At 37.3% G+C, this 72089-nt stretch overlaps 2 protein-coding genes across 4 annotated transcripts; one reads left to right on the top strand and one right to left on the bottom strand.

Moving 5' to 3' along the window:
* The first annotated feature begins 29370 nt into the window (after positions 1-29370).
* Positions 29371-55078, top strand: ACTR5_1 (Actin- protein 5). Of its 2 annotated transcripts, XM_051217437.1 has the most exons (16): positions 29371-29524; positions 29574-29662; positions 29694-29885; positions 29931-30032; positions 30865-31088; positions 31924-32040; positions 33580-33672; positions 35792-35872; positions 41885-42334; positions 44070-44120; positions 45984-46219; positions 47365-47575; positions 48397-48719; positions 51702-51776; positions 52639-52889; positions 54194-54626. In XM_051217437.1, the coding sequence occupies exons 3-16, from the start codon at positions 29873-29875 to the stop codon at positions 54349-54351; spliced, it is 2385 nt and encodes a 794-aa protein (XP_051073918.1). In that variant the 5' UTR covers positions 29371-29524; positions 29574-29662; positions 29694-29872; the 3' UTR covers positions 54352-54626. The 2 variants fall into 2 exon arrangements, with proteins under 2 accessions (XP_051073918.1, XP_051073917.1); XM_051217436.1 differs by lacking the exon at positions 31924-32040 and having other exon boundaries at positions 29574-30032; positions 54194-55078.
* A 664-nt stretch (positions 55079-55742) lies between these two features.
* On the bottom strand, positions 55743-67631 carry ZNHIT2_1 (Zinc finger HIT domain-containing protein 2). Of its 2 annotated transcripts, XM_051217424.1 has the most exons (5): positions 67246-67631; positions 66948-67205; positions 64693-66233; positions 57397-57706; positions 55743-56719 (listed from the first exon to the last, which is right to left on the bottom strand). In XM_051217424.1, exons 3-5 carry the CDS (start codon positions 64742-64744, stop codon positions 56023-56025), a joined length of 1059 nt encoding a protein of 352 aa, XP_051073916.1. In that variant the 5' UTR covers positions 64745-66233; positions 66948-67205; positions 67246-67631; the 3' UTR covers positions 55743-56022. The 2 variants fall into 2 exon arrangements, with proteins under 2 accessions (XP_051073916.1, XP_051073915.1); XM_051217423.1 differs by having other exon boundaries at positions 57397-57711; positions 64693-65073; positions 66948-67631.
* Between the last annotated feature and the right edge of the window lie 4458 nt (positions 67632-72089).

The following is a 72089-nucleotide window of genomic DNA, read 5'->3' as shown; positions in this document are numbered from 1 at the left end:
ATTATCCTGAAAAACTCCCTCAAAAACCCTACAGTCAGATAGCTGGGAACTAATTCTTCATTGTCTGTTTACGTCTAGCTGAAAGACCATTTACCCAAAGAAGTAGATTCATATATGATATGTTCAAAAATCTTAATTTAATGGATGGTTGGAAAAGGAATTTCGGTGCGACTATAATTTACGGACGACCTTTGAGCGACGCTAAAGAGACCCTGAGAATTTTTACCTACATACTACAACTAAATGAGGGTTATAAAACAGAGTGAGGAGTTAGGATTAATATTAACAGTTGATGGTTAGGTTTAGGAATCAGATATAGAGTTTCCATCACGAACTGACATCAGCTATAATGCCAAAACTCTATTTAGCCAAATGGGTGAGTGAATTTTGCGCCAAAATTAAAGATCTGTTATCGTTAATCTGATTGGCCCGTCCATAAATTATAGTCTCGCCGGAATTTCTCGTCATGATTCTTGACGACCTGAACAATATACAACAATATTTCCACAGAAGGATGAGATTGAATCAACCAGACATAAGCCCAGAACTAGCTCTTGCGTTATTGCTGGCGTCAGTTCGTGAGAACCCCGATAATTCATATACATAACTTCGTGTTGTAACTGTCGATTTATCATAATAGTAATATTTTCCGGAAATCGTTCCGTAACTAAATACTAGTAAATCGTCCCAATATCCCGATTTCAGTGTAAGTTTTATCGGATTAAGGGAAGTTTCTGGTAAGCTGAATTGGAAAATTTCGGAGAAATGCGACAAAAACATAATAATTTCATCCAGCCTAGAGGCTTTGCCCAAAATTTCTAGTTATTTCGGATAAATCCCCACACCTTCAGTGAAAATTTTGAGTTCGCAAGATTACAAAGCTTAAAAATACAGTAAATTGATAAACAAATATACAAACTCTACAAAGTAAATAATAACATAAATGGAAAATGCATTAAAAAAGACTGGAAAATGTAGTGGTAATAATAGATGTTGTGTAAATGCGATTTTATAAAGTGGAACACCGAACAATTTTAAGCATACATATCAAAAACGAAACTCATTAAAAACTGTTAGGTAGGATTATAGTACAACACATCTTTTTAACAATTTGTAATACACACAACTACTGATTATTCATTCGAAATCTTCTATTTGAAGTGGCTGTTTTATACTATGAGCCTCAGGAAGCGTAAACAATATTTATTATCCCGTAAGAACTTTACAGTCAACAAACGACCTATGAAGAAAGAAAGAATGACAACAACAAATGAGAACGTGCACATTAATTCATTGTTGCAGTGCCTAAATTTATATAAGCAGAATGAAATGTGGACATAAATATACACATACCTTTTTAGCTTAAATGGATGTATGAGGTTACGGAAACAAGAACCCCAAACAAATAAATTACAAAATATAACCAGTAATTAGGTAATTCAGAAGAATACACTGGATGCTTTTAGTAAACAAGCATAGTCTGATCTTAATAAGCAAGCTTTATAATATTACCCTTTTAATCAAAACGAAAGTAAAATCTCCAGTCCTGCTATTAAACCGAATAAAACAATGAAAGAAAATAAGAAAAGTGGATAACCAAGAATTAATATGACTAACAAAGAAAACATTGCATTTTGTTGACAATAATGACCTAACATTGATTTAGATCGCTGTGCACACAGTTAGGTTAATCAGTTACATAATACGCTTAGATTTTTATAGCCATAATCTAGTATTAACTGAGATGAATAATTATACTTAACAAATAAGTAGACATCATTGTTTCGTAAAACTGAAAAATTCTGATATCGATATAGAAGCACAATTTTAGGATCGTCGCCACCCATCACTATTCACGATCATTGCGTAGGCTTCTTGTCAGTTTGCGCTTAAGCTGACTCCGCTCTTCGTTATGTTCAGAGCCAGATGGAATGAGTTTCCGAGCATCTATCAGTGCGGTAGATGCTGTTAAGATTCAGTGTTTCTCCCTAACCTTGTGGTTTACCGTACTCGCAGATATCACTGCTGTTTCCACAGCTTTTCGGATGTCATTCCACACTGCTCGGGGTGGGCATCACATACATGGCTGCCTAACAGTTTTCCTAGTTGTTCCTGAAATATGGCCGACCTATTTATTAATATTGTTTATCTTTGTTTTTGTATATAACCTAATGGACACCTCATATGATACTCGGTTTTAACTAAATTATCACCAGCAACTTTACCATCTAACAATATTCTGTCAAGCTAAAGAATTCATTTTTACACAATAGAAATAAATTCATTCAGTGTCTTATTACTTTATTCAATAGTGTGTTTATTTTTCACATCTTATAGTATCCTTAGCACGTATACGAACAAACGTAAATCATTGCTATTTCACAACCACTCTGTCGCTACCTACCCTGAAGATATGTTAGACTGTCTAAGAGCGAGTTGAAACAAATCTAGGGGCGATAATATGTTTGTGCTCAAAGCTAGTATTTCGCAACTCCGATTTCGATACAGTCAATGAGCCTATCTTCTTTTCCCTTACAGTTTCGTAATAGAAACTTTATTGATAAGGTCATTAGTAGAATTATGTATATATATTAGAGTGATTAGCAATTACGAGCTAAGTAATTGTCACCAAATGCCCTGGTACAGCCGAGAGTGGGGAGAGTCAGCTTTCCCTCTCGAAATGCTTTCACATGACCACGTAGATACAACCACTGCCAGGAAAGTTTTGCTCATTGCCTTCTCGCGACGGGGGTGTTGTTTACGAAATTCAGAGGACGAAAATCCAATGTCCGGTGCTTTAACCGAATTAGTGGGTATGGAGAATCCACCTAGAGAAGTGGAAAACCCTGATTCCAAACCAATGGTGTACATGGGCTCCAGGATCCTGAGTGAACAAATGACGTATGGACCAATTATTGGTCACCGGCTACCATGGGACTACATCTCTTGACGTTGCTCCACTACCTTGTGGATCAGACCTTTAGGTCGAAGGCTCCGTGTGTATACATCTTCTATTTTCCTTTAAACTATAAGATTAAAATCGCTTCATATATTTCTACGTACTAATTCTTTCTTCCTGTACTATGTCCTTATACGCAATCTTTCTTTTATATATTACTGCCACGGAATAAACTAGTTCTTTGAATCCGGTGTTTATCTTGCTGTGCTAATGAGGTATGGCAACTCGGACCGATGCATATATGTCTGGTCCAACGTTGTAGCTAACTGACTGACTTTGTATCAACATTTATGTTCAAATAAATAAACAATAAATATATGAAATTTAGTACTATAGTAAAAAACTTGAGTTGCGGAAACTAATGCAAGACCATGCAGTGACAAAACGTGAATAGACATACAGATACTTCAAAAAAAAACTGAGCAATTCAAAAGAAACACACCAAAGATAATGCTTTCATAAGCTAAACAAGAAACCCGAAACGAGTTGATAAAATAACTATATCTCACATAACTTACCATCAAAATAATTAGCATGTATCGAGTGGAAAACGCGACCTGCAGTTTCCGGATCTGCACACTTTACATACACCAATCCCTGAGATGAAAAAATCGAGAAAGCCGAAAATTCACAACAGATATCTATTTATGACTAAAAATATCGTTTGAACAAATTAAAGATATATTCAGGTTGGTTTCATGCCTTCAGATAAAACTGATGCTACGTTTAGAAGTGTAACACAGCTAGCTAAGTATTTATAGGTTAAACATAGATTGAATTATTTCTCAACTGAAACACATGTTTAGACTATCAGATATCATATTATTATCGTCAGTAAGTTCACAGTTTGGCTCCTTTCTTAACATCAATCGGGTAACGCAAAATATTATTTCACTACGATTCATGTAATGATATTTTATAATGTATATTTACAGAGGTCCTTTAACATGAACCACATTTTGTAACAGGCTTCACCGTGAGACTACGGTTTGTTTGGATGAATGATTGACAAAAACGGTCGAACCAATTTAAATATCTACAAGTTAAATGCACGATGAATCATAAAAGGATATAAACTACAAATCATTCATTAATTCGAAATTTAGGTGGGATTAATCTCCCACATATCTGCACATTCAATCATTGAGATGAAATGCTCCACTTGAGACAACTGTGCAACAACAACTGGTTCCTTAGGTGGTTATTACAGCTATTTCACAAATAGCTTTTAGTTCGTCATATAATGGTAGTGGTCAATATTCTACATATTAACTGGATCTATTTGTATTCAGTAAATATTACTGTCCCACAGACGAGATCTGAAAATAACATCGGATAACTGGGACGGAACTTTGTATTTTCTTAACCAACCCCATTTAATTTCACATCCACAGATAGACTGTAGCGCTAACCTTCATATATCAATGAAACTAAAAATATGAGTTTTTACGGGTCTTCTAGAACTAATAAGTAAAACTAACACGCTATCTTTCGAAAAATTATCACAGAATACTCGTAGCAAATCTCAGAAAATTCGATTTTAGAACGCTGGTTCCTCACATACGTTAAATTACTCAAGTATCAATTGAAGTGTAACTTTGTCTCTAGACAAAAGAAAAAACTTCGCGTAGAAACTTCCGCGTCTATTTTACCGGTAGGAACGCCAATAACAATGCTACCTTGTTCACTAGTAGTAAACTATTCAACAACACTAGTCAATAACAAAATAGTTATAAGTGTACTAGAATACCGCCTTATCCCAGTTAAAAATAGCCAATGTTATGTTATCAAAATAAGTTTTGAAAACTTCAAAAACGATTATATCGTTCAATTCTAAATGATTATTTGTTCTTTCCGAAACTAGAATCTAGACCCAATAGAACTGTAATCTCAAGTCAGTAGATCCTACCAGAAAATTCCAGGCGTTATGTTCTGAGCTAAATGGTTTATTAGTGAAGCCTTTACTGTCATTAGACACATCACTACTAATCAAAGTTCATCTATGCGTAGGCAGAGAGGGAGTTCACTATGTTCAATAGTAACACTTTTCACAACTGGTGCAATTTATTTTGTAGATGATGTTGCATTTATCGCTTTTTGTCGCTATGTCTTTAGGTCTCAATAAAATAGAATTAAGTGATTATATCAATTTATGAGGGCTGAGGTTTTCTGGATTGTTTCCTGTGAAATAATTAAAACGCCAACTTCTATATAAAGTAGGTGCTAATTATGTGGTTTAGAACGACAGTGAAAGCTCATGAATTCAAATTTTAAATTACTGCAATCTCCATAAAACCCATTTCTGACAAACTTAACTAAACCATATGCCTTTGAGAGCAAAACATCCACTAAAGCTGAAAATTAGCATGATTATTTTAAAGAACGACTAGAGGATGAATGAAAACATTTCGTAAACACACATGGAAAATAAATTAGGGATTTTTAAGATGGATAATTGTTTGGAAATCAGATGCTGTTAGGTATTTAGCTTTTGGTTCAATTTCCAATTATTCCAACCAAAAAACATGTACAAATCTGTGCATCAGTGGCCAAACAACATTTATTTTAAAAACTAATACAACAACCAGGATATCCAAATTTATGTAATTGGAGTTAGCTGAAAACTAGGATTTAAAAATAAGTAATATGAAGAACCCTTGTTTGACGGCATTGCTCCAACAATTTTAGCAAATCACTTACATTTATTCCAACACTATCTAAACCTATGTGTAAAATGGACCCACAAGGCATTAATTTTTTAAGAGTTCGCGTTTGATTCTTTTACGTCCACGTTCATCGATACTTCTATAATATAGTGAAAGAAAACGAGACATATAATTAGTACAAAGTTATGGCCTCAAAACCACATAAACCTTAAACAATTTTTACTTTATAATAAGCACTAACACATATGTGACTGTATCTAAAGAAAACATTATTCACATGAGGGACACTTACTCAGTAGAAAACATATTCCTTATTTTCAAGCACTTTGGGGAACAATAAAACTTGGCTTCTGTGACGTGTCCATAAGTGCTGTAACATGAAAGAGAGGTATTAGATAAGCCATTGTAACTATATAATAGGGTGACTTTTGTAAAACTTGCACACTTCACAACTAAACACCAAACATACGTTTACAGAGAAGGAAGATAGTCAATTAATTTAAGTTTGGTCGATTCAAATGCTTTTACCTGATAGAGATTTCTGCACTTAGCTTTGAGGTACACTAATTATGATAGAAAGTAACACGACCCGGTTTGTCAAACCGAAGTATATGTAGCGACGTCCAAAATGCGCCCTCGTGGTTGACAGTCAAACTCTTAAACCACTGAGCTAGTGCCTATAGTCGTTAGTCAGTCATATTCAACGTAGAACCTGGAATATTCGTGCGCCGGTTCAAGCTATTAAATCATATTAAAATAGCAAGATGAAATTATCATGAAAAATGTTACAGTAGAAGCAGTAACAGTACTACTGGTAGTAAGTGACACGAGGCCTAAACAATACTATTCTAGAAAAAATTAAGTCCGCGAAATAAAAAAGTGTGTGATAATTTTAAAGCTCAAGATCTAAGGAAAGACAAAGATTAAAAGGAATGCATCTCCGGTACTGTGACTGATGATGAATCATATCATTCAACATCTTCAACTATCGATTGAGTTTTTATGCGAATCCTAACCGGATAGTCTGGACCTAACATAACTCAGACCAGCAGTCAATGATTTCATGGGCTGATGCCGTGTCTTGGTTCGGTCGCCTGGTGGAGATGTGGAACCCTCAAATACATCTTATGAGGAAGGAAATCAATATTCATTTAAGGTGAATGTAGATCAACTTTTAACAGTTTATATTAAATATACAAACTTCCAAAGCCTTTTAACGATGATTTATGTTTGGTGTTTATTTACTCATTTATTTGAAAATAAATGTTGGTATAAAGAGGAACCGAATAAATATGCGCCACACAAATCACTTGATTTGTGTGTGGGCTGTGATACTACCCCAGTGCCCAGACCGAAGCAGGTGATTTTCTTCGGAGACCACACACGGAGCCTTCGACCTAAAGGTCTGATCCACAAGGTAGTGGAGCAACGTCAAGAGATGTAGTCCCATGGTAGCCGGTGACCAATAATTGGTCCATACGTCATTTGTTCACTCAGGATCCTGGAGCCCATGTACACCATTGGTTTGGAATCAGGGTTTTCCAACTTCTCTAGGTGGATTCTCCATACCCACTAATTCGGTTAAAGCACCGGACATTGGATTTTCGTCCTCTGAATTTCGTAAACAACACCCCCGTCGCGAGAAGGCAATGAGCAAAACTTTCCTGGCAGTGGTTGTATCTACGTGGTCATGTGAAAGCATTTCGAGAGGGAAAGCTGACTCTCCCCACTCTCGGCTGTACCAGGGCATTTGGTGACAATTACTTAGCTCGTAATTGCTAATCACTCTAATATATATACATAATTCTACTAATGACCTTATCAATAAAGTTTCTATTACGAAACTGTAAGGGAAAAGAAGATAGGCTCATTGACTGTATCGAAATCGGAGTTGCGAAATACTAGCTTTGAGCACAAACATATTATCGCCCCTAGATTTGTTTCAACTCGCTCTTAGACAGTCTAACATATCTTCAGGGTAGGTAGCGACAGAGTGGTTGTGAAATAGCAATGATTTACGTTTGTTCGTATACGTGCTAAGGATACTATAAGATGTGAAAAATAAACACACTATTGAATAAAGTAATAAGACACTGAATGAATTTATTTCTATTGTGTAAAAATGAATTCTTTAGCTTGACAGAATATTGTTAGATGGTAAAGTTGCTGGTGATAATTTAGTTAAAACCGAGTATCATATGAGGTGTCCATTAGGTTATATACAAAAACAAAGATAAACAATATTAATAAATAGGTCGGCCATATTTCAGGAACAACTAGGAAAACTGTTAGGCAGCCATGTATGTGATGCCCACCCCGAGGCAGTGTGGAATGACATCCAGCTGTGGAAACAGCAGTGATATCTGCGAGTACGGTAAACCACAAGGTTAGGGAGAAACACTGAATCTTAACAGCATCTACCGCACTGATAGATGCTCGGAAACTCATTCCATCTGGCTCTGAACATAACGAAGAGCGGAGTCAGCTTAAGCGCAAACTGACAAGAAGCCTACGCAATGATCGTGAATAGTGATGGGTAGCGAAAGCAAGAGAGATGGAAAAGGCAGCGGCAATAGGTAATAGCAGACAATTGTTCAGACTCGTTAAGGAAACCAGTATTAGGAAACCGACTGTTAGCGAAACAATCTCAGAGAAAGATGGACATATTATTCATTCTCAATCCAGGAGATTGGATCGATGGGCAGAACACTTTAAGGATCAGTTCAACTGGCCTTCAGCCACACTTCGGTTTCCCACGATCTCCAGTCAACCTGAATGGCAAGTTAATTTAGGTCCTCCGACTCCTTATGAAGTTGAAAAAGCTATAAGAAATCTGAAACGAGGGAGAGCAGCAGGCCCTGACAGGTTCACTCCTGAGATTTTTAAGGATGGCGGTCCAGTATTAGCACTGAGATTAATTGAGGTCTTGGGTAGAATTCGGGAACTGGACGTAATCCCATCTGACTGGTCTCAATCACTGATTGTGCCAGTCTATAAGAAAGGACAAAAGTCCTCTTGTGACAATCACAGAGGAATCAGTTTGACTAATATAGTGTATAAAATATTAGCTTCAATAATACTTCGACGTCATTGAAAGGAGTACCAAAGAAGTACATTAACCTTGTAAAGGCTCTCTACTCGAACACAACTGGTAGAGTGAGAGCTTATGGCGAACTGTCATCAGAATTGATTACCTCAAGTGGAGTTCGTCATGGCTGTCCACTCTCCACATTGTTTAACTCTGTCATTGACGTGCTTTTAGAGATGACATTTTCCTCATCTAAATTTCCAGGGGTTGAACGTCTACCGGGAGGTTCACTTTTTGACCTAGAATATGCTGATGACATAGTTCCTATTTGGTGAAGACGCTGAAAAAATGCAGTCTTCTGACCACTCTAAGCAACAATGCAAGCATGTTCAGGATGCGATTCTCTCCCTCGAAATGCAAAATGTTGCTTCAGGATTGGGTTACATCGACACCCGAACTAGTGATAGGGAGTGAAGTAGTTGAGTGTGTCGACCGCTTCACTTACCTTGGAAGTCTCATCAGCCCTTGTGGTCTGGTGTGTGACGAAATCTCAGCACGGATACAGAAGGCTCGACTAGCTTTTGCTAACTTGCGTCATTTATGGCGTAGGCGAGATATCCGTCTATCAATCAAAGGACGTGTTCACTGCGCAGCAGTTCGTCCCGTCCTACTTTATGGCAGTGAAACATGGCCGGCAAGAGTGGAGGATATTCGTAGGTTACTAGTATTCGATCATAGGTGTCTTCGAAACATTGCTCGTATATCATGGGACCATCGAGTAAGTAACACAGTTGTTAGGAAACGGGTACTAGATAAGGATGGCAAATCAATTGATGAAGTAGTAAAACTTCATCAGTTGAGATGGCTGTGACACGTGTTACGTATGCCCAACTGCCGACTGCCTCGACGTGCGATGTTCAGTGGTATAGGAGTAGGTTGGGAGAAAGTTAGGGGCGGCCAGATCAAAACATGCCACAAATCCATGAAGTCGCTGACAAGTGGACCGAGCCATGTTGGTAGGTGTAGGCTACCTGGTTGGGGACCACGAGATGATAGCAACCGATGGTTAGAGACCCTGAATGACATGGCTCAAAATCGTTTGCAATGGCGCAGGTGCATCCACTCTTTGTGTTCTCCCAAATTCTAATCTTCTGAATTCTTTATGTCCGTTTTTTTCTCCTAACATCTTCAAACCCTAATCTTTCCGATTTCTGCTTATACTCTTGCTACCTTTACCACTACGGGATTTGAATCGACAACTGCATCTCTATGCTGATGTGGTATGACAACCCGAGCCAATGTACATACGTACGAAGTTCTACATTGTTACTGACTGACTGACGACTATAAGGAAATACGCCTTAACTTATTAAGACAGAAAGTTCATGAAAACTTTTCTGCCACCGTTTTCTTCAACAAAATAAACAGACCAAAAATACCGTTATTTGGAATAAAATTACATTAGGATGTGCTATATAAATTGTATACCATTAGAGATATATGTATACAAAGGAAGGAACGATTTGTTGTCCAGAAGACAGTATTATGTTATTACATCTACAATATTATACGACTTATTTACTTACAAACGATTAAATACTAGAAAGTTTATTTGAAAAGCTAAGCATTTACAACAGTCAATTTATTTCACACAAATGATACATTATAAATAGATGTTTAGTATGCATGTGTGTGAAACGTTAGTCACAAATGACAGGGACAAAATTGGAAATATTGTTTTGTCTTACATACCAACGAATATTACGATCAATAATATGATAGTCACTGTAAATAGACAAAAGTAAACCGAAATAACGCCAGTAGTGAAGACAATATGTGGATAGCATACCGAAATATGAAAAGTTGAAATTGAAAAATAATAATAATGACCTTAAAAACCTAACACCAAAAATTATACACGGTAAACAATGGTTTCAAGAGGATAACCTTTTTGATAATACTGTACACTTATTTTGTGGTTATATACAATCAATAATCACTTACCAGAACCTTGCCAACCTGTGCCGCTTTGCCACTGCCATGTTTCACCTACACCTCTCCATTCTTGTACACCGATACAAGTTTCTACTTCATAAACATAACGCGTAACTTCAGGCCACAACCGATCTAAGCTAAAAACAGAAAGAAATTTAAATTTCGCGGAAAGAAATTGTATGTTACCGTATGAATGTAATCAAGAACTTAACCTCGAGTCCGCTGTTATTGTACACCATGCTTAACATGTACATTGTTTTCTACAATCTCCCTTATTCTCTAATACTGTTGTTTCTAAAATTGCAAGTCTTATCAACAAATTGCTTATTCATTAGTGATTTTTCAATATTAAGACATATCTGTATATAAACGTATTCATCATCTGATTGTATGTTAAAGTGATTTCTACATCCAAGCTGAATTGAACAAAAGTAATTTTACTTTGATTCCAATTTCATTATTATTTAAATAACAAAAATAAACCATCCTGGATAGATAGTTGTATACAAGAAAGTGCAATAGAAAAGTTTAGTGTATTTAACGGCTTAGATTAAAAAGTAGGCAATCAAAACAAGTTGGAAATGTTTTTCATCATTTTCATTTTGAAAACCCCTGATTCTTGAAGTGTCAAAGTCGTCGTTTACAACATGAACAATGAAATGATAGGTTTACTTACTAAATGTAATAAAGGATTGAAGGACACAACGCGAATAGACTAAACAAACTTAATGAAATATCCCACACATACCGAAATAATTTCTCAAGAACAGTTATGACACGGTAAACTACTCCGCTTATGGATGTTAAATAAGCGATCAGTGACTTACAAGTTGATAAAAGGTATAAATTATTAGTTGGCGTTGAATGTTTACCTTGTTTAGTGATATAATTCACAACTATTTTACAAACATTTAATATATATATATATATATATATATATATATATATATATATATATATATATATATACTGTACTAAAAGCGTAGTAACACATTGTCAAAAATATCAAGTTTCACATCATCAGCAAAGTGTAATAAATCTGACGATACATGTTGTGAAAGATCGTTTATATAAGTCAATGAAAGGTGTATAGTATTGAATCCTGGGACACGCCACTAACATATTTGATGGCCCTGGAGAAAGTAAAGTTAACACTTCAAAATGTAGGTTTTCTAGATACGGAATGAGTCAATTAATTAAAGGTGATTTGATGCCTAATCGTGTGAGCTTCTTGAGAAGACACATATGGTTGGCCCTATCGAGAGTTCTTGAGAAGTCAAAGTCAAAGACATCAACCTTCTCCTTGCGATCGAGGATGGTTGTCCATCTGTCCAATGCACTCAACAGGTTGATTATACATGAGTGGCCTCTTCTGAAACCGTGCTGCTGGTATGTAAAGGAGTTTTTGGATCATAAATACTAGTGTATACCGTGGCATATCAGAGATTCTATAATTTTGAGGCTGTAGAAAGAACAGTCACCGGTCGGTAGCTTGAAGTTTCGCTACGTCGACCTCCGTTGAAAATTGGTGTGATGTGAGCCAGCTTCCAAATTTCCGAAAATGTGCCTCAGCTTAGCAGATGTAAGAACATCGCACTAATTGATGTTGCCAAGACTGAAGCTTCTTCCCTGAGTATAGGAGAATGAACCATATCCGGACCGGGAAAAGTCTTTTTTTAGGCAATCTACTTTCAGGTACACCAAATCAGAGCTCAGGCTCACTTCTGAAAGTCCTGTAGAGTTGCAGGTGAAGCTTTCAGCAATATGTTAAGTGTGGGTCGGTTAACATTTTTGAGAGAACTACTCAACAAGAAGGTTAGCGGCGTCACTGTCATTGTTGTTCGGACTATTAGGACCCATCATCTGGGAAATCTAAGTTTTGTTTTGTTGAGGAGAGACCGAATAACAGAATAAGCTTTTCTGATTGGTGACAAGTTTGTCGATAAGCTTTGTCTGGTGCTGAAGCCTTTTATTTATTTGCATTGCCTCTATGCGCCGTTGTTACCAGTTCGTTTGTATTCTGTGCGACAGTACCTTTTGCAACTTTGCAAACGTAGAGTGCGGTTCATGATGACTGTACGTTGCTTGTAGTTTTTGCGGATCATTTGGAAAACAGACTGAGAATATATCCATGTTTCATACATACCTATCAGCATTATTAGCATTACTGAGTCCACTCAGTTAATCCATTTTATTTGGTAAGCCCGTGACGTTCACATATAAGCGGTTCATGCTTTCAATTTGAAACCCGTGAGCTTCTCCGTCCTGTTTTTCTGTAAAAGCCTTGTGTAAATGGACAAATAACCTACCTACACAGAGTTTTCCTAGCTGGTAGCCTCTGTGCTTTCTACGTTTTTTTATTATCTTGACAGTTCACAAGTGAAACAGTCAGTTTCAACTTTCCTTAAGAATGTTCCTGGTGAGATTGCGCTCAGAATACTGTATATTAGGCAGTATTCTTATATTCTTACCTGATTTCAGTAAGCGACTAGCCAGTAGGACATTCGCTATATCGACTGTGTTAGTCAGCGCTACACGAAGTACTCCTGGGTGATGTTGATGCTTCGAGTCCTTTCCGCGAGTGAGCCGTGTGACCGTCAAAGGCTGTATTCTGTGAAGTTTGTGCTTCTTGTTTAGCTCTTCCTAGAGCATACTGCCATTTTTGTCCTGCAGGCTGAAGGGGAGGTTTGGGCTGTCTTCAGGTTTTATGGTTTTGGGAGAATCATCGCCAACCGTGATCGTTTTCCTAGGTTTTCGGGTACGTTCAGGTCGAAGACCTTGTTGTTTAGTGGTTGAATCGCATTTTAGGTTCTTGCAGTCTTCGCTGTCCGGTTGAGCATTTTGGGGGGTAGACTGTACGACCAAATCACCAGTTGAATTCATTACAATATCTGCGATGTTCGTCTTCTTAGAAGGTGACACGCGGTCGTTTTTAACTTTGTTAACGGGAGTCCAATCGCCCGAGGAACTTTCGATGACCACCGCTGCATTTAGGGACTCTGAGCTGAGAGACCCAAGTCTGCTGAGGGGGCCCAGTACCGTCGATGTCATGATAGTGCTAAGCCCCGGAACATCCTCACTAGTGTCATTACATACCATGTGGTAGCAGCGCTGTCGAGGTCCCCTCTTTTATCTACACTGGGCGTCTTTGTTTGTTTACCTGTTTTGGGACAGTCTTTTTTAAAGTTTGCTGACATTTTTCGTAGACCTGTCAAGAGACGATGATGTTGCTCAGAAAAAACTTAGCATCCATGTTGCATCGGCAACATACCCTCGTGCGATTCTACTTGCCGAGTCTGTTGTAACCGGTTACTGTAAGATCTGTGCATTCTTCGTAGAACCAGCCCTCGCCAGTGTAACATTGCATGCCAGAGGTAACAGCAGAAGGGCATCTGCGGTGTTGCACGAATTCTTCGTGACTATTTTGATGTAGATTGTTCGGTAGATTCTAGCAAAAATCTGCGACCGTAAAAAAAAAAGCAACACACTAAAACCGGATAAAATGAATAAACTGGGTGGTACAAAAGGTTAAAATAAACTAAAACCAGTCTTGAAGTGAAAAACGGAAAAGCATAATAGTGAGCTGAGGAAAAACCACAGTCAACTATTGAGTTGTATGGGCCTCAAAAAGCAAAGTAAATTACCAAAAGTAAATCTCAGGACAGATTCTTTGGATTAAAAGTGTCAGTTTTGTTGCCAAAGTACGCAGCAAAATTTTGAGAAGTGCATATTACGTTAGGACTAAACTTCCCATCCGTAAACGCGCGAAACTTACTCAGGTTGATGCTTCACATGACACAGTGGTCATAGAAATTGGGGGATAAATGTGTGTACATTAGGACATGAATCAAGTTTGTGAAACTTAATCTTTCAGTGTAGAAGTTGGAGAGCTTTGTGAAAGCTGCATTGATTCCTCCACGAATTAACTTGTCTTGCATCAGAGCTCTTACCTTGAGCTAATATTTGAAACCGCGAGAATGAAAATTTGCGATAATGTCATTTCCAAGTGTGTACTGATATGGAGTAGCTTTGCTTTGTGAATATGCATAGCAGATGGATTAGATACGCTTGTTTAATTTCTTGATGAAGCCATGGTATGTGCTGGATTAATAGTACATGCAAACACATCTACTTCGTACTCAGATATCTCAGGCTCCTTACAAGTCTCAACCAAACCAAATTCCGTGTCTTTAACGCTTGAATTTGTATTAGTTCCCTCTGAGAAGGTGCACAACTCACTTTAACTTGGAGTAGAAGGGATACTTGCCGGATCCATTGACGCTGCTTGATTATAGCCGGACACAAGAAACTGATATTGTCCTGAAATATAATAAGTGTTCCAATGACTCGTCGGGTGAACCTCATACTATGTTGCTCAAGTTCGTGTTTTTGTATTTGTTTTCCCGGAAAACCAACAGCCGGTCGGATTACCCGAAACATTATCAACACTAAGTTCATGTTAGTTACTTCTTGTTTACTTCACATCAGTTTGCTGTTTTTACACACATTTTATTAAATATACACTGATCTTATGCAGTTATTTACCACCTTATTTGTAAACATTACGTTCCCGCACTTTTCTAACTACTTTGATAAACATATGCTTGCCTTTAAACCATCTTTCTTGCTCAAACTTCGTCTGGAAACTCCTACTTTCAACCACTGCAATACAAAGCACTGCATCAGTGTAGAACGTGCAGTTTAAAAGTTTTCATCTTGTTACCTTATGGCTAGAGGCTTGGAATTTTAAGAAAATGACTGACAAACAAAAAGTGACGACGAAGACGGTCTTTTAGTGTTTCCGCACATTTTACGCTCTTTCTTTACACTCTCATGTCTTGTAAACAATCCTTCGGCTTTGTACTTGACTTCTGCCTCTATTACTTGCTGCTATTTCACTTTGTTACACATCACAGTAGAGTGTATAATATTACCATAGTGTGTCTGCGGATATTTTAAATGTAACTTTAATAGCTGCAACCAGTACAAGCTTTATTTGCTGAATGAACACACCGCGTTAGTTGCATTTCAGCATTCAGATATTATTTGGGAGTCATATTAAGTAACTCTTCTATCTGTCCTTTTTTAACCAATAACATGTTTATAACACTCAGTCATGCAACATTTACCCACGCTCAAGTCAAATACCTTAAATGCGCGTTTGTAAACTCGCAATTCATACCAAGCCATGACTGTCTGCTGTTTTGTAACAATAATGGGTGTAATCCTAAGATGAAGTCACAATACTTAGCAACTTCATGTGCTTACCCCCTGACTTTGTAGTCAGACCGCTCTACCTCTTTAGAATTTTCGAAAAACAGAAACTTAAGGGTAGAATGAACTATTCAATAAAAAGTGACTAACAAGGAATGATGTACGCCATCTAAAAGAGGGGAAGAAACCATCGTTTACAAAGTCTGCGCCTCATATGATGGGACCTAATAAAAAATTGATCGCATTAAACTATAAAAGTAACACTTTTAGCTTACACATATAATCCTAAATCAGACCCTATTTTCTGTCGTAGCACTCTCGACCGGGCAAAATTAGATTTCTAAACTTCTGACTACGATATTAGGCAAAGGAAGAACATATATAGACGAGCAGAATTTTTTTCGACTAAATGCTCACTGGGCTTCACTTTAACATATAGTAATATGTTCAGATATGAAATTGCCCAACCAATAAATCACTCGATGAATTTACTCGATTTGAGACTACGTTGATTGACATATGGGACAATGCGGAAATGGCAAATGTACCACGAAATCCACACTTACCACACAGCATCAAAGTCCTTTATACAAGCTTAGAAAATACAAATCTCTGACCAAAAGCAAGCGAGAAAAAGGGAGAAAGGTAGTTCTAGTGAACAAAACTAATTACATCAATAAAATGAACTCAATTCCGAGTGATCCTACTGAATTTCAAAAACTTAGCAACGCTAATGCTATGAATATGAGAGCAGAGAAAACACTGACTAATTTGCCTAACGAATTAAAAAGTAAAAAAATTGCTCCATCCAGCCACGATTCACCTAAACCTATTGGGTTGGACACGCCATGTTTCTATGCTCTGCCCAAAGTCTACGAGTCAGGACTTCCCCTTCGTCCAGACATGTATAAATCGCCACTAAAGAAGAGTTTAAGACATTTTGTATTGTATCTTCAAGGTGGAATATATGAGCCAAGATGTAAGACGGATGATACCTCTTGTTCACCAGTGTGCCACTAACTGGGGCAGTTGAATTTCTGTGTCAACAACTACTTGAAAAAAGGATGAATATCAAAATTTACGAGGCTGGTCTCAAAGAATCACCTTTCAACTGCACAGTAAACTTCCATTTTGTCCTTAATAACACATTATGAGCGAACAGATGGAGTAACAATAGGTTTACCTTTAAGTCTTATCTATGTTGATTTTTTCCTCGCATGACCCAAAAATAGACTTCTCAAATACTGAATTGATAGGCTTGTTTTTTGTTGTCGTAGAATTGACGATACTCCATTATCACTGACCAAAACATTGGAAAAGGAGAACTCTGGGAACTCTTCAACAATAAACACTTGACGTATCAGGAAGAACTCGATAACGAATTGCATTTCCTCGACATCTTGTTAATCAGAGAGGAAACTGGTTCTATATGTAGAAGTGTGAATAAAAAAGGTCTTCAGCAAACCATCACACACAGTTCCTGAGTTTTGTAACCACTCAATATTATGGAAACCTAATTAGATGGTTTGTAAATAGAGCTAGAAAGATAGGCTCAGACAATGTCATCAACAAGGAACTAGAGCTTACAATGATAGTTTGATTGAAATGAGTTATCCACAAAGTTATCTGCGGAAACATTTGCAGGTAATAAATCAAAGAACAGATGGTAAGAAACCTTTCTTCCTAAGGCTACAATTCAGTAGAGATATAGCTGGTGTTATACTGCGAGATAAGCTGTGTAGAGAAATAACTTGAATGTTTGGCGCGACCAACCTCTGTCTATCGTTCTTGACCCAACCCATAGTGACTCCTCAACTAAAGTATAAGTTACTTCACTCTTCCACATCTATGTATTTCTATGAATTCAGCTACTCCAGCGAAGAAAGCCATACCGGGCGCACAGTCAGACAACTTATCCAACGAACTACCGAACACCTTTCGTTAGAATATCGTCGGAACAATACGCATCTCTTTTTCATCACACTTGATCGATAGCGGTCGAACAGTAGATAGAAATAGGTCATTTACAGTGATATACCTTATTCCTACTAGTCTTCTTTTTGAGGTTCTATCTCAACTCTCACACATAGCAAAAGCTATAGGAATTCAAGCAAACGATCGAAGTCTTTGTACTCATAGGGAATGTGTTACACCCTAATCTCTCCCTTACTTGAAATAGCCTTAAAGAAATATTTACTTAGTTATTTTTTATACTCTCTGTTCTTTTTTCGCATTCATCCCACTTTTTTTCCTTTTTCCAAAAATATGCTTCATTGTCTAATCATCTAGACATATCATATTACGTAGTCTTATAGTATTTATGAATGTTATTTCAGCAACTATAGTTTTAAAATTATTGATATATTCCTCCTTACGAGACATGGAGATGAGCCTTTGTTACTCTTATCACAACCAGAACACCTGTCATCACGCTATCAATTTGTACCTTTCACTGATTATGTTTGTTTATGCAATCTATTCCACAGTTATAATTGACTCATCAACTGCCTTGATTAGTTAAATCATTTCGTATCTGAATATCAATATTATTATATCTTCGGATGCAGCTTGACAAGGATCTAAACGAAAACAATATTATTCGCTTATATACATGTCCCAAGTCACAATATAAACACTTTTAAAACATAGGGAGGTGACTTAAAATTTTGAAATGGAGGTCAGCACACAGATGAATTCGAAGCTTTCAATATTGTAGTTGGTACTAATCGCGTTGTAACGGAGGGGGTAATCAGAAACTTCCTCTGAAGTGTTTGCAAAAATATTACGTTTTATTCTGTCACCTAATTTTCTACTTCAGACTTTTTCAGAACTTTTGCAACGAAACTATATATTTCTCGGGCTCCATTGTTTACGTCACTTCTTGTCGTGAATACTCATATTAACTATCAGCTATTGAATATTTACTTATTAACCATCACTTTTTCTATGTAGTAGATTGTTTTGTGCTGGAAAAATCTGCGACTGCGTGGCAGTAGCTGTGATGTTCAGGACAGTGAGTAATTTTAGTTTAATTTGTTTTCTATACTACATTGGAGCAGAGCAAAAATATCTCAGAGTCTGCATTTTGATATGATTCAGTGTGAATGATTCAAGGTGTTGTACAACACGCGTAAGTATGTGTTGCGGTGTAGTCAAGTGTACCTTGATTCGTCTTTCCCCTGCATTTTGACAAAATATAGAAATTCCGGTCATTACAATCAATCGAATTTAATACTTGCTTATGCTTCTAGGGCGATAGAATGTCGTTTGTGACCTAATTATCCTAATGGTAAAGCTTAAACTGTAATATTGGGTGATGCATTTTGATTTCCGCGGACAACAACAGGTCCCTCAAGATTTTCTGTATTTTTTCCGCATAATGCCAACGAATACAAAACTGAAGTCAATAGTTTCCTATATTTATAATCCAGCCACTTAGCACCCATAACTAATTCCAAATGGGTTTAAAAAGAATCAAAAACTAAAATGTGTTAGTCGGATCGACTAGATCTTCACTACTGTTGAACAGAGTCATTGGAATTATAACACTATATGACCGTGGTATTTGTAATAACCAATTATTCTATTTTATTCGATGATCCATCGATCACGTATTCCAAATGCACACGTTCATTTGTGCTCATCTAATTCTACTCACTGTAAATCGCATCATTTCAGAACTTTCCACTCGAATACTTCTAATCATCGTATTGGCGTCGCGACGGACTCAAATCCTGAATAGTGAGATATTGATTCATGTGAAGACGACATCAGATGCCACATGGGGCTATTCATAACCGGGTGCATGACCAGAAAAATATTGAAAATGGTAAATTCGCAGCTTGTTTCCTGACGTTCATCGGAAACGTAGGTTTTAACTTGCCAAAGTATCTGGCTTAACAGGCGAAGCCAATTTCATTGTAAAATGAATCTCTGAATGACTTGTGACTTAGTCATATGAGACGTGATTGTTTGGAATACAAAAACCGAAGTTTCATAGGATGATGCGACAAAATGATAGGAAAATTAAAGACTTTGTACTTGAACTACAGAAACATTCCGCGATATGCAATTTGGGAGACCAATTGGAAACTCGACTTGGTGAATGGTTGGTTACTGGTATAAATATTACGAATTCAGGAGGAAAATTAATTCAGGAACAAAAAGGCTCATCCCAAAGTATAAAAACAGCATGTATTAACAATGGGACAGTGGATGAGCTTGATTTCTAGTCAGTGAAAATTTTTATTACTTTGCTCATTCATCGTGATGGGCGACACTCTCAGGGTTGCTCAAGCTCTCATTTGTTTTTTAATGAATCATATTCCCATAAAAATCAGAAAAGCGGTTCAACGAAGAATTGCAAAACAGGTTGCAGAGGTGATCACAGGTTTGTTAAGTGATTTACTTTTGGTAAATTTCACTAGCGTAATTCATGCGTCTTTTGGCATGTTAAATGCTTTAACCGACGTAAAATTGGGCACGTCCAATCAGTTCGTTAAGGTAATGTGCACTTTGCTACAAGTTTTACTAAACCTTGTTACTCACATACAATTAATTCCGTTGATTCTAATGATCATGTACTATCCTTTTTTGCAATTTCTCTCAATTCTCTTCATATTCAAAAACGATCAGATCTATCCAATGGAGCTTTTCATGATTTTGTGGTTGACAATAGTAATGTCGAGCCCATCATTTTTCAAAGTTTAGGTCATTAAACCTCGTGCCATAATCAAGCCTATCAGAGTCTTTATTTCGAGTATTATAGTCATGAACTTCATCTTCCTGAGTGTTGTAATGTGTTAATTAGAGACGATAAATCTTCTATCCTAAACTGTGAATTTCTCATTACTGATTGTTGGCCATCTATCTTTGGTTTAGGAAATTTAAGAATGCTTCAAGGAAAGCCTTCCTCACTGACCACTGAAGACGTTCCTAATGAAATGTATGTTAACTTGCCAACCACGGAATCAAAGTGTAGAGAATTACGTCCGACTCTAAAGCACCTCACTCTCATGTACAATCAATAAATTTTGAGATCTTTATTGAACGACAATTCGGATTCCAACTTAAAGTGTGGCGGATGTGATATTTCTACGGACTAACGATTCTTTTGTACTTGATGACCTGCCGAATACGAATTCCACATACATACGTCCATTTGTGCTCATCTAATTCTACTTACTGTAAATTGCACTATTTCGGAATTTCCTAGTTATCACACTGAGTTGTATATTCCCAATTATCAAAATGACCCCAGGTGTTCACAGTTGTGTTACAATAAATGGTCAAAATGCCTGTAACAGTTGATTACCAAATAATGAGGGAGCCGCTAGTATCACTTATTGTAACAGAATAATATATGCTATATTCAAACGTTGGAGTAGTAAGAGTCTTAAACGATCGATCACTAATCTATTTCTACACACTCGGGATTGATGTCGATAGTATTTTAGAATTATGGTCTGCTATGATATTAGTACTGCCCTAATAATAGGCCTAATCCTATAATTGTAGATTTGTCATGGTATAACTGCCTAATCTATAAGATCTTACGTGGATGTTACATCATCGTCCACACCAACTCATTGCATCGTAACAATTACCAATACATGGTGGAGAACAAGCTCAGGCCACAGATAGAACAATATATTTAATATGAATAAAAGATATAAGATAACATTCAACAAGGACCACGCCTGCATGGCCGAGCCATGCCATTCGACCAACTCCAGTTCATTCAATTCATTCTTCCCGCCTTCTCCATCGTTAGGTATTTCTCCGCGTTAAATATTGAATATCTATTTTCCGAGTAGTCTCGTGTTCAGCTTTGTAGATTGTGTAGTAACTGTCCAATGCCACTACAGTATCACTCGACACCGTTGCTGATACAGTCGTATTCAGACAATATGAGATGATAAAAGTCAAACAAGCATATCCTTATTCCACAAAAGTATGATAAATATAATCACATTGTCGACTCGTAGGTCGACAATATTACTAATGAAGTTAGCACCCACATAGAACATGTTGTTAGGTAGAATTTAAAGGGGACGAAGTTGCATTTAGAAAAGGGCAATTGCTAAATATGGAGATAAGTATTGTACATTTGTTGCCTATGGGGATGTTTCAAGAAGTTAAATTAGCCTTGGACATTTAGTAATGACTTTCGACCTATAGATAAAAGAGAGTTAGACTAAGTAGATAAACCGTAACTATTCCATCACAAGTAACTCAACTTCAATAGTCACGGACATTGTGTGCTCTGCCTCTAGTTCTTCCCTTTTCTTACCCCTTTTTTCAGCTTCCCTCGAAATACGCCGCAGAAAACATATATGGAGTGGGTAAGTTCGTCCTGAGCCATCATTGATTCCTCAGATGTTACGGAGGGATATAAGGTTGGGGTTTTTAGAAGCTCTCAACTTTAAGTGGACTTATTCCCAACCATTAGTTGCACGTTGCAAATCTACCTCTATAAAGCGCGTAAACGCTCATATTGACAATACGAGCCTTACTAACATCATTTACATCCATATGTGAGAAGTCTCATTCCCCATAATTCTATGACCAGTGTACCCTATAAAATATCAACATAACTTAGTAGCCCACTGCAGTGAGTACCTTATATTCTGTAACAGTATAGTCTCGCCTGTAGACTGGCATGCCTCATGTAACAGACGGTCGTTTGAGAACAAATTATTATTATACTGATCACTGTGTTAACACTTTTCAACCACTACCAACAGAATGATGGGGTCGAATATTCTGGATTTTATTCCACCTATTGCTGGTAACGAGCTGTTCTATCGATGTTAAGATAGCAAGCAGAAACTAGAACCGGCTTATACTATTTGGGTATAACGGAAAATCGCACTTTTCAGTTTGGTCAGCCGAAATCCAGACAAACAAATATTAATTGGAGGAACTGCAATGAATTGACGGTAAATGCATTATTATAAACACACAGCATAGTCGCTTCTAGGAGAGAGCTAATGCAACATCCAAAAGTAAGAGATAACCAATGACCTACTTACATGCCGACCTACGCCTGGTACCGCTCGTGAAGGAGCATACGCCATTCAGCAGAATTCCCCATCAAACTCTATCCTGCGCAATCCCTTTCAGTTCTTTTCAGTTGCTATTCACCTTATTTATGTCCGCTTCCAATCCTCGGTGTATTATGTTCTTTGGCCTTCCTCTTTTCCGTTTCCCTTCAGGATTCTAAGTTGGGGCTTGCCTAGTGATACAGTCTGATGATATACATAATGCATTGTAGGATCCAAACCACGTTTGGACTGCTGGACAGCTGCCTGGATAAGTTGGATACGCGCCCTCGCCCGTTTGAAACCACACAGCTATCCAACCAATAATTGTTTAATTGATCAAATCTAAACAATCACCACAAATAAATGTTATTCTATCCTGTCTGGATAGATCACGTACAGATTCGTTCAAAAGGTAATAATTGATCGCTCTATAACACAGAGTGTTTTCAATTCTGGAAGAGTGCTTCAATTCACAACCAAAATGCACAATTCCAGTCAACACAGGTCAAGCAATCAAAAGCAGGAACCAACCAAAATGGCTGCCGCTCAGACTTAGTATAAAGTAAAACAACATAAGTGCAGTTCGGGAAGAAACATGGGGAATTAGTGAAGGTGTGGTAAAAACAAAAACTATAATAAAATACAAAGATTAACAATTCAAATGTAGTCCAAAAGTTAACAATGTACAACTAAGAAGATCAATAGGAACAAAGTGCAAGTATATACATGGAGGGATTTTCACAAACACACAAGGCATTCAAAATGGATCTTACATGCATGTCCTATCCACTTTCAGAATTTTTTCTTTATTTCCTCTTCAGCTGAAAGTTGGTTTGTTTTCTCCAATATTGGGCTGTTGATTATGATATCTGATCAACGGATATTGAGTATCTTGTGTAGACAGTTGTCCATAAATACTTGTACGTTTTTAATTTTGTTTGTGGTAGTTCTATACATTTCATTTCTGTATAGTGGAGCTGTTTTGATGTTAGTATTAAAGATTCTGACTTTGACATTGGTTGGCATATGTTATCCAACTGTAGGCACTCCGTTGTTGCTTTGTCAATCATTGATTTTATGTCTGAATCAGATCCTCATTGTTCCCAACCAATAACCTGATGTTAGAACAAAAATATTCTAACAAGAACTTATGTACTTTCTTATTTCATATGAGTATTACGTTCCATATTTTCCTTTGATGAGTGGTAGAATGTTTGAGTATTTAAATAAAATGAGCCAAAACTCCACTTAGCAGCCGTGTTATGTAAAAAAAACCCCTAAAAGCATACTCTTAAACCGTTCTGATTTTAGTATTCAAAGAGGGATAAGGATTAGTCTAAAAATCTCTTTATCCGCCAGACTGACGAAATATTCTCATTAAGAAATTGAAAAGTCTATTCGATAGTGTGTACATATTTGTTTTTGAGGCCGTGTGAAGGAACAATAGGGCTGATTGAGATTAGCGAAATATAGTGAGACTTTGCAGATCATCCAGCAGGGGAAAACAAGAAGCACAATATCTGCATGAATTAACGAAGTAAATGACCCTAAACTGTTATTTGAAAGATGTGACACTAAAGGTGTTTTGTATTGGATAACTTTTTCATTTTGTGACACACAAGTGCTTGTTATAAAACTAAAATTGCGATCGTTATTTCTTTTAACTTGTTAATGAAACGAATTCGATGATAGGACATCATAAGCATCTCTAATCATTTTTTGTAACTCTTGGAGAAACTCATTTGGACTCAGATCTAAAGGAAAAATACCTGTGTGTTGGGAGTTTAGTGTAGTCATCTTTGCTGCTGCTTAGGAATGATCAAGTCTTAGAAGACACTAACATCTGAGGTAAAAATCCATGTTTTCTACATAGTGCTTCACATTAACTCTCTGTATGTTGTTTTTTGATTGTCTGCGTATACCTGTAAGAGATGAGGGGGTTATTGACCATTACTTAGGGTATGATGATTGATAAATTGCGTTATTCTATCCTGTGATATATAAGAGAATATGAAGGACTGAATATTTTGTAGTGAGAAGTTGTAAACTATGGTCTACTTCTGGTTTATTGTAGACTTGTTGATAATAAGGAGACAGCTTTTGTTTTGATACTTGACAGAATGTAAATCTCAAAGCATTGGAGAGTAAAAAAGATTCATCAAAGAAAACACGTCAAAAGTATTCTCTCTCAATACCATCGGAACTGAAGTAAATACCTTCTGGATGAGCCATCAAACGCCATCGCTATCTCCCGTAGGAGTGAACTTGCAGCCCACAAAACATAAACAAGGCGGGTTTTGAACGTGTTTTTTTAGTGTTTTTACGTTTTTTGTTTTTAAACCTTTTAGATCGAATTACAATGGTTGGTGAGACTCACAAATGTGGGCAACCAAATTGTTTGTTCTCCGTTGAGGAGGGAATGCAGTGTGACGACTGTAAAAAGTGGTATCACAAAATGTGTACACGACTAAGTCCGACGGCTTACAAAAGATGCTCGAAGCCTAACTCGCATTGGCTTTGTATGTTCTGCTGTACGGATAAAAAGGTACTAATACAGGAGGCTATGGGCCTAATGGCTTTGGCCTGCCAGAAAAACGATGGCGGAAGCACTGATAACAGGAGCACTGACGATGAACAATGTGTCAGTGTAGTAAGTGCTGCTACTGGACCCATTAAACACCTGACTGCGGTTGACGGGAGCGTGAAATCTCCGTTGACATTAACGAGAAATGAAGTGTCGCTTGATATTGACATCGGCAGTCATACACCTCTAGTCGAAATAGAAGATCCGGATAAAACTGTCACCGTTCCACATAGTCCAGGTGTGGCTGTTCTGAGTGGTGACAAATGGACTTCGGTAAGAAGAAAAAAAATAAGAAGAAAAAGGCTGTAGGCAAAACGCAGCTGGTCAGCAAGACATTGGAAGGGATGTTATCAGAACAAAAATCCTCACCGCGTGAAAAGACAGATCTCTCTGAGAGATCAGTCATTTTTCATAAGATAAGCGAATCTTCAGATACTGAACCAAAGGCAAGATTTGAACATGATCTCAATCATATTAAGACATCATTAAGTAAACTACTCCCAGATACAGTTTCAGGAGTTAGTATTTGTAAGCTTTATAGAATAGGAAAAAAAGTGGATTCCAAAAGTCCTCCGAAAAACCGCCTCCTAAAGGTTACATTCAACACGGTGGAAGAAAGGAACCTGGTTCTAAGTAATTCACGTAAACTGATTGGATCCGGAATATATGTCCGTGAGGACCTCAGCCTAGCTGATCGTATTAAGAGAAGAGCTGCAGAAGCGGAAATAAACGAGCGTCGCCGAAACGGTGAAAGAAACCTCGTTCTTAAGGGTTTTCAGATTGTAAAAGTTCGGAGCAAAACGATCCCCAAGCCACTCTGGGTGGCAAGGGAAAGCTCTCCACAGACTTAAAAGTGTGCTACACAAATGCTCGCAGCCTACTAAATAAAATGGCGGAGCTGAAGTCAGTGGTGGATAAAGAAAAACCGGACGTTATCGCTGTCTCGGAAACTTGGTTAACGTCAGAAGTATTAGATAGTGAAATCCAATTGACCGGTTTCATAACCAGTAGGGCTGATAGATTAAACCGAAGGGGAGGCGGGGTTATCCTGTACACGAAAAGTACCCTAACCATAAGATTAGCTGAGACAGTAGCACATGTTTCAGGGACATGTGAACTGGTGAGATGTAAGTTGAAATACCGAAGGCAAGATATTGAAGTAGTTGTAGTTTATCGCAGTCCAGAATGTGTAGCAGATGATTTTCTCCTTAGTAAACTTAAGTCCTGGTGTAACAACGGTAAAAGCCTTGTAGTAGGCGACTTTAATGCACCATATATAAACTGGGTTAACTTAGAAGTAGGGTCATCTATATCGTCGTTCGACTCCAAACTGTTAGAAACCTCGATTGGACTAGCATTATTCCAACACATTAGAGATCCCACAAGATACGACTTAAGAAACTCTTCTCTTTTAGATTTAGTCTTCACACACGGTGATGATGTTGGTCATACGGATTTTTCTCCCACCACTTGGGAGAAGTGACCATGCAGTCATCTTATTCAAATTCATGGCTGAAATTGCTTCTCAAACAATTGCGCCGGCCCGTCCTAACATATGGAAGGCAGATATGCAGGCAATTAACTCCGCAGCATCGGCTGAGAACTGGGAAATTGACTCAAAGGCATCAGTACAAGAGGCATGGACTCTATTCAGGCAGTTATACAATCGGGTAACTCAACCATATATACCCTGGACTGTCCCAAAGAAAAAGAAGCACGGACATCCCTGGTTAGGGCGGGATATTCGACGCTTACTAAGACAAAAGAAGAAATGCTGGGATGTTGCCATCCGCCTTGGCACAGCAGGTACGATGGAACGCTACAGATCGATAAGAAACGAGTGTATAACTAAAATTCGGGAAGCGCAAAGAAAATATGAAATGCAGCTGGCAGAATCTGCACTCAAGAAGCCCAAGAGAATATTCTCGTACATAAACTACAGAACAAGGATTCATCATTGGATTCCCAACCTAATTAAAGTAGGAAGTGAATCTGAAATGATAGAGGAAGATCAGGAAAAAGCTGAGGTTATGGCTGACTACTTTGGGGCAGTTTTCACTCAGGAACCTCCTCTAGAGAAAGAACCAGACCCAATTACAGAGTCAACAAACCAGCTGCTCACCGTGGACTTCGACCAAAACGATGTGCTTAAGGCTCTTAGCACCCTAAACAAGGAGAAGTCAACAGGACCAGATGAACTACACCCTAAAATCTTGAGACATATTGCCGAATATATCGCAGCCCCACTGACTGTGATATTCAAAATGTCACTTGACCAAGGTGTGTTACCTATGGACTGGAAGGACGCAATCGTCACTCCCATACATAAAACTGGTCTACGACAAGTTCCATCAAATTACAGACCCGTAAGCCTCACCAGTGTTGTAATTAAAATACTGGAAAGGATAATCAAACGGACCATAACAGCATTTATGGAAACCAATAACTTGCTGAACATGGCACAACATGGTTTTAGAAAGGGTCTATTCTGTACAACGAACCTCCTTATAGCTAGAGAGCTCTGGATTAATGCGCTAGACAACGGAAACTCAGTGGATGTTGTCTACATAGACTTCAGTAAGGCTTTTGACAAGGTGCCAACTAATAGACTGCTATTGAAGTTGGCAAACCTTGGTATTGCCGGACCTCATTTAAAATGGATTAAGGATTTCCTAGTAGGTCGTAGGCAAAAAGTAAGAATAAATTCCAAGTGCTCCATCTGGAGACCAGTACTTAGTGGAGTACCCCAAGGTTCCGTCCTAGGTCCTTTACTTTTTATAATGTACGTTAATGATCTTACAAGTGTAGTACAGTCTCCAATGTTATTATACGCTGACGATGTAAAAATTTGGCGACTAATAACTGGAGACAAAGACGCATTTACTCTTCAGGCGGACTTAAATAATATGATAAACTGGTCTAAAGAGTGGCTAATGCCTATCAACTCGGAAAAGTGTGTCTACATGCACATGGGGGATTCAAAGGTTAATACGTACAACATAGGGGATGTGTCATTACCCGGTCTCATAAGGACCTAGGGGTGACAGTGAGCAATGATCTTAAGACGACGGCCCATTGCCGGGAGGTCGCAGTCAAGGGGTTTCGAACCCTCTAGGCTTTAAAAAGGACATTCACTAAGCTTGATACTACCATGTTCACCACATTATACACATCCTTAGTGAGAACTAAGTTAGAGAACTGTGATCAGGCTGCAAGCCCCTGTTTAAAAGGTGACTCAGACATACTAGAAAAGGTACAGAGGGCAGCTACGCGTGCAAGTCCGGACCTCCGGGGTTTATCATATAAAGAGCGGCTTGAAAAACTGAACCTCTTTACTCTGTCCTATCGCAGACTAAGGGGAGATCTAATATTGATGTACAGAATACTGAGAAATGATTTCGGACCTAACTTATTCTTTCTCCTTCTTCCCACTAGATCGGGACACCTCAGAGGACATAGCAGGCGAGTAGAAAAGCCAAGAACGAACAAAATACCCGTGGCATACAGGTTTTCACACCGAGCCATCAATACTTGGAACCTGCTGCCTGAAGCAGTGGTGTCCGCACCTTCAATTGACTCTTTCAAGAGAAGACTGGACACTCACAGAAGCATACTAGAAAACATAGGCCGTAGGCATTCTGTCCTTACTACACAAATCTGAATCTGAATCTTAAATGATACCCTCTTAGTTGTACCTTAACACTGAATTAAAGCTCTGTTCGAATAATCTGAATTATGAGAGTTGATATGAAGACAGAACATTATCTAATGAAACAAACGTCTACTCAATTATTATTGGACTACGAATCCTCTAATTGTTGTTAACGAACTTAGGAATTTTGCGAATTGAATCTAGTTCATTGTCTTTGTACCGCGACCAATCTTTAAAATATGACCTTCAGCTTGGGTAGCCTAACTCACGCCGAAATACTTTGATGGCGTTCCTTTTCTATGAACATTTGAATCGTGTTCCAGCCAAGAAAATCAAATTTTCGGGGACTTTCACAACTACTCCTATCATTATTGACAATGGTTAGTATCATAGCCATATTCTATTATAAAACGTATGTTTCCTACGTAGGAAATTATGAATGTCGTGCCGGTTATTCACACCTTGAAGAACCTCATATAACTTTCCCAAACGTAGTATACCGTCCACGAATGTCAAAAGTAACTTTCTATTTTGTTAGCAAACACTTAGGGTGTTCTTGTTGGGAATGACATTCAAGACCTGGAGTCTGTACGTCATAGCCTGAAGTCTCCGTTCATGGACAATCTTGTCGTTAATTTAGATGTACAAGAACAGGTAATGGGTCATGTCTTCGACAAGCTCAATGTCCAAGAGCCGCTTACTAATCCTGTTGTTATTAATGAAGTATTATGCAATCCCGGAGTATGTAGATCTCGCAAGTTATTGTTTATTTCTTAATTTATGCAGAGCTAACTGAGCTACTGTTTGAAACCTACAACGTCCCAAAGCTGATGTTCTACGTTGACTGTCTTGCCTCCTACTATAACTTTCAACGTTTTGAAAATACCGGTAAACTGAATGCAACTTTATCTGTTCCTCCTGTTTTACATTTAATATTTAGTGGTTTAAAAGATCTGAGAGTTTATACCTTCATTTTGAAGTCGTATTAATCATTTGGTGGTCCTTAGTTGGGCGAATTCAATATCTTTTTTGTTCGTGACATTACTATTTTCCATCGTTTCTTTTCTACAATTCGTTATAAGAATCTTTCCGAGATTTAGATATTGGATCAAGACCGAAAATTCTGTACTTCCGTACATAGTTCGAACAAGTTTCCTTTGACCTAATCCCACGATCGACTCTATCAATTGTAAAGTTTTCGCATTTTCTCTAGCAGTTAATACTCACTGGAGCAGTTTGTAACCCGAAATTTTTACCAAGTGGATTTGCCAATAATGTTCGTGCTGTTCCACAAATTTAGTTCTGTTTTATTAGCTGGATGAGTCCGTTACTCAAACGATTCTTTGCAAATATCTTTAATAAATTGCCTGTAATCTTTTTGTGCTTCCAATTGGTGTCCATTTCAGAACCTCAAAATCGAACTATATACTTGTCCTTTGGTAGAAACTTGATCATTTCACCTGGGCTTTCATTCGTAGCGGTCTAGTGTTGAACAAGGTCTTTGCACTCACACTGAGTTTTCCGGGTCATCAGCCGATTAGTTTTGATGCAATTCGTATATGCTAGGTGACAGACATTTGTAAGTCTTACCTATATTGAGCAAGATGACTTGTTTGGTGGACTGGGGAGTTATTTCCTAGTGTTCACTAGTCAGATGTATGTTTCTCATCACTAGTTAATTACTTGAGATTCATAAATAATCTTTTCTTCATTTATTTAGATCCAAATGCTAACTGTCTCCTTATATCTTTTGGGTATCAGAGAACTCATATCGTCCCTATTATCTCATTCCGTAATACAGATACACCATTAGTTTTTAAACCTTTGATACGAGCCGCTCGTCGTCTCCACACAGGAGGTGCTCATGCAAGCTGGATGATCCAGCGTTTGCTCCAGTTAAAATATCCTTCTCATTCAGAACGTATTACTACGGGACTAGCTGAGGTATGTGGTATTTTAAGCTGTCTGAAGTAAGTATTGGTCATTTTTTATTGTGCTGGCTTTTGTAACTCGTTTCTTAGTACATAAAGTCGTATAAAGAGGGACCCAATTTACACAGCTAGATCTCAATTTATCCCAATTTGGTCCCCTTATGATCTAGGTTGGCGCTTTATCGTGTTGGTTTAGCTGTATTACAGTACGCTTACCCAAGCTGTAATGACGAATGTTCGTTAAGACCATTCGATAGTAAAACTACGAAAGAATTATTCTATACTAAGAAAATTCACCCCTATGATCTCTGGGTTGAAGGCTATGTGATAGTTGTCAAACATGTCAATGTGTAACAGTAGTTTTTTCACAAATTACCAAGTTCCTTATGGTATTACTTGTTTATTATCGAAATGAAATGTCGAAAGTAAACCTAAATACAGACAAATATTTCCCAGTCCAGAATCGCAGGTAAACGGTCTCCATTTTCCCTTTGTATGACTGGGAGTCCGAAGATGGGTTCAACAAGCAATTTTGATTAGGAAAACCTCTTTAGGCGTGTTTTTTTAACCACCAGATCTTTGTGTTTTTGGGATTTTGCTGTTACTGCGATAGGTTTCAGGTAAACTTATTCCTATTCGGACGTCGGTCAGAGAATAAAACAATAATTAGATTAAAAATGGCTTAGGGGTATACTTTATTATCTACTTTTTAATATGACTTCAGCACATTAGGCTTCAGGTAGATTTTCACTGGTCTTCGCATAACTGGTATGCTTTTTTAACATAGCTATTCAATTATTTAATATTTCTTAACCATTATCCTTGTCATGTATTTGTCTCATCTATAGCGATTGGCTCATTCGTACTGTTGGCTAGCTTCCAATTATAGACAAGAAATGGTTGAATGGAAGTCTGATGAATTTCGTCGAAGTCATACTGTCAAAGTGCAACTTCCATTTACTAAGGTGTAGATCTTATATGTTTACCATTAATTATTGTCAAACTTTGATGACCCACATAATTTGGTTTAGGTATATTTATATTCAGAAAAAGCTTCGTGTTTATAACTTGATCATCAGGTGTACTAGTTGAAATGAAGTGATCCAAACCATATAGAGAGTTGAAACTAGTATTTTGTAGTTTTTCCCTCAGTAAACGTGCATTTTTCCCTTTAATTCCAATTTCCGGAAGTGTTTTTGTAGCTGCCTCCGAAAACTACGTAATTTGACAAACTTGTGTTTTACTTTGAACTGTATTGCTGTAATTGATGTGGTGCAATCACTTTGTATCATTTTCGAAATTTCACGAATTAGGTTGAAACATACAAATAAAGCTAGAATGGGGTGAATTTCCGTTCATCTTTAGTTTTGATAGGACTCGAATCTCCACTAATGGTTTCAGATAGGTCGGCAACATAGTTCGACCAACACAAGCAGACTCCAATTCCATTAGGGTGTTCGGATCCTATATGCGGTGGTTTGTATTTTCAAAATAATAAATTATTATTATTATCATCATCATCAGCTTTATTCAATATTATATTTTTGGTACAATATAGAATTCTCAGCGTAAAGTATTTCAACAAGTTTCCGTTTCTTTCTTCTTGGTCGGTCCTTGCGATAAATATTGAGTGATCGCCAGTTAGATGTTAGCAGTTCAGTAAATGAACATCTGAATAATGTGCATTCTTTTCGCTATATATTTCCAGCAACCACATTGTCTCTTATTGAGTTTTTTGTAACTTTGACAACGAAAGGGTGTACACTTTTCAGAAACGCAGCAGAATAGGTCATGCAATTAATAAGCATAATGATATATTAAAACAAACAAAAATAGATAACTTGTTGAAATATCTAGATGGCAGGAACAGGTAGCCCAGAAGCTCAAGTAGGCCGCCCTTGACGTAATGGAAAGCACTTAATGCTTAAACTTGGTGTTTATCCGTTTGACATACTCCGGAAAACTAAGTATATTTCTCATCAAGGAAATCAAAAACGTTTATTTCGTTAATAGTTGGTACTGTATGTGGTAAACAAGGGGACTTATTCTTCGTCAAGGTGTTGTTTATGCATACTTCATGACGGCATTGTATGAACCCAAATTTTAAACACCTTTTCACCACTTGACCTTGATACGATCTTCTGTTATGTGCGTTAGGTTTCACGTTTCTTATGTTATAAAACGTTTGCTTTTCAATATAGAAAATACAGTTGATATTGGTAAAAAGCCTGGATCACATCATGATTTCGGAACCTCATGAATACTAGTTTACAATCCTGATGAAACTATAAGACATATCTGGTAATAAAGTCTCAATTTTGTGTCTATCATTAGGTGTTGTTGCCGTTTGGAGTGTAAATAACAGACATACAACTCTTGTTACTTAAATTACCTGACCAAGCACGTCACCACATTTTTGTCTTGCAAATTATTGATGTGTAAGACAGATGAATATAATTCGTTATCATAATTTTATTTTAAATTGTCATAATGTCTTACATTAGCCATCAACCGAAGACTTGAAAGCACTGGCTGATCGCAAACGTGCTCAAACTGAACGCTTATTGAATGTACATCGAAAACGTCAACAAAAACAAGTGAGCTAGACAACTTCATTTCCTTAGTAACATATTAAGATTTTAGAATACTTGTTTGATTAATTTTCTTCTCTCGAAACTTTTCATGTGGTTTCTAAAAAAAACTTACAGTTATATATTAAAAAGCAATTACCATTAAAGACTACAAGTAGTTAAATTTTTAAACCATGATGATTACATATTTCGTAACTTCGCTTAAGAAAAAGACATTTTGTGTAGGACGTTTACCACTGAATGAGTTTCGTTATTTATTTTTATTTATTCTTTGTGGTAATTTTTGTTTAGGATACAAGGTAAAATGAAAGTTCCCTGTACAATAAGGGTGAAAGACATGGGTATTTTATTTAGTAAAACTGACATTTCAACTACCGTAATGCCTTTTTAGCACATGGTTTTCAAACATACAGTTCACACGACTTCGTAACTCGTAAATATACCGTAAACTGTTAACTACAAATTCCTCTTCTTTCACCATTGTATTTCTACCAGTTGTATATACCGTGGAAATTCTCACTTTAATTATCTAGTTGGTTCAACAAAAAAATTATTAGTTATTTAAAGTATTTCTTTATTACTCTAATTCACAACTCATGTAATTGTCCAAGTAAAACACAAGACTTCAAAGTATCACAGTTTATAAATTTCAGTATTTATGGAAGTAATATATTGTCATTATGAAACTTTCTAATTGATTTTCAGTTTATGAATATGAAAATATATGACATAAATGATGTGTCAAAAGAAAACTAAATAAAAAAGCTATACGACAACTTTAATTATTACTCTCTAAACGTGTGCAGACCAGATACATAAGAAGTTCCTATACTTGGTCTCAGATATTTTTGTTTTCCTCATCATCCCAGCATACGTAAAGGTTTGTATTTCTTTGTTGTCGATGTTAAGTATTGCGAATGGTCAATTTATATTGGGATATGACCATTTTGAGCGAATCGCTTTGATATAACCATTTAGTCACAAGTACTTTCAGTAAAGTTGGTTAGTAGCTTCAGTGGAAACTATGACGCGCGTTTCTTCCGATTAAGGACTCGGCAGTTGGTTGTGCCTGCATCCCAATGTTGGTGCTCATACAAGGACTCGAACCCAGTACTTTTGATTTCAAACGTCCAACACGTACACTGAGCTACTGAGTCCATATGGCTACCAGCTTGTGCGAAAGACATTTAGTTAAACACAAACATTGATACAAGGAGACCCCGAATAGATATGTGTCACATAAATCATTCGATATGTGCGAGGGATGGAATACTGCCCGGGTGCCCAAACCGAAGTAGGTGGCTTTCTTAGGGGGCCACACCCCGAGCCTTTGACCTAAAGGTCTAATTCACCAGGCGGTGGAGCAACGTAAGGAGATGCAGTCCCATGGTAGCCGGTGAACAACAATAGGTTCAAACGCCATTTGTTTCCTTATGATCCCGGAGCCCATGTACACCAGTGGTTTGGAATCAAGGTTTTATAACTTCTCTAGATGGATCCTTTGTATCCACCAACCCGGTTAAAGCGCCGGACATTAGCTTTTCGTTTTCTTGATTTTGTAAACAACACCCCCGTCTCGAGACGGCGATGAGTAGGACTTCTCTGACATTTGCTGTATGCACGTGGCTTTGTGAGTACATTTCGAGAGGGAGAGATGACTCTCTTCACTCTCAGCCGTGCCACGGCATTAGGGGGTGTGCAAAAGGTACGGGTTTAGTTTTTAAGGATTTGCATTTTCCCGTTGTTTATGTTTAAATCTGAAACCCTTACAAACAAAATCCGTACCTTTTGCACAAGCTAGTAGTTGTTTGAGCTATTAGATCGGTGGGTAACGTGTTGGGTGTTTTAAGCGAAAGGTACTGAGTTCAAGTCTCAGTGTGCATTTCAACACTGAATGCAGATATACTCAGCTGACGAGTCCCAAATAGGAAGGTATAAACGTTCTTGCTTCTACTCTTCACCACTATTCAAATGTTAAAATCCTCACCTCTGCGATTATCATTTCAACCTAAATCAAATTCTCAGGACAGATAATTTACATCTTTACGTTTTTTCATAAATTCAGTATTGCTTCACTCAACAACATTCTAACTTTGTAATATATAATTCTTTTTACATTTAAAAGTTTGAATCAACTCGACAGCGCTTAGATAATCTTACTCAGGTGGAAAATTTAATGAAACAAGGCGATTCTCCTATTGTAAAGGTATCTGTTAGTTTGTTATTTTTTATTTCCTGCAATTCCATTCATTTTTAATTTACTCACAAAACAGATTATTACCACGCATTGACCTTTCCATATATCATTCATTGTTTCTCAATTTTTGTGTCAATTATTCATGTGTTCAATACATTGGTCTTTTTGAACTGACGTCTCAACAATTTCTGTACAAACTCATCAGAAGAAATAATTGCATTCATATCATAGACATAAGCAATTGACTAATATTTACCATCACACAAATCTCACAGTGTCCATAAAGTATAATTTTCTGCTTCTTCTTTGAGTTGATGGGTCTCGTTTGGTTTGTTCAATTATTAGCAAACGGGTAAAAAAAATTTTGCTTGATTAGTTTTTAAACTTGGATCATCGTTGGCATTAGATTTATTATCGATCCAGGAGTTGCCTTTGTTGTAACGGGTGGACTGCAGGTTAGATGCGCAGCGTATTTATCGATCGGATCAGTGACACGTAAAACACGTAAGGACGACCTAGAGTTTCGATTGGACCTGCTCCGCTGTCTATCCCAGCCGGTTGAGTCCAGAACGCAAGTCACGGCCTCTGAGATATGAATCATTATATTTCAGACATACTCTATTTATATACCAACCAACCAGACCACATCTTACCATAAAATAGAAAACAACATTTGTACGATATTTGACAGGTAAAATGAATATCGACCAACGGAAATGTTCATTTAACGTCCAAAGACACCATTAGACTTAACACGATAATTATTGGTATATTTCTCTGCATCCCTAACAGCTTCTCCATTATTTTAATTGCAAAATCAAGGATTTTCAGCTTATATCAATCAATATCATACCAATCGTATTAAGACTATTTAATTTTGAAAAGTACTTACTTAAAGCATGTTTGATCTAATATTTATAAATGGTAGAACTAAGAACTGATTATATATATTTTCTGTCTATAATGAATGGAGTATGAGAGTCTTTCTTACAACATTACTTATAAATCAATCTACAGTAGATATTTATAGCACTTGCAATATTGTTGAGGATGTGCAATCCCCAAATACAACTAAGAGAAATGAAATCAATATCGATTAAGATGAGCTCCCGTCAAATTAAGTTGTTCATTGTGAACTATAGTTATGAACTTTCAGTTCATCTTTACCTTGATTTGTATTTAGTGACAAATACCCAGTTCAAAAATCCTAAACAACCTAACTGATGTATAATCGATTAACATGCATAGATTTTCAATGATTGGTATACCAATGTCATTAAAAAGTGTTCATTACTACACTGGCCTTATTCTTCTAGTTAGAGGGGTGGGGAGAAGAGTACAGAGGTGGTTCTATTCACTGTAATGTAGTCGGAGTTGCGATACCTCCTCATGGCACACAAACGTATTAAATATTAAGACCATAAAAGCATACCTGCTATTCTTAGTGATAAGTCCGTTTCGATTAAAGTTTGTAAACCTATGTTGTCTACCGGTCCCAAATTTCTGACGTTTACGGTGCTGGTGACCAGTTAAGAAAGTGATATAGAGAAGTTCCTAGGTACTATATGAGACTGAAGGCGATTTTGTGGCGACGTGGGCAGATTGCTTTAAGTAACTTATCGAGACGGCGTAAATATCTGTATGAATTAGTAACAATGGCTGAGTTGTCTTTTTTATAAGAAAAAATATGCAGTCGTCCTATTAAAGTTTATCTTCTAGAGATTTTCATAAGCTATTCATTTTCCTCTTAAGAAAACAGTACAATTTGTGGTTAGGGAGGAGTGTAATTGTGTATCGATTCTTAGCAGATTAAGAATCTTTACTTTTAAAAATCATTCATGAAAGTGGTATGATATATATGGCCGTTTGAGTAGTGTAAAATGTAAGAAATTTCCAAATTAGGTGTAAGAAATGCAAGTCATTAGATCCTTACTTAGTGGCTTAGCGGCATCGTGCTTGGTCGACATTTCTTCATTAAGTATGAGGCTTTGGAGTAATATGAAACAACCCTTCAGTAGTTCTTAGTTTTCCATTGTTCTGCAAGCGAGTCAATTTGCCATAGAAGTTATCTTCACATCTAATACAATCCTGTAAACCACTCAGCTTTTTCGTTTAGTCGTTACCTACAATTAATAAGTCTCTCAAACTATAAGCATAAATTTACTCTTCCTGACAAATGAGTAAACGGATTTCAGTTAAATGAGTCCTGAGTAGTTTGTCTCATCATAATTTTGCAGAACATACAGTTGGCAGTTTTGTGTAATTCAGATTTACAGTACTTTATTTTACCTTATTTTTTCTACTGTCTGTTAATTGTGTAGTGGAATATTCTTTTATTTGCTTATACTTCCACAAAAGTTCAGACATAGTACTCGTAGCAGGTGACTTTAATGCCCAGATAGGTAGTTTAAACCAAACAGAAAGGCATCTGGGTGGGTATTTTAGTATACCGGCACAGCGAACAGATAATGGTGATCGTCTGCTGCAACTGTGCTCAGACAATCATTTATTTTTAGCAAACACAAATTTTAAGCATAAGAAGAAACATCGTCTAACATGGAGACCCCCTACACCAAACCAACGATGGACTCAAATAGACTATATTGCCATCAGTCATCGTTGGAGAGGGTCGGTAAAAGATTGTCGCTCATTCTGGAGTATCTGCTTGAACTCCGACCACTCCCTAATACGGGCACGCATCTGCTTGCGCCTCACTGGACGCAAAAAAGCCACAGTAAAAAGACCCATTAGAACTGATTTGAGTAACGAGAAAACCAAAAGTAGGTTCCAGGAATAACTGAGGTCACACTTAGGTAGTTCTGAAGACGAGGCTGACCCAGATGTTGCTTGGAAAGATATACAGACAGCAATGAAATCTATTAGTGACTTAAACTGCAGAGTTACAAAGAACCAGTGGATTTCTTCAAAGTCTATCACACTGATGGATTCTCACAAACTCGTCCCATCAGGTTCCGAACATGATGAAGAGTGACAACAAATCAGATCTAGGTTAAGAAAAAGTCTAAGAAACGACTGTGAGCAGTGGTGGGCAACGGAAGCAAAAGAGATGGAAAAGGCGGCGGCCATAGGGAACACAAGACAGCTTTACAGACTAATAAAAGAAACTGGGATTAATAAGTCAAGTGTAAGTCAGACTATTTCGGAAAAAGACGACACCCTCATCTGCTCTCAGTCCAGACGTTTAGAACGATTGTCGGAACATTTCAGAGAACAGTTCAGCTGGCCTTCAGCTACTCTACAACTACCCTCCATTCCCAGACAGTGTGAATGGAACATTGAAGTAGGTCCCCCAACTCTAGCAGAAGTTCAAAAGGCTATAGTTAATCTGAAACGAGGAAGGGCAGCTGGTCCAGATGGATTGGCTCCAGAAGTCTTTAAGGATGGTGGTCCAATTTTAGCGATTAGGTTGACTAATATTTTAGCTAAGATCTGGGAGTTAGACGTTATTCCATCTAACTGGTCACAATCACTTATCGTCCCAATATATAAGAAAGGGTCAAAATCATCCTGTGAAAACTACAGAGGGATTAGTTTAACTAATATAGTATCTAAAATACTAGCCTCGATAAATATCAGACGCCTAACTAAGACTCGTGAACTGCAAACACGAGAGAACCAAGCTGGCTTCAGACCTGGTCGTGGCTGCATCGACCACATATTCACCATTCGTCAGGTTCTAGAACACAGGCATACTTATCGGCGTCCGACAATGGTGGTCTTTCTCGACTTAAAAGCAGCATTTGACTCGGTAGACCGCGAGATTCTGTGGCAGTGTCTGTCATTGAAAGGCGTACCCCAGAAGTACATAAACCTTGTGAAGGCTCTTTACTCGAACACTACTAGTCGAGTCAGAGCTTATGGCGAACTGTCATCTGCTTTTGCAACCTCAAGTGATGTCTGTCAAGGCTGTCCACTTTCTCCATTTCTGTTTAACTTCATCATAGACCTACTGATGGGAATAACATTCTCGTCTACTGAATTCTCGGGTATTGATCTCCTTCCAGGAGGTCCACTTATCGACTCAGAATACGCAGATGATATAGTCCTGTTTAGTGAAGACGCTGACAAAATGCAGAGTCTTTTGTTAGCACTAAGCAACAATGCCAGAATGTTTGGAATGCGCTTCTCACCCTCTAAATGCAAGTTGTTTCTTCAGGACTGGCCTGCGTTAACACCTGAACTAAGGATAGGGAGTGAAGTAATTGAGCGTGTCGACCGCTTCACTTATCTTGGAAGTCTGATCAGCCCTAATGGGTTGATATCGGACGAAATGTCATCACGGATTCGAAAAGCTCGATTGGCTTTTGCCAACTTGCGTCACCTATGGCGAAGGCGAGATATCCGTCTATCAATAAAAGGACGAGTATACTGCGCGGTAGTCCGTTCTGTTTTATTTTACGGCAGCGAAACATGGCCTTTAAGAGTAGAAGACACCCGTAAGCTACTAGTATTTGACTACAGACGCCTTAGAAATATTGCTGGTGTCTGTTGGGATCACCGGGTAACTAATAGTGAGGTTAGACGCAGAGTGTTTGGTAATGATGGTAAATCAGTTGATGAGGTTGTTGACCTTTATCGACTGAGATGGTTGGGCCACGTGTTACGTATGCCTGAACACCGATTACCACGACGTGCAATGCTAACGGGTGTTGGAGATGGTTGGAAGAGAATTAGGGGCGGCCAAACCAAAACGTGGCATCAGTGCTTGAAGACACTAACCTCTAGTCTGAGCCATGTTGGTAGATACAGACTACTTGGTTGGGGTCCGCGTGACTTTCGTAACCGATGGTTGGGGACTCTTGGTGACATGGCTCAGAATCGATCACAATGGCGTCGGTGTATACATTCCCTGTCTTCCCTTAAACTATGAGATTAAAATCACTTCATATCTTTCTTTCCACGAACTAATTCTTTCTTCCTGTACTATATCCTTATATGCAATCTTTCTCCTATATATTACCATTATTGACTTAACTACTATGAATCCGGTGTTCATCTTGTTGTGTTAATGAGGTATGGCAACTTGGACCGATGCATATATGTGCCTGGTCCTACGTTGTAGCTGACTGACTGACTTCCACAAAAAAAACATGAGATATGTTCATTAGTTTATGTTTATTAATCGTTTTTGTTCGTGATGATTTCAGCGAATTAACGTACAATTTTTAGTCTGCACAAATGTTAAATCTACTTATTATTTATAGCTTAATTCATATTTTTCTTCCTTTTTGTATCGTACACCACAGTATCTGTTAATAACAGATAATGTGAATATATTTAATCGTTTTCTGAAGATTGATGTAACAAATGTCCTTTTATGTCAATCAGTATTCCTATCCGTTTGTACTCCGATCTCGATGTCTTTGTTTTATTCTGTCGTTCGTATTAATTTGAATGCTTCCTCTGAATCCTTAAATTTGTGCGAATTTTTTAGAAAATTGTTTGAATATTTTCGACACTTAGTGCCTCATTTATCATCATTTATTGTTAAATCTCGCGATTGACATATATATTTTCTGCATTCTCATCCAAAATAGTTGCTGTGATTAAACACGATTCACTTATTTAAAGTGTAAATTTTCTCTGCGAGTGTCTATTTAGTGGCTTAATTGAAATTGAGACTACTTCACGTTACATGATTTGTAGGTTTTCAGCGAATACTTTATTTTCCATGAGAGTACCATATTATCAGAAAAATTCCGTATTTCGATTTCGAGATTTTTATATATATGGTGCACTTAGACAGAATCCTCGTGCGAACCCAATGAAATTTTTATTCGAAATTCATTTCTTACTGACACACTATTATTCAGATAACATAATATTATCCTTTCGTGATAATGTTTACTCCATATTTTAGTCAGTAGTATAATTTCCAAAACGTTTATATTTATCAGTTGTTATTATACATAAATAAGTATTTCTTTTAAAAAATGTAATGTTAAGTTTATTTTCATTGATTTCCAATTTTTCCATGTCAATACTTTTACTTCCCTACAGCAAATTCTTTCCAACTTAGGTTTGTCAAATGCGACGGATTTAAGTCATGAAATTAACGCATGTCATAAAATTATGGAAAAGCTAAAAGCCCAACTGAATCCTAGTAAAATCGAGTCTACGTCATCTATCAAAAAGATTGAAACGAATAGCTATGTTAATGATAATCAAAATGATAATGACGGTAATGATGAAAAAGAATCGATGGATTTCGATTCTGTTGATGCAAGTCAACAAGATGGGGAATTTAAATCGTCTTATTCATATTTACTGGAAACGATAAATACTGTTTACACAAATTCATTTAACACGGTAACTAACGAATTAACTGGTCGATACAAACGTGCTGCTGAATTATTAATCTCGCAATCATTACCATCTGCTGTACAATCACAAATGTCTCTGAATACAAGTTCAAGTGATTGGAAGTTCACTGAGGCTAAACTTCGTCATGTAAGTTGTTTATTTGTTGAACTTGTTATATTCCGATAAGAATAATGAGTGGTAATTTTTGGGATCCATTTGTGGACCAATACTATGCGTATATTTTTATCGTATAATTGTTAATTAACTAAACTATTCGTATTCATGTCTCTCTTATCATAAGATTTATTTTAACCTATGAACTGTTATTATACGATTTTCCATTCTTGAATTATTCCCTGTCTATTGATTACTACCTCCCACATTCACAACCACATTTGGCCAAATCTTGTATAAATGTTGTTTCCTATTTTATTGGTACGATGTGGTCTGTCTGTCTGTTATATAAACCCAGTATGCTTGAAATAAACGATTCATATCGCAGAGGCTCGGATTGGTGTTCTGGACTTAACTGGCTGGGCTTGGCAGGAAGCAGAACCAATCAGGACTCTAGGATGCTCATACGAGTTTACGCGTCATTGATCCGATCGATACGTCACTGCTCCCTAATTGGCGGTATCATTACGTTATACATTAACAGGGCACTCAGGTCACAAGTTATAACAAACTAACTAATTTTAAGTAATGCATTTCATGATTCCTACTGTTATTTTCCTTCAAATGAATAATCCAAGTCCGTTATCACTTCATTCATCTTGTACGGGAAGTGTGCCCATGAATAATGATTTCTGACTCCCTTGTTTAATATAAATTTAAAGTACTTAAAATCACTGAAGAACAACTGTCACTCGATTTGTTGCATATGTCTGAATTTAATATCTAATCCGTACTTAGTCATCAGTTGATTTCAGTATATGATTGGAGAAATATAACTAAGTGAAAACCAAAGCTAATCATACTTTTATCTCTGTATTTCGCCTTACCAAATTGAAGGATTAACGAATTATGCGTATATATATGCGCAATAGGTGCCGATCTCAACTCAGTTATATTTGGATTATGACTAATGGATAGTTTTATCGACTTCTGATGTTTATAAATCAGTCAGTCAGCTACAACGTAGGACCAGGCACATATATGCATCGGTCCAAGTTGCCATACCTCATTAACACAACAAGATGAACACCGGATTCATAGTAGTTAAGTCAATGGTGGTAATATATAGGAGAAAGATTGCATATAAGGATATAGTACAGGAAGAAAGAATTAGTTCGTGGAAAGAAAGATATGAAGTGATTTTAATCTCATAGTTTAAGGGAAGACAGGGAATGTATACACTGACGCCATTGTGATCGATTCTGAGCCATGTCACCAAGAGTCCCCAACCATCGGTTACGAAAGTCACGCGGACCCCAACCAAGTAGTCTGTATCTACCAACATGGCTCAGACTAGAGGTTAGTGTCTTCAAGCACTGATGCCACGTTTTGGTTTGGCCGCCCCTAATTCTCTTCCAACCATCTCCAACACCCGTTAGCATTGCACGTCGTGGTAATCGGTGTTCAGGCATACGTAACACGTGGCCCAACCATCTCAGTCGATAAAGGTCAACAACCTCATCAACTGATTTACCATCATTACCAAACACTCTGCGTCTAACCTCACTATTAGTTACCCGGTGATCCCAACAGACACCAGCAATATTTCTAAGGCGTCTGTAGTCAAATACTAGTAGCTTACGGGTGTCTTCTACTCTTAAAGGCCATGTTTCGCTGCCGTAAAATAAAACAGAACGGACTACCGCGCAGTATACGTCTATAAATGCACACTAATCATTAGTTTGTAATTTGTTGTAACTTTTTTTAGCGCATTGAAATGGCACGAGAAATCGAATTTATAAATGGTGAAGATTTTTGTGTAAGTATTCTTTGAAACGTCAACTTTTGCTTACTGTCTTGACATTTTATGTCCCATTTTATATAGCTCTGTTCAGTAGAACTAAAATATTAAGCACTGTCTTTTATTCTTATCGTCTTTATAAGGTTAATTTTTGGTCGAAACTTTCAGTTTCCTCTATGCAGATAATATTTTATTTATTGTTTCTTACGTAGAAAACCTGACATCTAAATACAGTGTCATCCAATCTTTTATCTGTTACTGATCAGTTAACCAGTCTAATGATTTCATTTCAAAAAGAGTTTTATATATATTTGTAGATTTGGTACGACAGTGATGAGTTACATGAACTAAAAGGTTGTTTTAAAAAATCAGATATAATATATCTGTGTTACAGTCTGATCATATATCATGAGATCATAATCTACATTTGTCTAGTCCGTTGTGAAGTCCAATTTATTTAATCTTAAGTTTACGACAAAAAGAAACTGATTTAGGCCATACAATGCACAAGATTAGTCATTCAGTACATCCTATTTGTGTCCATTTAATAGTATGTACAGTTGCACTAGGTTAACGACTAACTGATGAGGTAAAATATTCATCTTATCAGTTCATGACGATCAGCTCGGTCTAATATGCACTAATTCATAGTCGTAATAGTTAAATTTAGTTGCAGTGTATTAAATTTGTGTTGATTGTTTTGACATGGCAACACGTAGACTTTTCTTGTATTATTGAATGTCAGACTATGTTCAGAATGTTAATATTTCAGAAAAGTCAAAACGCAGTCTTTAGTAGGTATCTCTTCTTTTGAGGTCAATTATAAATGATAGATCCACTACACGTTGACGACTAGAAATGATGAGATTACACTATTGTGAAACCACTACCCCTTTTTCACAATAGAAAATAGTCTTCTTAAATAAAACATACATTACACAATCATTATGCTGAAGTTAACATTCAAAGCACTTATTAAGAGAAAAGATGAAGACTCCTGGAAGTAATAACTAAATATATTGGTAAGGCATCCTAATTTTACTTTCCTTCGATAGTTTTACTTCATATTTTTCAAACTGATTAATTCAATCATCTGTTAGATTATCATTTTCTTTAGATTTGAAGATATTCATTCTTACTCAATTTGCACTTTTGTTTAGGAGGATATAGTTTTGAGGATTTGTAACAGTGAGCATGCTTCGTGCGGCTAAATGAATGAATAAATTACGTGCAGAGATTAAAAGTGACCAACTGTGATTTGTTGACAAAACTGAATCATTGAAGCAAACCCCGTGAATCAATTGATTTCAAAAGATAACCCAAATAGTCAGCGAAATTTGTTTTTCTGTTACTAAAATAGCACATCTGTGTGCAAGCTAATAAACAGAATGATAAGTGTAATTCGATACTTTTTGAAACAAGAGATCGAAAGTTACGAGTTACTTAGGTTACTCGATTGCCAATAAGATTAAGACGCAGTTTAATTCCTACTTATAGTGTCAACATAGCTTCGGTTTAGCGTAACGTAGACATCTTTTTATATTGTTAGAATCCTTTTTAATACTTGCGAATAAGTGAATTTATATTAGTAATCTTGTATAGAGTTACGTAATTTAGCTTATGCCATACATTTTTGTTTGATGCCATTCGGTTACCAAACCTTAAGTTGGCAGAGTGGGTGGTCGGTAGTCACGTGCTTTAAGTCCTCTAGGTAGAAAACACATTTCATTACTTAAATATTTTCGTTCTACATATGTATAGTCATTTACAAAAACAAATCCGGATTCTCATTTTCCTATATGATCTATGTAGAGTATTAAGCAACATTAACACCCCATTGATCAAAACTTTTTTAATTTATTACACCTTTCTGATTAATAGCTGTGGTTAAATTCACTAAGAGATCGTCGATTGTATGTATCGAAGAAACGAGCTCAACGTCAAAGTCGCGTAGACTTAGCAACACAAATAGGCCTTCATACAAATGATCAGTTTGATATTGGATCTGACCAAGATAATTTTACTAATCAGTCTAGATCTACACTTGGTACACAGCCAAGTATTTCCGCTAATAATTCTGGACGTAATGGATTGAGTAGTGATTCTACAAATTCTGGGTAATTAAGTTACCGTTTTTTTGCTTTTATCCACGTCCTTATGATTGAAGTGCCTCGATTCTGTTTTTTTTTTCGAGAGAACATGAACCAGCAAGATTGTTTTTTGTATTGTTGTGTTATTTAAGCTGTAATTATTGTCGTTCTAGACATCATAATTAACACAAGTTTGTCTAGTTGGACTTGATTATGCTCAGTTAGTTGACTTTCTTTTCAGTATATTTCCTTATTGGATTTATTTTTTAGCTTGTTGTTTGTATTAAATCACGGTTATCAAAAACCTCATTAATCTAGTTTTTAGCTTTTAAGATATATATCATATTTGATAAGATAATACGTTCATATTGCCTCTATATTTAAGTTGAACAGTAGTGACTAGGTACAACGTAGTCGAATACACTTCAATGGTTAAATATCAATGACAGATTCGTGTACTTAATTTTAAACCTCACTCGTAGTGTGCGGGATGGTGAAGATGTTCAGTTGCTTAAACTGTGACATTTTGTGAAACATTGATTTGCTACTGTTAGAGATTCGAATCACTATCACGTACCATATTACCAATCGGACCAGTAACCTATTTAATTAATTTACATATTGACCAAAGAACAACAATTAAGGGTTTGACGCTTATTGATCCCCGAGCTCCTAACCTAGTAGCTTACTAAAAGATGCAGAAAGAAAGCAGACTAATTTTCTCTTTTACTAAATTCAGTTATGACTCAAAACACATGCAATAGTGTATTTGAAATATCTGACCACACAGCACACCAAATAAGAATTCATACTAAGAATAAATCATAAACCGCTGAGGAAACTACATAGTTAATTAGCAATAATTATGGAATAACAATACATAACGATAGTCAATAGGTCCACTGAAAGCTTACAATAAGATAGACATGGAAATGCAACAACGAAGTTACCTACAAACTATACAATAAATATACAAATAATAGTAATCGAAAAATAGCGTGGAAATTTTAAACATTTCTTAGTTTTTGAGGTATCCTTGTGCATTGTTCAAATTTGTTTCTTAGGTATTGTAGCCCGTTTATTTATTAACTTTAATTAACATTCGTATATTTTGTATGTCCTGTTACACTCCATTTACTTTGTGAGTGATTTTTTACCCTTATTGTTCTTAGAATATATAGGCCTGATGAAGATAAATATGATGATTCCAAAAAAGTTTTAACAGAACGTCGTCGTATGCAGTTGGAAAAAATACGTGCTATGGCAGCTGAATTAAAACCATCAAGAGGCCGTTCTCGAGGAAATGGACGTGGTATTCGGTCGGGTGCCGTATCTCGTGGATCTTTAAAACCACGTGGCCGTTGTCGAATTTTACGTACTGAGGTTTGTTACTTCTACCACTTGTGTAGTGTGACGTTTTTTTGTCTATTTGACACCAATAATAGTAACTCTAGCCCAACACACTACATATTTTTACATAGCCAATGTCCCATGGAGATTCTTATGTAACCAAATCTTCAGAAGACCATATAATTTGTGTTGGATATTTTGATCATTTTAATTCCTAGTTCATGTGATAATTTCAGTAAAATACAAGGTTACTACAATGTACTAAACTTTGTAGATCGCAGTGGGTGTATACTAAATTGAGCAACACATTTATGGGGAACTAATATTCATTTTTGTTTGGTAAAAGACTTAATAATTATTGGCGAGTCCAAAGCGAGTTTACAACTATATGAAGAAAAATTATCACAAAAACAACGGACCAATGCACAATCCATAAAAAGTAACCAACTAATTTCATTTGAAGATTAAGTACTCAAGTGCCATTTTTTTCTTTCTAATAAATAAGTGTTATTCATAACTTATCGTACATTTGAAGTTTTGAGGAAAAAATCCTCCCAATGCTTAGTGGTTAAGCCGTTTGATTTTGAAACAAAAAATCTCTAGTTCAAACGCCGCCCCACCTAATTCGGTTTGGGCAACCGGGTAGTATCACTAGTCGTCAAACTTAAAGTATGGCTTCTACCCGAGTACCTGGTGAATGAGCTAATTTGTCTATTATTTATTTACAATTACAATCACTTAGTATTTATCCATTATAAAACTAATTTTATAATTTTTATCATTGAACTGTCAATACATACATTAATGTGATTTCTTCAACACCTTTTCAAACGAAAAATTTCAACTTTCATTAGAATGACAGTCGTGTTCCTCCTCTGGAAATAAATCCTGTTACTGATGAAAACGACACATTAGGCGAGGAAAATTCTGATTTACTGGGTTTCGACGATTCAATTGAAATGGAACAGATTAACTCTTCGAATAGTTTGAATCGTCTATGGGACCCTGATGCTGATGAAAATACAAACGAAGATTCCAGTCTCTCCATTGTCACAAAAAAGACTAACACCATATCTGATTATCGTACTGATAATACAGGTGATGAAAGTGAAAATGAACGAGATCAGTTGGCAGTTATTGACAGTCTCTTGTCACTTTACGATCCAGAAGCTTCAAAGTAAGTTCCACTAATTTTATGTGTATGTTCTCGTACTACTTTTTGAGACTTTACACACATGTGTCCTTGAAGATGCTGAATACTATGCAATTCCGTTTATACTAACGGAATTTGGGGAGCTTCCTAATTTAAGAACTACTGAAGACCAGGGGACACAGGTCAACTTTTGTGTCGTAGTATGGTTCTCATCTACAACTTGAGGTGATATGAAAAAAATTAAAGATAAATTCATTACATGTGTGGTGTGTGTTGCTTATGTTGATAGATATAAGTAGTATGTAACACTAATCAGAAGTGGAATGCCTACCATAGATGATTGAAAAAATTGAACTGAAGAGAACAGGAATGCAAACAGAGAGCAATTGTAATAAGAACAGAATTAAAAGAGTCATAAAGCATGTAAAGGATAACAGAATGAAGATGTGCAAATAATGTATTCAATGTAAGGTTACCGTATTTTATGAAAGCACTCAGTAATTTTGCATTAAACAATAAGTTGGTTTCCCCCACCTGAGTTTTCGTTCACACCGCATGTACGAAATACACATTTCTGTGTACTTGTGGCATGTAGTATGTCATACGCAAATGGGTTATTTATTTGGACAGGTAAACATTTGAACAAGGAGGTACCAAATACATATGCACCACACAATAAAAATGAGGTTGTGAAGAGATAGAGAAAGGAAAGTGAGCATAATAAAAAACAATGAATAGAAATCAGAGAGTGAAATAATGATCATAATGGTAGGAGCAGTGTAGTTAGGGTAAATACAACTAGAAAGAATTCTTTATTTCGAGGATTTAATATCTGTTTTATGAAAAAATTAATATAAATTTACAGCAGGGTCTCCACTGGTTTCTATTCTAAGCCATTCATGGAAACGTCTGAAGCCACTGTGCTGCACCTTAACCACGGAGGAATTCGTACGGGATCAACAGAAACCAGTCTTGTGCAGCTTTCTTTCATACCACGACACCATGTCATGCACTGACCACCTCCGCTTTTTCCAACCAGTCCCAGCGTCGGCAAATAATGCACGACGTGGAATTCTCTGGGACGACATTCGTAGAACATGTCCAAGTCATCGAAGTCAGTGTTTCAAAATGGTGACCAATTGAATTTCCACCGCTATGCCCCGAACATGCGTTGTCGAACCCCTGCGTTATCAACGTGGTGTTGCCACTAGATGTCAACAATCCTTCGGAGACAACGATGATGAATCAGAGAGAGTCGTCTAACATCCTCAACTCGAAGAGACCAGGTTTCACAAGCACAGAGCAAAACTGCTCTCACCGACACATTATGGATCTGACCTTCAACAGGCAACCTGACATCGGGAAGGAGCCAGAGATTGCCCAGGTTGGCATAAATCTATCTGCTTACTAGCAGTGGTAAGTGCATGTACAGGGTCTTGCTAGTCGTGTAAAAGTACTCTGCACTTAGAAGGTAGAAAGAACATGCCATACTTACGGACTCTGATTGCCAACTAAATAAGTACGTATTTCATGACTTGGATATCGTCGTACCGTAAGACGATGTCATCTGCATATTCAAGGTCGACAGGTTTTTCTCTAGACGACAGATCCGCACCACCGTTATTTACATCCATCGTAGGTGTATTCATCACGTCATCGATGACCAAGTTGAAGAGGAATGGTGAGATTGGGCAAACATGCCTAACCTCACTGCTTGAATTAAACAATCGAGAGAGATGGTTTTATCCGCTGTGTCTGAAGTGTTTTTATGCAGTGCTTTCAAGATATTAATAAACTTCTCACACACTCCTTCAATACACAATCCCAGGGTACAGTGCTGTACAACGAACCGAATCGGAGTCACATTTTGACCTTTCTAGCACAAGTGGGGACAATCGAATGTAATGGAACACAAAATTACAGAACGTCTTAGTAAAATCTGAGAACGATGCAGGAAATAATTCATTTGCAAAATGTCTATTATTTGTCTCAGACTTCATTGTTCCTGCATTTTCATACCAATCGCTTTTTGTTCTCATTCTTTCCTTCTCGACCTTCTGCTGCCAGCCTTTCTATTCCTGACTAGCGTTATATACTACTTATGTTGACATAAGTAACACACTTACCATGACTTTATTTGGGCATATGTGTGTAATTGTACATATGCGTATATGCTTACTTGTATCTTTCATTCCCACAAATATTGAGTCAAGCTTCAACTAAATGGAATTACATACTCATAGTACTCTTTATTATCAGAAACAAGATAGGTAGAGGGGTATTCGAAATTGTAATCAGTTGGTTAGGATATGTATTTCAACCATCAATAGTGTATATACACCTAGAAGTCACGTATATGCGGGAAACAATTATTTGGTTCACTCCGGTTTTCTAGCTGTTTCACGTTCCTGATAAGAATTACCTTTGACGAAGTAGACGAAAAATCATTTTTATGTTGCACTTTAAAGGGAGTACATATTAAACAATTGTTCGTTTATTAAGTATAAAATCATCTCTGATATTTGGAAAACGTGTAACAATCCAGAGTTTTGAAAGATAAGATGTTTTATCTAATTGAATCTATGAGTCGATCTAAACGATTTTATACTGAAACAATCAGTTTGGTAAGATAATACTAAGACAAATGACGGTCAGCGAATTGATTATTTGCTTACAAAAAACCCATCTACTAAATAGATTTCAAAAGACAAAATCACTGTTCAAGTGACTGAAGATATATGCATTATAGAATTAAAGCTATTAATTATATACTACCGTTAGGATAGTCTGAAAATGATACCAAAGTGACAAGTAAGGTTTTTTCTCTATCCTCCATTTTTAAAGAGAAATGACGAACGAGCTCTTTTTTAAACTTATTTTTGTGAATGTCTTTAATATAGTGAATTATATTTACACATTTGATTCCTTCGTAAAACCCTAATTAATTGTTAAGCGAGTGTAAATTGGTTTGTAGTATTCATATTTTTTATTATTGAAATATTTTAGGGACTTGGGAGTTACAGATTTAAGAGTTGATTTAGATCAATTTTATCAAATCCATGTTGATACAGAACTAATGCGGTAAGTCAGTTATTTTTAATTAAAATAAGATGAATAATCTATTGCCTTTGTATTGTGATGAAAATAAAAATGAATTCGTTTTTATAAAATGTGAGATGGTTTAGTATTTCAATACAGATCGGTTGTTTGTTTTTTCAGAAGTAAATCAGAAGTTGATAATTGAAAACAACAGACTAAAATAGGAATAAGTATGTACCACACTTCATTTATTCACTATCCTATGTGATTGGTTATTCGCGTATGAACTGAGACAAGCGACCAGTCTACTTAAATCACATAGGAATTACAATAATAAGTAGTAATAATAACAAGGTAAAACGATAGCGGTCCTTAAAAAACGTTTTATCCAAAAAAGTGGATGGGATAAGTTTCGAATCTTCTGTTTGCTAGTTGGCATAAATATAGACAAGTAAGGTAGTTTAAAGAGAACCAGCCTAAAACATGCTACGAAGACTAATACAGTCTTGTTTCCTCCTTTTTATTTCTTTATTACTGTTCGTGTCATTTATCATTATTTGATCTTGGTGTATGAAAATAAAACAATAGATGGTCTGCTATCCATAAGATCATTGTGTCCTAGTGACAGAATCTTAGAAGCTACAACCATATGACAAGTTCCATGAGATGTCAATAAATGTTGTCTCAACATTCAATAATACTGTTAAAGGCGCACTACCACTGCACAGAATTTTAGGCAGTATATCACATTGGAAACATAGTAGACATCTAAGAAAGGCCGGTTTTCGGTAGATTGATATAAACCAGTTAAATAACTCCTATCTCATTTGACTGAAATACTGCCAAACCCTCTTTTAGTAAATGGTATTTTTTTACGTTGTCTTCTTTTCCTGTTTCATATTAGATCTCATGAAGTTTTATTTCAGCCAAGTTTTATGGGTAGTTCAGAAGCTGGTCTCTCCGATTGTTTAGAGTTTGTACTGCGAGATACATCACGTTTACTTGATAATTCATCTGAGCCAAGCTTTCCTCAAAGAATATATCTAACCGGTGGCGCTGCTGCTCTACCTGGTCTTGTCGACCGAATTCGATACGATATCAGGCCTTTATTACCTGTTGGATCAAAATGGGATAACATTGAAGTTATCGTAGCTGGTAAGTTGAAATAAGGTTGAGTTTCTTTCAACAAAATACAGGATACATCTTCCGATCCGTTATTTTTTATTACAATTAGTTCAAATATGAATACTCTTAGTTTAAAAGGTTTTAACAAATCAACCAAAAATTCCCTAATACAGAAAGTTAAATAAGAACACAATCGGGAATAGGTTAATTATCATACACAAATGTATGAGTTTTATGTGATAAACGAGTTAGGACATTTGCTTACGAGGCTAACAAACCACAAAACAGCTGGCAAGCTAGTTGGGGAATTATAGTCATTATGTATGTATAGGTATGATGAGATTTCCTCTCCTTTATTCATTTTCTAAATACTGAAGTAGTGGTATTATCATCGCACTTGAGCGTGGTGTGATTTATATACCATAACAGGTTTGATATTTTTCAGGGTCTCTTGAAATATTTGTGAAATGTCTATAAATTGCATACTATATATATTTCCTTGGAAAGTAGTCAATGTCTTGAAATGTATAAAATCCTTGCGGAGTAATGTAGTTTAGTACCATATGGCCTTCTTTTAATTCTTGTATCGAGAATTGTTAGAGTAGATTCGTGACTGCACTGTTAATTAGATCGATGTGTTAGCCTGAAACATTTAAGGTACTTTTTTGATGTTTCTAGATATTTGTAAGGTGTGATCGATAAACGAACTCAGCAATGACAAAGTGAAACGGCCACCACCACATTAACTTTTTTTGACCTTGCATGACTACGTCTTGTTTATTCACCAATCACAATTTTATGTTCACTATAAAACAATATTTGCCTTGTTGACTCATTTTTCCTATCCTCTAGCTACTGTTCGGTATGTTATTTATGTCTCTGTTTTTCCCCGTGTTGATAGACTGTACTGTTTATTTTGTATACTAACGGTGTTAATTTATGTTTCAGAAATAGATAAAGTTTGTCAAGCCAAACAGCTTACTTGTTCTGACTCTGACTAAACCAAGATTCTGTGCTCGACAGTCTAGAGAATAGCTTAGAGTTACACCTGTAGGAAATTGCTTCCTACAATATTTCCTTTTTTTTTTGATAATGTTAATAAATATACATTGATAATATATGTGATACTAATCAACAACGTAGATCCTATACAGGATCATACTGATTATGCTCAATTTACATGGCAGGCTGTATTACTATCCACATCTGAAAAGATTTATACATTTTGTAATATCAACATACTTTGATTCAAACGTTTTATTTAAACCTGTTTTCTTTGGTGAAATTTGAATTACGTGGATATTTCATACTGTTTTATAAATACAATTTACTAGCTAATCCTCATTTGGACGCATGGCATGGAGCGCGTCATTTCGCGAACTCATCGTATGCTGAAGAGTACTACACAACTAAGCAAATGTATGAAGAATACGGTTCATATTATTTTAAAGATCATCCTTTAGGTAATCGTTATTGGATCAATACAAACTGAATCATTTAACATAAAAAACCGATTGATTCCTTGTAGATAAGATACCAGTGTACCACTGACTGCATTCTTTGTTTTATGTGAAAAATCCGCTTCCATATATTATATGTAATTAGTTTTCAACAAACACAACTATTCCACTTGAATAATTTATGTATTCTATTATACAAATAGGTTTCATAAATGTAATTCGGATCGCATTTTTTCCATTTTTCAATTCCATGTTATTTTCACAATCTTATTTAATTAAGAAATAAAAACTTTCCTTCTATACTGTTCAACTGAATTGTCAAGTATTGCCTAGTTCCCGTTTCTGTCTATTCAATAAACATAAATCTGCAAAATGTGGACTGACTGGCCATAAGGAGGGATTTCGCAAACACAGCAAACCCTCATCGCATTATCGAATGCCAAGAAGGATTAATTGTATGCATATATTATCTGAATCTAACCCCCAATATTTACTCAAGTTGAATGCCAAAACAAGCATTCTCCCAGTTTCTGGAATGATTTCCAATACTTACTGACACTTGCTTTTGTATTGTATCGTACATGGAAGTTGTTCTCACCCAATCAAGTAGGAAATTTCTACATAACTAAAAAAGTTTTTAACTGACATCTGCTACTTTTTACACATGGACCAATCAAGTATTCTGACATACACTTAGTTATTTCACTGAGATTTTTCTTTGATAAATGGTTTAATGTAATCGTTCTAAATTTACTTTTTGGGATTTCTCATAGTTCTGCTGTGTACTCTCCATATTTTGATACCAGTTTTTCAGTCTTATTATCTTTTAATCGATAAGTAGGTTAACTTTAGGAAGGCGTCTCTTCACTGAAATCCTCTTGTACTATTGATAGGAAATATATTATTTAAAAAAGGCACAGTCTATCAGAACTACCACCTGTTAGATGAAACACGCTATCACACATTAGATGTCCCATTTAGTAAAGAAACATCCTATTTCATACGGGCTCATGTAATTTATTGTGGTTTGAAACCCGGTGATTACTTGCTGATAATATTCCTTGAATTTGCCTAAGTACTAGTGTAGTGAACGAGAACACCAGTGGGGGCAACCAAACGTATTTGAATAGAAAATTACAGAATCTCTCAGTAAAATCTGTGAAACCATACAGTAAATACTTCATTTGCAAAATTTCAGTTGTCTCAGATATATATTAATGTATATTGAGTAGCAGATATTCCCTGTCCAATTGATACTATCAATCGCTATGACTAGACGTAAGGTTTCTTTATGACTTAGCAAGCGCGAAACCAGTAAGCTATCGATTCTGTTGAGTTAACTTCTACCAGCATCGTAATTTCGTAAGACAATAGTAACGTGCTGTTCAGGAAAATAAAATTCACAATCTCTCACCTACGAGAACGGATTATTGGTGGTGATCATCACTGGGAAATACCCTACACCTTAAAATGGTCAGTAGTACGACTAACCTGAGGTTTTTACATCTCTGGTATGCTAGGAAGTTATGGTACACGTGATCCTGTCAATAAACCTCAACTCTGTCGTCATGGTAGGCAACCTCAACCACTTTATCAAAGTAGTAGCAAACTTCTACCAAGCTGATAAAATGTTAGATTTATTGCCATAAGCAAATATTAAAATATGTATATTATGTACAGGTACTCAAGAAATTATGAAGCATTTAGTTATTAGTATCAAGTGACTCGACTAACGTACGACAATAAGAACTTTTGTAAACATTTTCATCTCGAATAATATTGCGCCAATTTGGACCAGCAGATTTTTCATCACGTCTATCTGTACTTGAGTTTTCAATATCATTAATTCGTTGGATTAATTCATTAGATATTTGATTCCATAATTTTGGTAAAACATTTGTTTGCCAACGTTTAGCCAATTGATTGTTATCATCAAGGCAAGCTTGAAGAAAGACTATTTTATGGTGAGCAACATTTGCTTTTAATCGTAATTTTTCATTTGAATTTACAGCCCGTAGAGTTTTCCTGAAATTCACTATTAATTTATTCACGTCTTTCAGTGCTTTATTACAAAATCCAATATTATCTAATAAATGACTAAGATCTTCAAGCAATAGTATCATAATTGAAGGATGACAAGGTAAATTTAGCTCCATAAGTTTATATTGAATTGCGGCAAGAATTTCATTTATACAGTTATATATTTGATGAGTTGGATTATTTCCACTCTGTCTTCTAATTATTCTTGTTTTCTTTAAATAATCTGGTGAATTATTATTATTAGTAGTAGTATTCAGTGATGAGACTGAAGTAGTCTGAGAGTTTGTGAATGATAAAACTATATTACACAGAAGAGTTCCTGCATCATCGATTAAGTCCATGTAGTCACCATTATAAAATCTTTAATAAATAGAAAAAATGATTTATACACAGAGAGTAGATGGACACAAAATTCCTTTTAAAAAACTATTTCTTGATAAACGAGCCAGGAGTAGAACGATTTTTTTCTTGTTTGAGATTTTTTGCCTGAATATATTTGGATCCCAGTATTAATCTTTACACTGAACTCAAACCTAGAATAAACCGCTTAAAATGCCAGCTCATTATCCACTAGATCAATGAGTCACAATAATCACTAACTTTGATCAAAGTGTATATATATTGTTAATTGTAAGTACAGGTACAATAACTAGAATAGTTTCTGAAACGTCAGAAATACCTGTTACGGAGAGATTTCTTTGTTTTACTACAGTTATAGTTAGCCAAGGACAATAATATGAAAATAACTGTTTCTAGCCTAGACAAGCATTAATGCAACCGGCTTTTTGTCTTACTCTATTTAATTCTGAAATGTCATTCCATTGCATAAACATTTGAGAATGCTTGATTGACATTCATTTGGACAGTACTATGGGATCATACAGTAACTATGGTTTCAAGTCTAGAGTTTATTCAGTTAATTAACAGACATACACAAATCCAATAAAATACAAGGAAACATTAATTTTGACAACAAAATCAGTGGAAACTTAAAGCTAAATAAAACTTTATTGGATTACTCGATGTTACTAGCTTACCTCATAACAAAAGCATATCCCAATAATACATCTGCTAAAATATACCCAACTGAAGGGTGAGGTGATATTCCGGATGGTAAAAGTTGACTTAACGATTGAATACTAGGTAAGGTTCGCGATTTGTCCACTGAAACATTCTGTTGATTTACTTCTTCAATAATTGGTTTTTGCTCTAACCACCAAGGAGTCCATGTTGGTATGAAATGAACGATAGCATTTGACTGAATAAGTCTACTGAAATCTCGTTTTTCTTTCAGGGTCAAACATGACCAGATGACATCAACATCTTCGGTTTCCAAATTTAAATCACCTAAACTGAAGCAAAAACATTCCGAAGTTTTTATTCCGATTAACAACTTTAGTTTCAAAGCATAAGAATTAACCTACTATTAAGAAAACGTTGAATGACAATAATGCTATTACGTAATATATGTACGCAATAAATGAAATTAAGAGGAATGTAACTTTGATCCCTCCATTAAATTCAAGCATTAGACTTGTTGAAAATTTTTCAAATAATCTAAAGAGATTTAGAATTGAAAAGCCTATACTTATTATTACGTGAAGCTGGATAAGTCTTGAAGGTTTTACCAGCCTAGGAGGATATAGCTGTACGGAACAAGCGGCGATTGCTGTGTAGTTTGTCCTGTACTTCATAAATGTTATTGCAATTCGTAAGGAGACTTAAGTCATTGTTTTACCCGTATGATAGAACAACTGCGCTTTATTTATTTACGGTGCATGTAAACTGTGGTTTAATAGAGAATATACAAGATGTACTACACAAATGAAGCTATAATATTGTGAAGAAATAGGAGGAAAGAGTAATATAACAAATAAATAACTAAAAATTTAGTTGAGAGAAGCACATTTTAGTTAAGAGAATTCATCGCACCGACCGTTGTTGCTACCTTGACGTGGTGGTCGGGCTTGCCTATCATGATCAAGCAACCGAGCTATACTGGCTGGAACAACCGTTCCTCAAGGTCCTACCATGTCAGACAGGTCGGTTGAAGAGCGGTAAGACTAAAAGCAACAAACCCAAGGTCCGAAGGCGAAGTCGTACTGCTGACTGTTTAGAGGTGTGACAGCAGTAAGGTGTTTCCCTCGGACAACCAGCATCTGCAGCGATGCTGCCTTCCCACAAGGAGGGGTGGGGTTAGAAAAGGTCGACCCTAAAAATGCGCACCTCACCTTACCTCACGGATTTCCGTCTCCGGCGGTAAGGCCCTTTGAAGAACGGAGCTAACACGTCAAAAACCTTCCACAAAAAGGCCGTGCGCGACCGGCCTCAAGCAGTTGTCCCTTGGGCACTGCGGTCACGCTCTCAGGTCACTGAGACCGCCTCTAATCCAATTTCCTTTTCAGGTACCTCCAGAAGAACCCTTCCACGGTGTGGGCAACCGGGAAGTGATAACCGCCCTCATACCTCTAACAGCATCCAAGACCACTGTATTCATAATCAACCTTCCTCTTCAATTCCTATTATTCCTCCTACATCGACTTTCAACCCTAAACTTCCTCCTTCGGCTTCCTCAAGTGTCACCATAGCCAACGATTCTAGTGCTCAAAACTCTGTCCCAGGTCTACTGAAACCTCGCTCCGAACTACACATTGGAGCTTTCAACGTACGCACTCTATGTCAAATCGGTCAGCAGGCTTCCTTGGCTAAAACCCTAGAGTCTCTTTCCATTGATGTATGCTGTGTCTCCGAAACACGCATACAGGATTCCAGTGTGGTCATTCACTTGACCTCACCTCGGCAAAACGGAGAGCCAACGAGATACACCCTACGTGTATCTGGTGGCCCGATGGCCAGTTCTCGTGGACTGGCAGGTGTAGGCATAGCACTAAGCATGAGGGCGGAACAAGCACTGCTAGAGTGGATCCCCGTCAACAGTCGTCTATGTGCTGTTCGGCTAAACGGCTCCGTAAAAACTCGGAAGGATAGGGACACACGTCGTTGCCTTTTCGTCGTTTCTGCCTACGCTCCCACTGACTGCAACTCAGATGATGTGAAAGATGAATTTTACAGAAAGCTGTCCGAACTTCTTCAGAAAGCTAAACGCTCAGACATAGTACTCGTAGGGGGTGACTTTAATGCTCAGATAGGTAGCTTAAATCAAACAGAAAGGCATTTAGGTGGATATTTTAGTATTCCGACACAGCGAACAGATAATGGTGACCGTCTGCTGCAACTGTGCTCAGACAATCGCTTATTTTTAGCAAACACAAATTTTAAGCATAAGGAGAGACATCGTCTAACATGGAGACCCCCTACACCAAACCAACGATGGACTCAAATAGACTATATTGCCATCAGTCATCGTTGGAGAGGGTCGGTAAAAGATTGTCGCTCATTGTGGAGTACCTTCTTGGACTCCGACCACGCCCTAATACGGGCACGCATCTGCTTGCGCCTCACTGGACGCAAAAAAGCCACAGTAAAAAGACCCATTAGAACCGAACTGAGTAGCGAGGAAACCAAAAGTAGGTTCCAGGAATAACTGAGGTCACGATTAGGTAGTTCTGAAGACGAGGCTGACCCAGATGTTGCTTGGAATGAAATACAAGCAGCTGTGGAAGCAGCAGTGACATCTATTAGCGACTTAAACCACAGAGTTTCAAAGAACCAGTGGATTTCTTCAAAGTCTATCACACTGATGGATTCTCGCAAACTCGTCCCATCAGGTTCCGAACATGATGAAGAGTGACAACAAATCAGATCTAGGTTAAGAAAAAGTCTAAGAAACGACTGTGAGCAGTGGTGGGCAACGGAAGCAAAAGAGATGGAAAAGGCGGCGGCCATAGGGAACACAAGACAGCTTTACAGACTAATAAAAGAAACTGGGATTAATAAGTCAAGTGTAAGTCAGACTATTTCGGAAAAAGACGACACCCTCATCTGCTCTCAGTCCAGACGTTTAGAACGATTGTCGGAACATTTCAGAGAACAGTTCAGCTGGCCTTCAGCTACTCTACAACTACCCTCCATTCCCAGACAGTGTGAATGGAACATTGAAGTAGGTCCCCCAACTCTAGCAGAAGTTCAAAAGGCTATAGTTAATCTGAAACGAGGAAGGGCAGCTGGTCCAGATGGATTGGCTCCAGAAGTCTTTAAGGATGGTGGTCCAATTTTAGCGATTAGGTTGACTAATATTTTAGCTAAGATCTGGGAGTTAGACGTTATTCCATCTAACTGGTCACAATCACTTATCGTCCCAATATATAAGAAAGGGTCAAAATCATCCTGTGAAAACTACAGAGGGATTAGTTTAACTAATATAGTATCTAAAATACTAGCCTCGATAAATATCAGACGCCTAACTAAGACTCGTGAACTGCAAACACGAGAGAACCAAGCTGGCTTCAGACCTGGTCGTGGCTGCATCGACCACATATTCACCATTCGTCAGGTTCTAGAACACAGGCATACTTATCGGCGTCCGACAATGGTGGTCTTTCTCGACTTAAAAGCAGCATTTGACTCGGTAGACCGCGAGATTCTGTGGCAGTGTCTGTCATTGAAAGGCGTACCCCAGAAGTACATAAACCTTGTGAAGGCTCTTTACTCGAACACTACTAGTCGAGTCAGAGCTTATGGCGAACTGTCATCTGCTTTTGCAACCTCAAGTGATGTCTGTCAAGGCTGTCCACTTTCTCCATTTCTGTTTAACTTCATCATAGACCTACTGATGGGAATAACATTCTCGTCTACTGAATTCTCGGGTATTGATCTCCTTCCAGGAGGTCCACTTATCGACTCAGAATACGCAGATGATATAGTCCTGTTTAGTGAAGACGCTGACAAAATGCAGAGTCTTTTGTTAGCACTAAGCAACAATGCCAGAATGTTTGGAATGCGCTTCTCACCCTCTAAATGCAAGTTGTTTCTTCAGGACTGGCCTGCGTTAACACCTGAACTAAGGATAGGGAGTGAAGTAATTGAGCGTGTCGACCGCTTCACTTATCTTGGAAGTCTGATCAGCCCTAATGGGTTGATATCGGACGAAATGTCATCACGGATTCGAAAAGCTCGATTGGCTTTTGCCAACTTGCGTCACCTATGGCGAAGGCGAGATATCCGTCTATCAATAAAAAGACGAGTATACTGCGCGGCAGTCCGTTCTGTTTTAATTTACGGCAGCGAAACATGGCCTTTAAGAGTAGAAGACACCCGTAAGCTACTAGTATTTGACTACAGACGCCTTAGAAATATTGCTGGCATCTGCTGGGATCACCGGGTAACTAATAGTGAGGTTAGACGCAGGGTATTAGGGAATGATGGTAAATCAGTTGATGAGGTTGTTGACCTTTATCGACTGAGATGGTTGGGCCACGTGTTACGTATGCCTGAACACCGATTACCACGACGTGCAATGCTAACGGGTGTTGGAGATGGTTGGAAGAGAATTAGGGGCGGCCAAACCAAAACGTGGCATCAGTGCTTGAAGACACTAACCTCTAGTCTGAGCCATGTTGGTAGATGCAGACTACTTGGTTGGGGTCCGCGTGACTTTCGTAACCAATGGTTGGAGACTCTTGGTGACATGACTCAGAATCGATCACAATGGCGTCGGTGTATACATTCCCTGTCTTCCCTTAAACTAAGAGATTAAAGTCACTTCATATCTTTCTTTCCACGAACTAATTCTTTCTTCTTGTACTATATCTCTATATGCAAACTTTCTCTTATATATTACCACCTTTGACCTAACCACTTCTATGAATCCAGTGTGCATCTTGTTGCGCTGATGCGGTATGGCAACCTGGACCGATGCACATATGTGCCTGGTCCTACGTTGTAGCTGACTGACTGATGAATAACACAATAGGAAAATACACCAGGATACCTAATGGCTTCTATTCTGAAGTATACATGGTAACATTTCAAGCCACTGAGTCGTGCTACATCTAAGACCCTAATCATTAAGTCGTGACGAACTGACAGATTCCAGTCTTATTATACATCCATCTCATCACAACGGCATATCTTACAGGGATTACCTCTCTGTTTTTTTTTCAACCGACCTAAGAGTCGACACAAAGTGTATTTTGAGGTAACCTGGGATGACACTCATAACATGGCCAAACTACCGAAGTTGTTATTTCAAGATAACACCAACGGAATAGACGTCACTGCAATCGAACATACATTCCAGGACCTTAACATATCTAACATGGTGTTGCGATTGGATATCAGCACTCCTCTGGAGACAACGTTGATCGAGCATAGTCTTCGAATATCCTCAACTCGGAAAAGACATGAAGTGAACCGCTCCCACTGATAGTTTTTAGACGTTGCTGATATCATGACGGTTCGAAAGATGGCCTAGGTTGGCAAAAATTCAACTGGTTTGTTATTACTGGATTGATCTCATCTACTAAGGCACCAACATCATCCATATAACTACCCAGATACGCAAACGTTTTGGTTAGTTCTAATTAATGAGTAAACAATACTGATATCGGGTATAGTGAAATGGAGAGCCAACCAGAATTAGCCTAATTAGAAGGTCAACCGATGGCCATTAGAAGTGGTATGTATGTGGATTTCGTTCGGTAATCCAATACCCTTACTTGCCCAAGTAGTCAGTTGGAGGGGTTAATGCGTAGAACACCGCGTATCAGTATCAGATTACGGACACCGCCGGAAACAACATTTTCTGGCGACATATTTCTGTCAAACCCACGTAAAAATAAACAAATTCCAGAATGTCGACCTAATATGATCAGCTTAAATCTACATTGCAGCATCATCAAAAAGAATTTCAAGCATCACATTTGAAAATGGTCGAAATGATGGTACAGAAGTTGTCAATTCAAGAAAATTCAGTACGTGTGTCCGAATTAAGGGGCTCGACTACCGAATCACTGACCAACATAATGAGCGAGTTTCATTTTGATCCTGGTGTTGGTGTCACATTTGAATCATGGTTCAAGAGGTATGAAGACACCTTCCAAGTTAAGTTTTCCCATCATGATCACTTCTCTGTGAGAATTCTAATTCGTAAGCTTAGAGAAGCTGAACATGAAGTGTTCGAACCTTACCTTGGCAAAGAAACCCAACGATCTTTCTTTTCATTCTACTGTACGAAAACTAACAAAAATGTTTACTGGTCAGACTCCCTTATTCAATTTGCGATGTAATTGTCTTTAAACTGTTAAGAGACCTGAAAAGGATTTCGTTTCGTATGCAGCATTTGTTAATAAGCAATGCGGAGTTTCAAGTTGCGTTCACTTTCTGATGAACAAGTTAAATATTTTACCTTTGTACACGGAGTGCAATCGTCACACATAGATATTTGTACCAGAATTTTAAGCAGAATCGAGTCAGATCCCAATCTTACGTTGAAAGATAACACAACTGAATGTTGCCATATTATTAATTTTAAGAATGATACTAAAATGATCGAACAACCAAATCCCTATTGATGAAAATCTCTCATTCAGACCGCACTATTGCTGTTATGAAGCTTAATCCGCGAAAATTTCCTAGCCCAAATCGAACGTGTGATGTCCACGACTCTAATTCACGTCGCTTTACAAGGACTTCCACTAGTTGATGGAACTATGGGGCATGGTATTTCTCTCGTTTCTGTCCACTCAATAAAAATAAATATGCACAAAATGTGGACTGACTGACCATAAGTAGGAATTTCGCAAACGCAGCAAACCCTCATCCCATTATCGAATGCCAAGAAGGATCAATTGTATGCATGTATTTTCCAAATCTAAACCCAAATGTGTACGCAAGTATCTATCGTATTATCACATTGCAGGTGAATACTGCATCCGATGTTACTTTGATTTCTCGCAAAACTTGGTACGAACTTGGTCGTTTAAGCATTCATCCTACTAACGATTGCATAAAAACGCATCGGGCATCCCAATCAAAATTTCTAGAATTACTAAATGTTCAGTCAAATTTAATGATCTAATAATCAAATCCAAATGCTATGTTACTGATAAATCCTTCAATCTATTGGGTTTTGATTGGATCACCCATTTAATCTAATTTATAATCCCGATTCAAAAACGCTTGGTCCGTGATCTAATCTTTGTTTGCAATCAGGTATGTTCATATTCTTATATGATGCACAAATGGAGGCAGAAATTTTCTAGTGATCTTGAGGACAACCTGTCAACATGACAGAAGTCATATAATTTTAATATAATTAAATCCAAGAAATGTTAAGTTTTTTTCCTATTTATACAAAAAAAAAATATTTTCATGTAACAAATCATGTTTAAAATTAACTAAACTATTGATGAAAAAGAACAAGAAACGCTTACCGAGTTTGCAAATCATCTTCAATACTCTCATTCTTATCATCTGTATAATCATTGTCTACCTGAAATTTCACATTTGCTAACTGGAAGTCATCCGATAAAGCACATGATTCACGCCTTAACACTTCTTTCATGTGTGATCTTTCTGACTTCTTAGAAAAGGTACAGCGCAGTGATTCAATACAACAATCTCGGTAAAATGATTCAGAGCAGTCCTTATGCGCTTCATTTCGATAGCAGGTCAGTGAACAATAATTAATACTACATCGAGGACAGATATATGAAGACGTTTTCCTGCATAAACCACAAATCATAGGTTTGATAATCCCATTAGCTAAGGATTCGTTCATTTGTTTCCCAGAAGGAAGACAAAAACGCAATTTTCTGCAAAGAAAAGGAGTTTTAACAAGCATGAAGTTACGTTTTAAACGTGAAGTAGTATTTGATGGAGGTAGAAAAAGCTGATAAATCACCGAACTGAAATACTACATGTGCAAGCATTGCAAATAAATGTAATCCATAATTCACAAAAATAATAATAGAGCCAGACATCGAGCAAGAAGGTTAGGAATCTTAAAGCGAAAGCCACTAATGACATAATAATGGACCTGTTAGATTTTCTACAGCTGTCTCGATAAAGCTTAGAGCAGCTTATGCTTTTACTTTATTACCACTACTATTGACAAAAAATGTGTTCTCGGGTCCAAACCACGCTTTGAATGTGAAGAGCAGTTATCCTATCCGGTAGCCCAGAAGGAGTTAGTAAATCGGAGTCCGAACCTGAGACTAAATGCATGGAAGTTACACGCCCTAACCAATGAGCTACCATTTCATACTTCCAATCACTTGCGAATTAATATTGTTGTTATCCAGCTACTCCTAATTGTTTACCCTCCAATCCTAATTTGGTAAGAAAGTATCAAGTCCACAATCCAGCGAACAATATAACGGTCTAATAGTACAGGCTGGTACAATACTACCAAGTTCACACAAATTTTGAAGCGTTTCTCAATCAACAAGATGTAAAGACGAGGGCATTGATAACTACAGAACACAATTAGACGGTCATCAGAAACTGTGTGACAAACTTAGCTTGATTTCAAATAGTACAGTGGCTTTTATTTTTCATAAACATATTGAGTCTCTCAAGTTACGACTTTTGACTTTCGGTTATTAACAGCAAGAATGATGGGACCAAGAGATACCATATGGAAAGACTAGCATTTCTTGTTTCTTAGTCTATATGTGATATGATCCTCAATAGTGTGCATTGGCATTAAATATATAATTTTCTGGAAGGTTAGGTGCATTAAGTTTATCAAAACGGTGAAGATCGCTTCGTGAAACGCGTTTTAATTTAATAATTTTAATATTTTGTCCGATTCTAACCTCAATGAGTAGTACTTTTTGCAGACTTCGTTTTGACTGGATAGGCATTTCCCAAGACAATTTTTTTCTTAGTCGAAGTATAGAGCAATGCACACTTTTGTTATGGCAGGTCCCTCGGTATATGAGTAATCGACACGGAAAAAAGGATTGCTATCCTAGAAAATGAAGGATGTCGGCAAAATATAGGATCTACCAGGGATTCTAAACTTTCCAGCAAATTAGTAAACAAGTACAGGTGGACGAACTTGACGTTAATTCGCGGACTTTGTGATTTGGAGTTCCCCCGGTTTATGCAACTGGGATTGAGACCAGTGACTTCCAAGAAATAAAATACATAAATTACTAGGCCCATATTTTAAAAAAACCGTTAGGACATCTTGTACTGTGAGCTCTCGTAAGTTGCTATTGTTTTTGTTACAATCAAGATAAGAAACTTATAGAATACCAGTGAGACAAAACCTAGAAAAGCAGTGAAATTACTGTTGAGTTACGTTCTATCAACGCAAATGAGCAATTTAATAAGCACTGCACGGGACTAAAACCAAAACCAGCTTAAATAATTACCGTTTTTACCGAGCGATTCAGTGTCAGCATTGCGGGAAATTTGATCGATCAGGTGTTATGTTACTAATTCAAAACCAAGTGACTCCATGGGAAAGACTTTAAGAATAAAACTGTTTTCGCATACTGAGCTTACATGCACGATACAAAATAATAAATACGTAAGCACTGTAAGAAAGTGTACGTGAAAAAGTGGTGTTCTGCATGCATATAGTCATATGTTCCGTTAGGATATTCTTAAACTAACGATCAAAAATTATTTCCACTTTTTATCGGTTTGGTTATATGCTCATTAATGTTGCACTAACCTATTCGTTCCAAACTGGTGCGGGTAAGTCATTACAGTTTGTTAATTTTGGTATGTTGTAGATTGTACTTTTAAAATGACACCTCGATGTGTCAGTTCAGTTTACTGATCGGTAAAATTCGGGAAGAAAATCCAATGTTGGGAAAAATCTGATCATGTTTTGAAAAAAATTCTGGACCTGAAAAACTCGCGAATCTTTAGTGGCCTTAATACCAAAATGTTGTGAGTTTGTGATTTCGCAGAATCATCACAGACAGGTCTAGTAATATAACTTAAGATAGCTTTAACGAAGGTTATACCAAACGGAAGATGTACTATGACGCAATAAAGCTGAATTCCACCAGCTGACGGTTCTTGTAAAGGTCAGAACCGCACCCCACTAGCCACTCTTTGATTACCTACACCGTGACCTCCAGAAGCCGGATTACGTGCGTTGTCCTTGAGAGTCCAAATGGTTTCATACTTCCCTCTCAGTAGCTACGATAAAACAAATTAATCAGTTGGCTGCAATTATCACACGCTCCAGTGAATACTAATAATCAACGGAATAATAATTGATATTTGCGTCATCTTTGCCAGTCAAGATAGGTGCTGACTAAGAGAATCTTCCGCTAAACGGGCTTCTGTATATGGTAGTTAGTGAGCATCGATATCTCAAGGTAGGAGCCTAGGTATAGTTAACGACGAAGTGTAGTATTGTAGTAAAATGCAGTATTCTTATTCCTTGAGAATATGTCAGGTTTTCGCTTAAGGGACTTCTAAGAAGTCACTCGTACTACCTTAACCGACAGCGAATCCCAGGATTTGACTACTCATAAGGTGCGAAAAATATGCCTGCAGTCTATTACGCTATGTTGCGCCTCTGACTTTGGAGAGTTGCGTATATAGTTTGTGTTGGAACTGAACTTATATAAGAACTAAAGTGGTGCCCAGTGGTGTTTGTGATGCCATAAGTTCGAAGACGCCACAGAAATTCGGAGTTTGACAATATCTTTATGCATAACACATTTTTAGTAAAAGGATGCCAATCCAAACAAATCGGTAGTCAGAAATGAAAGAGTTCGAAGACATATTTGGTGGGTTATCAATATGTCGGAAAGCTTTTGGTCTTGCCTGGCTATTAGTTGCACAGGCTGCGTAGCACGGCGTATGCATTCGTGACATGGTGCGGATGTGTGGAAAAATGCATTCAGCTAGGTGCGTCCAGTAAGACCAGTATCAGTGTCAAAGACTCACAGAACTATTTATTTTGGGGATTCATTTACCGTTGCACTGGGTAACGAGGAAAGTGGTCGGTCATTTTCACTAAATATGAATAAACTGACATTTTTGACTAAAACACTATCGTTTTACGAACCGACTATGAAAGAGTTGTGAGTTATCCAATGCGTCTGGAAAACACAATTGTCAAAAAAACGGAGTTGTTACTCAGATAGGGTTCGGACACGTCTTTTTCACTTGGGAATTACGGGGTTATGGAAAGCGAAACCACGTTTCGATGAAGTGAGAAATGATTGGCTTATCTTTACGCTCAGAAAAAGAAAAGTAAGTGAAGAGTTATAACTCTGCGGCCGACACTATATCGTAAGTAAAACTCCTCGCTGACAGATCAGTTACTTTTCGTACGTTATCAGAATTCTCCGAACAGGAGCAAAATTTTCGATTTGAACACTACCCCATCCACATTGAGTCTTTAATAAGCAAGCTACTCTCAGGAGCTGTTTCAGGAGTTAGCGTCTGTAAGCTCTATAGAATGGGACAAAAAGTGGATTCAGAAAGTATACTGAAAACATGCCACCAAAATGTTACATTCGCTTCTGCTGAACGGTGACAAAACATTATGCTCAAGTATATTCTCACTGCAAATGTTCGGAGCAAAACGATCCCCAAACCACTCTAGGTGTTAGGGGACAGCTTCTCACAGAAATGAAGATGTGCTATACAAATACTCACAGCCTACGAAACAAAACTGTGGAGCTCAAGATAATGGTGGACATTGATTTCTCCTCCAGCAGGGCTGACAGATTAAACCCAGGGGGGGCGTGGTTTTCCTGTGCACGAAATTTACCTTAGCTATATGAGCTGTCGAGACAGTGACACATGATTTAATGATATGTGAACTGATGTGTTGTAATCTGAATTGTAAACGGTGAGATATTGAATCACATGTAGTATACCGCAGTCCAGAATGTGTAGTAGATGGCTTCCTCTGGTGTAGTAGAGGCAAAAGCATTATGGTAGTCGACTTTAATGCACTATGCGTAAACTGCGTATACTTAGAAGTAGGGTCATCAACAACATTATGCAGTTGCAGATTGTTAGAAACCACAATTGTCCTAACTTTATGCCAGCATATTAGCGATCCCAGTAGATAGGACCTACAAAGCTCCCCGTTTCTCTTGGATCTAATCTTTCACACACGGTGATAGTACCAACCAGATGACTTTACTCCCACCCTTCGGGAGAAGTGATCATGAGATAATCTTATTCAAGTTCATGGCTGAGATAGCCTGTCAAACAATTGCACTGGCCCATTCTAATATATGGAAGACAGACATGAAAGTGATCAACTCAGCAGCCACGGTTGAAAACTGTATAATCGACTTAGGAGCATCAGCTTGGACTCATTTTCGGCGGTTATACAATCAAGTGACCCAACATTTTATACTCTGGATAGTTGTAAAGAAAATGGGGAAGCGTGGTAATCCCTGGATAGACTGGGATATAAGACGTTTATTAAAACAAAAGAATATGTGTTGGAACATTGCCATTAGCCTTAAAACAACAAGTACGATGGAACGCTACAGGTCGGTAAGTAATAAGCGTGCAATTGAATTCCAGGAAGCCCAGAAAATACATGAAATGTGGTTAGCTCAATCTATAGTCAAGCATCCTAAGAGAATATTCTCGCACCTGAATTACGGAACAAAAACGCAGCACTGAATTTCCAACTTATTTGTCGAAGAGAGTGAATCTTAAGTGATAGAGGATTATCAAGAAAAAGCGTAGGCAATGGAAAACTATTTCGGGACATTTTTCACTCAGGAGCCTCTGTAGTGGCATTGGGCCCTAACCACACGATCCTCGAAGCTGAACACGAGATGACTGCGAAAATAGATATTTAACATTTAACGCGAAGCCATTCACCAAATGTTATTACCATGTATTTTAATGTGATTTGTTAAAATATCGTTCTTCCTTGTTATAATCTCGCTATACTTGCTGTATAAGTAATGTTCATGTGGGTTTTCATTTTAAGCGTGTTAAGCATAAAAACATGTTTTAAAGTTATTACATGTATTTCCCGATCAGTTGTCACCCCATTTTTGATTTATTTTTCAGCTTATCAATGCCTGGGTGATTCATGTTAATCTTAGTAACCACCGGCGCGCGATAATCTCATTCAATTTAGTATCGAACCAAAATCACAATGTTCTGGTGGGAGAGTAGTGTAGTGGCATTGGGCACTAACCACGCAATCCTCAAAGCCGAAAACGAGACAACTGTGAAAATAGATAGTTAACACTTAACGCGAAGAAAAACCCAACGATGGAGATGGCGGGAACAATGTGTTGAATTAATTCGGGTTGATTGGATGGCATTGTTCGACCTTGCAGGCGTGGTCCCTGTTGAATGCTATCTTATATCTCTTATTCATATTAAATATATTGTCCTATCTCTGGCTTAAGGTTGTTCTCCATCATGTATTGGTAATCGTAAAGATGCGATGAGTTAGTGTAGACGAAGATGTGACTTCTACGTAAGATCTTATAGACTAAACAGTTATGTCATTACAAATCTACAATTTTAGGATTAGGCATATTATTAGAGAAGTACTAATAACGAGGTAGACCGTATTTATACACGTCTTTTAGACGAACAGCTAGACTTAAACACAGAATCAACAAACCGTCTGCTTACTGTGGACTTCGACGGAGTCGATGTACTTAAGGCTATTGACACTTTAGAGACAGAAATGTCAACAGAACTGGATGAACTACATTCTGAAATCTCGTAATAAATTGCACAATATATTACTGCTCCATTGACTGCTATGTTCAATACGTCACTTCGTTAAAGTGTGTTACCTACAGAATAAAAGAATTTAGTCGTCACTCCAGTACATAAAACAGAACTAAGACAACTTTAATCGAACCACAGAGATATCAGCCTTACCAGTGTCGTAGTTAAGATACTGGGAAGAATCGTCAAAAAGTCGATAATAACATGGGTGGGAACCAGTAACTTTTTAAACAGCAAAATATGCGGTTGAAGAAAAGGTTTATCTTATGCAACGAATCTCCTTATAACAAGAGAGGGATAGATAGAGGTTCTGAACAATTGATAAGCAGTGAATGTTGTTAACATAGACTTCAGCAAATCATTTGATAAGGTGCCAACAAATAGACTGTTTTCGAAACTGGAAAATCTTAGCATTGCCGGACTTCTCCTAAAATGTCTCAAGTATTTCATGGTAGGTCGTAAGGGGAAAGTAAGAGTGAATTCAAAGTGCTTCACCAGGAGACGAGTACTTATTAGAGTATCGCAAGGTTCTGTCCTAAGTCCTTTACTTTCTACACTGTGTGTAAATGGACCTCAACGTTTAGTTGAGTCCTTAATGCCATTACACGCTGATGATGTAAAAGCCTGGAGAGAAATAATATAATATGCTGATGCATGCGTACTTGAGGCGGTTTCGAATATTGTGATTAGCTGGTCTAAAGAGTGTCTGATGCCTATCAATGCGGCAAAGTTTGTCTACATGCATTCTAAGGATACAAAGGTAAATAGATGCAGCACAGAGGAAGCGCTTGTACTTGTGCTTCGGTCCCACATGTGTCATGGGGTGACAGTGGGTCGTGCTCCTAAGACTACGGCTTGGTGAGGACTGAGCTTGGTAACTGCACTCAGGCTTCAAGCCCCTGCTTGAAATGTGACTTGGACATCCTGAAAAACTATACTGAGCAGCTACCCATGCAATTCCAGAACTCTGGAGTTAACCATACAAAGAGCGGCTTGAAAAGCTAGATCTTTTTACTCTGTCTTATCGCAGATCAAGAGGTTATCTGGCTTCAATGTATGGGATACTAAGAAGCGATTCTGGACTTAATATATCCTCTCTTTTTCTTCCTATTAGATTGGG

Source organism: Schistosoma haematobium, chromosome 1, assembly GCF_000699445.3.
Source record: "Schistosoma haematobium chromosome 1, whole genome shotgun sequence".
Taxonomy (NCBI): Eukaryota; Metazoa; Platyhelminthes; class Trematoda; order Strigeidida; family Schistosomatidae; genus Schistosoma; species Schistosoma haematobium.
This window is presented reverse-complemented; position numbering and strand designations above follow the sequence as displayed.

What these genes read in the sequence shown, in the direction of transcription:
- ACTR5_1 (XM_051217437.1), top strand. An exon ending in TACGATCCAGAAGCTTCAAA is followed by an intron (nt 48,720 to 51,701) that starts GTAAGTTCCACT and finishes GAAATATTTTAG; the next exon opens with GGACTTGGGAGTTACAGATT. An exon ending in GTTGATACAGAACTAATGCG is followed by an intron (nt 51,777 to 52,638) that starts GTAAGTCAGTTA and finishes GTTTCATATTAG; the next exon opens with ATCTCATGAAGTTTTATTTC.
- ZNHIT2_1 (XM_051217423.1), bottom strand. Translation starts at nt 66,979, where the DNA reads ATGACTTACCCGCACCAGTTTGGAACGAATAG. An exon ending in GAAGATGATTTGCAAACTCG is followed by an intron (nt 57,712 to 64,692) that starts GTAAGCGTTTCT and finishes TTTTTGCTTCAG; the next exon opens with TTTAGGTGATTTAAATTTGG. An exon ending in GGATATGCTTTTGTTATGAG is followed by an intron (nt 56,720 to 57,396) that starts GTAAGCTAGTAA and finishes TATTTATTAAAG; the next exon opens with ATTTTATAATGGTGACTACA.